This window comes from Cervus elaphus, chromosome 11 (genome assembly GCF_910594005.1).
Source record: "Cervus elaphus chromosome 11, mCerEla1.1, whole genome shotgun sequence".
Lineage (NCBI taxonomy): Eukaryota > Metazoa > Chordata > Mammalia > Artiodactyla > Cervidae > Cervus > Cervus elaphus.
The window spans coordinates 40,233,808-40,305,896 of record NC_057825.1 but is presented as its reverse complement, the minus strand read 5'-3'; positions in this window follow the sequence as shown (position 1 = coordinate 40,305,896).

Below are 72,089 nucleotides of genomic sequence, written 5' to 3'. Positions count from 1 at the left end.
TGCCCTCTGATGCCCTCTCTCAGTGCCTCCATCTTACTTGGGTTTCTCTTACCTTGGACCTGGAGTATCTCTTCACGGCTGCTCCAGCAAAGAGCAGCTGCTGCTCCTTACCTTGGACGTGGGGTAGCTCCTCTTGGCTGCTGCCCCCAACCTTGGACATGGGGTAGCTCCTCTTAGCTGTGCTTGTGCGCAGTCCCAACTGCCGCTATTCTAATATAGAATTTGATATATCATTAAGGGTGGCATCTTAAACCAGTGAGGAAAAAGTCTATACATACAATAATTGTTAGAGCAACGGAAAAGTCAAATGAGAGAGGTAACTTGGTGTCAGGAAGCATTTAACAGGAGGCTTCCTGTGTGCTGTTTTGGATCTGTCAGGAATCCTTTGGTACTTATTAATTCCTGAGTATTCAGGAATTAAGAGGAGAAGCACGCCTTTCCCGAGGCTAAGGAATCCAGGCATTTCCTTTGTTAGTTTCTCATTATGGTGATAAGTATCCTCTTCTCTCTTCAATAGGAATCACCTTGTGTTTTGTAAGTCTGGAATTTTAATCTTTATCTTTGCTGAGAATAACTACCCTGTAAAATAGTATATATGCCCACACCATGTTGATTAAAACACCTTTGCTCCATCAGAGCTTTGGTCCCCGTGTCTTTCTTTCTTTCTCTCTCTCTCTCTCTCTCTATTTCTGGCTGATTCCCTGGAGCACGGAAGCTGGCTGTGTAACCCAGGGAATATTAGCCTCTTTCCTTCTTTCACTCTCTCATCGTCGACTCCAGACCACCAGGTTCTGGTCCATTAAAGGACCAACAACTTGGGCCTAAACCTCACACTTTACATCAGAATGAATTCAACAAGGATTGAAGATTTAAATGATAATAATCAAGTCATGAAAGTGTTAATGGCTCCTGTCTGACTCTTTGAGACCCTGTGGACTGTAGCCCTCTAGGCTCCTCTGTCCATGGTATTCTCCTGGTAAGAATACTGGAGTGGGTAGCCATTTCCTTCTCCAGGGAATCTGCCTGACCCAAGTCTGAAACCCACACCACCTGCTTGACAGGTGGATTCTTCACCACTGAACCACCAGGGAAGCCCCTGAGGGGAAGAATACATGTGTGTGCGCTTAGTGGCTCAGCTGTGTCTGACTCTTTGAGACCCTAAGGACTGTAGCCCACCAAGCTCCTCTGTCCATGCAATTTTCCAAGCAAAGATACTGGAGTGTATCACCATTCCCTTCTCCAGGGGATCTTCCCAACCTGGGGATTGAACCTGGGTCTCCTGCATTGCAGGCAGATTCTTTACCATCTGAGTCACCAGGGAAACCATAAATGTTCTGTAAAGAAACATGGGGAAATTTCTTTATAATCTTAAAGTACAAAAGATATTTCCAATATTTCTAACTATAACTTAAAATATAAAACTTTAAAAGATATCGATAGTTTTGGTTATGTGACATAACAAAAAATGTATTTAGGGCGAAAAAAAAAAAGGTATAGAATACCTAGGAACAAATTTAACCAAGTAAGTGGAAAATTTGTATACTAAAAATCAGAAAATATTGATGTAAAAAGATAAAAGATGACCTAAATAAATGGGAAAACATATTGTATTTATGGATTGAAAAACTTAGTATTTTTGAGCCATCAATACTCCTCAAAGGAATCAAGAGTCAATAGAATCCCTACCAAAATTCCAATGGTCTTTTTGTAAAATGGAAAAGATTATCCTAAATTGATGGGGAATTACAAGGGGGCTTGAATAGTCAGAACAATATTGAAAAAGAAGATCTAAGTTGGAGGACTCATATTTCTGAATTTCAAAACTTATCACACAGCTACAGTAATCAAAACAGTCTGGTACTGACATAATAACAGTTATATAGACCAATGAAAGAGAATTGAGACTCCAGAAATAAATCCTAGCATCTGTGGCCAATTCTTATTTGACAAGAGCTGATCATTCAACAGGGGAGGAATAGTCTCTTCAATAAATGGTTCTGGTTCAACTGGGTATCTATATGCAAAAGAATAAAATTGGATCTAGTAGCTCAGACGGTAAAGCATCCGCCTGCAATGCAGGAGACACAGATTTGATCCCTGGGTCGGGAAGATCCTCTGGAGAAGGAAATGGCAACCCACTCCAGTATTCTTGCCTGGAGAATTTCGGGGACAGAAGAGCCTGGTGGGCTACAGGTCATGAGGTTGCAAACAGTCAGATGTGACTGTGCAACTAACACACACACACACACAACTCACTCACATCTCTATGAAATGGACACCAGTAGCCAAAATATAAAGACTGAAACTATAAAACTCCTCAAAGAAATTATAGGGGAAAATCTTTGATGTTTTGAGGTTTGGTATTCAAAGCATACCTAAAGCATTCTAAGCAAATGAAAAGACAACTTACAGAATGAGAGAAAATGTTTGCAAATTACAAATAGTAAGGGTTTAGTATCTGGAACATTTAAAAAAAAATCTCACAGCTCAACAACACAAATACACAAAGTCCAACTAAATAGTGGGCAAAGACTTGAGTATACATTTCTCCAATTAAAGAATACTAATAACAGAAAATCAATGAAAAAATCCTCCATTAATAAAATGTTAAATTTAAAAAGTCATTAGTAAAATGCAAAACAACATTGAAAGTGATATCATTCTATATGCACTAGAATGACTATAAAAATCAAAACAAAACCAAACAAATAAAAAACAAGTGCTGGTGAGGAAATAGAGAAATTGAATCTCTCATGCATTTCTGATAGAAATGTAAAGTGGGAAGTAGCTTAGCAGCCACAGAGGGAAGCAGTTTGGCAGTTCCTCAAAAATTTAAACATACTGTTACCATATGATCCAACCCAAATGTCTATCAGTGAATATTGGATACCAAATGTGGTTTATATATATGATAGAATATTAATCAGCTACTAAAAGAAATGAAGTACAGAGACATGCTACAACATGGATGTATTCCCAAAACATGATAACTGAAAGAATCCAGACACAGAACTTATATTTTGTAGGATTTCATTTATATGAAATGCCTAGAATAAGTAAATTTACAGAGACAGAAGGCCAGATGTTGGAAGGTGGCTCAGTGGTAAAGAACCTACCAGCAATGCAGGAGACATGAATTCAATCCTTGGGTTGGGAAGATACCCTGGAGAAGAAAATGGCAATCCACTCTAGTATTCTTGCCTGGGAAATCCCATAGAGAGAGAGGAGCCTGGAGGGTTGCAGAAGAGTCAGATAGGACATAAAGACAGAATGACAACAAGAGGTTGGAAAGTCAGGGAAATGGGCAATGACTGCATAATAGGAAATTTGGGGGGATGTTTGATAAAAATCTATTGAAACTAAATAGAGGTGCACAACACTGTGAATTATTAAATGACACTAAATTGTATACTTTGAATGTGAAAGTGATAGTCAATCAGTCATGTCCGACTCTGCGACCCCATGGACTGTAGCCTGCCAGGCTCCTCTGTCCATGGAATTCTCCTGGCAAAGATACTGAAGTGGGTTGCCATTTCCTTCTCCAAAATTGTACACTTTAAAATGATTAAATGATTAAATGTACACTTTAAAATGATTTTATGCTTATGTGAATTTCACATCAAAAAAAAAGCTTTGACAAATAAAGGAAATTAGCACAAATTATGAACTTCAGTTGACAATATTTTATCAATATCAGTTGATTAATTGTGACAAATGTGGCATACTAATAAAAAATGTTATTAACCAAGGAAACTGGTAATTCTATCTTTACAATTTTGTGTAAATCTAAAACTATTCTAAATTAAAGGATTAATTATTTAGATGAAAAGAGAAGAACAAAATTAAAAGACAAGTGAAGACACAAAGACAGAAATGTAGATCAATGGAACAAAATAGAAAGCCCAGAAATAAATGCATGCACCTATGGACACCTTATCTTTGAAAAAATATGCAATGGAAAAAAGACAATCTCTTTAGCAAGTGGTGCTGAGAAAAATGGTCAACCACCTGTAAAAGAATGAAACTATAACACTTTCTAACACCATACAAAAAATAAACTCAACATGGATTAATGATCTAAATGTAAGACCAGAAACTATAAAACTCCTAGAGGAAAACATAGGCAAAACACTATTTGACATAAATCACAGCAAGATCCTCTATGACCCACCTCCCAGAGTAATGGAAATAAAAGCAAAACTAAACAAATGGGACCTAATTAAACTTCAAAGCTTTTGCACAACGAAGGAAACTATAAGCAAGGGAAAAGACAGCCTTCACAATGGGAGAAAATAATACCAAATGAGGCAAATGACAAAGAATTAATCTAAAAAATATACAAGCAGCTCAATATCAGAAAAATAAATGATCAAATCAAAAAATGGGCCAAAGAATGGGCTTTTATTGGAAATAAAAGCAAAACTAAACAAATGGGACCTAATGAAACTTAAAAGCTTTTGCACTACAAAGGAAACTATAAGTAAGGTGAAAAGACAGCCCTCAGATTGGGAGAAAATAATAGCAAATGAAGAAACAGACAAAGGATTAATCTCAAAAATATACAAGCAACTCCTGCAGCTCAATTCCAGAAAAATAAATGACCCAATCAAAACATGGGCCAAAGAACTAAACAGACATTTCTCCAAAGAAGACATACAGATGGCTAACAAACACATGAAAGGATGCTCAACATCACTCATTGTTGGAGAAATGCAAATCAAAACCACAATGAGGTACCATTACACGCCAGTCAGGATGGCTGCTATCCAAAAGTCTACAAGCAATAAATGCTGGAGAGAGTGTGGAGAAAAGGGAACCCTCTTACACTGTTGGTGGGAATGCAAACTAGTACAGCCACTATGGAAAACAGTGTGGAGATTTCTTAAAAAACTGGAAATAGAACTGCCATATGACCCAGCAATCCCACTTCTGGGCATACACACCAAGGAAACCAGATATGAAAGAGACACGTGCACCCCAATGTTCATCGCAGCACTGTTTATAATAGCCAGGACATGGAAGCAACCTAGATGCCCATCAGCAGATGAATGGATAAGGAAGCTGTGGTACATATACACCATGGAATATTACTCAGCCGTTAAAAAGAATTCATTTGAATCAGTCCTAATGAGATGGATGAAACTGGAGCCCATTATACAGAGTGAAGTAAGCCAGAAAGATAAAGAACATTACAGCATACTAACACATATATATGGAATTTAGAAAGATGGTAACAATAACCCTATATGCAAAACAGAAAAAGAGACACAGAAGTACAGAACAGACTTTTGAACTCTGTGGGAGAAGGTGAGGGTGGGATGTTTCAAAAGAACAGCATGTATACTATCTATGGTGAAACAGATCACCAGCCCAGGTGGGATGCATGAGACAAGTGCTCAGGCCTGGTGCACTGGGAAGACCCAGAGGAATCAGGTGGAGAGGGAGGTGGGAGGGGGCATCGGGATGGGGAATAAGTGTAAATCTATGGCTGATTCATATCAATGTATGACAAAACCCACTGAAATGTTGTGAAGTAATTAGCCTCCAACTAATAAAAAAATAAAAAATAAAAAAATAAAAAAAAAAAGAACCCAGATATGCAGATGACACCACCCTTATGGCAGAAAGTGAAGAGGAACTAAAGAGCCTCTTAATGAAAGTGAAAGAGAAGAGTGAAAAAGTTGGCTTAAAGCTCAACATTCAGAAAACTAAGATCGTGGCATCTGGTGCCATCACTTCATGGGAAATAGATGGAGAAACAGTGGAAACAGTGGCTGACTTTATTTTTCTGGGCTCCAAAATCACTGCAGTTGGTGATTGCAGCCATGAAATTAAAAGACGCTTCCTCCTTGGAAGGAAAGTTATGACCAACCTAGATAGCATGTTAAAAAGCAGAGACATTACTTTGCCAACAAAGTCCGTCTGGTCAAGGCTATGGCTTTTCCAGTGGTCATGTATGGATGTGAGAGTTGGACTGTGAGGAAAGCTGAGTGCCGAAAAATTGATGCTTTTGAACTGTGGTGTTCGAGAAGTCTCTTGAGAGTCCCTTGGACTGCAAGGAGGTCCAACCAGTCCATCCTAAAGGAGATCAGTCCTGAGTGTTCATTGGAAGGACTGATGCTAAAACTGAAACTCCAATACTTTGGCCACCTCCTGTAAAGAGTTGACTCATTGGAAAAGACCCTGATGCTGGGAGGGATTGGGGGCAGGAGGAGAAGGAGGATGAGATGGCTGGATGGCATCACCAACTCGATGGGCATGAGTCTGAGTAAACTCCGGGAGTTTGTGATGGACAGGGAGGCCTGGCGTGCTGCGATTCATGGGGTCGCAAAGAGTCGGACATGACTGAGCAACTGAACTGAACTGAACTGAACTGAAAAATTAAGTGAATGTTCTCATATCCATTAGGAAGAGGGGGAAAGGAAAGTTGATCAAAAGTTAAATGCAAAATATCTCCTAAATATATAAAGAGATGTTAGCTTCTCTCATGAAAAGAGAGACGCACATTAAAAACATCCCTATTGTCACATTTTTAATCACCAGAATGAAAAAAGTCTAAAAGTTTGACAGTGAACTCTTTGGTAATGCTGTGTGGAGGCAGCCATTTTATGTATGCAAACTGGTATAACTCTGTAGTTTTCAGTTGCTCAGTCATGTCTGACTCTTGCAACCCCATGGACTACAACATGCCAGGCTTCTCTGTCCCTCACCATCTCCCAAAGTTTGCCCAAGTTCATGTCCGTTTCATCAGTGATGCCATAACTCTATAGAGGATAATTTATTAATATTAATCTGTCAGAATTACAAATGAATACCCTCACTGTCTCAGAAATTTCACTATGATAATCCATGTTACAAATATAGTTATATATGTAAGAAATGACATAAGCCAAATTTATCTATTTATCTCTGGTATTTTTAAATAGCAAATAGCTTTTAAAAACCCCAATGGTCCATCAATAGGTGCTGAGCAAATATTATTTATGGTACATTCATATAATGACATATTAAGCAGCTTTAAGAACAAAGCAATTCTTAGTTGCAGCATGTGGAATCTTTAGCTGTGGCATGCAAATTCTCAGTTGTGGCATGTGGGATCTATTTCCCCAACCAAGGAAAGAACCTGGGCCACCTGCTATGGAAGCAAAGAGTCTTAGCCATTGGACCATCAAGGAAGTCCCACTTGACAACAGTCTTTAACCTAAAAACAGACAGAAAATTTTTTTCATCCACCTAGAAATAAAATGTCACTCCTTGGGTTGGTTGTAGAAAATACTGTCTGACTATCCACAACCCACCAAAGTCCAAAATTCTACTCGTAGGACAGAAGGAACTACTGTTTTTTGTTTTTGTTTTTGTTTTTTTCTGGATTCCTTTAAATGTGCCTGTGTCCAGGGCAGGAAAAGTCTATGACTGGAGGAAGATAGTGACTGCATCTTGGGGGAGAAGCAGGGGATTCTATTGGGTATTTTTCCCCCTGTCTGGAGGTACTCTGCTTTTTAAAAAAATTAACATTTGAACAATTTTGCATATAATTTTCAAGCCCTTGAGAATTTAATCTGAGCATTTCGTAATATGAAATTAGAACTAAACCAGAGACAAAACAGTCTTATGGTTTCCAACATGAGAATAAAAATAATAGAAGGAAGAGAAATGCATTTGGACTTGGTCTACAATTCCATTTCTGATAAGTCTGTGACTGTAACTCATAAATCTCTCCCCCTATCAAACACCAAGGAAGTACCTTTGGATTTGACTTTTAAACTGAACTTACAATTTGCCACTGGGCCAAGAGATGACCATCAACAATTTTTTAAAAGAATTGGCTAAAGCAATTATCTTCTATAATTTCTTGATGTTTTGTGGCTAAAGGATTTTACAAAATATTCTACTTTGGAATGAAGAAATGTCTTATGCTGCAGAGGAATCAATGGAAACAGATGTCTCTTCCACTCACCATAGAATGCCTCGGTATGGTGAAGGAGCTTGAGTTGACTTATCTATAATACAGGTATCACCCATAACTGTGAGGCAAGAATGTAATGAATTTAATTCTCTAGGGAAATTCAGCTCATTTCATGACCACTAAACTCACTTGGGGAGTTGGGGAAGGGAGAAATGACTATTGAATATATCTATTTCTGGCATCCAGTTGCATAGAAAAGTATGTCAGTTAAAATATGTTAAACCAATTTTTTCAGGTAATGTTTAAAAAAACAGCAACACTGACAAGTGGATAGAAATCACTCATCTTGACAAGTGATTATGCAAATTAGGGACGATGCAGGAAGTGTGCTGTATCACTGAGGAATGGGGACTGGGAATAAATTCACTACTGATTCAAAGAATAACACGACAGGTGTGTTGTGTTCCAGGTTAACTCTCTCCAAGCTAGAGTTTAAGCCATGCCCTGGTCCTATGCAAAGACACAGGGGAAAAGTCATGAGAAATGCTCTGAGGTCCCAGGTATTTTGATCCTCAGGGAAATTTCAAAATATGTAAGATTTTAAGGCCTCTTGAAACCAATAGATTATGAACTTGCCTTTTTTCCCTTAGGTTTTTTGTAGCTCAGATCTCAGTAGGACCTTTATAATAATTTAATTTTTGCCCATATTCACTCTTATGTCTACATTGAAGCATACAAAGTACATTTATATTCCTACATTTGGGAATATAAGTAAGTCTTTGTCACCTTGACTCTGAAGTTGATCAACTGTTCCCACCTTCAACATGATTTTTCTCTGCATTCTCTGTAGCACTTAACCATCGTCAGCTTTAATCCTGCAGTGTGGTATTTTCCGGGCATCTCATTGTTCCTTTTCAAGGGTGTTGCTTCTGTCTAGCCCTTCCTGGGTCCACCAAAACTCTGACCCAGGACTGTGTAGACCATGAGCACTCTATGACACCCATTATTTTGGATGATGTCTTGCCACTAGACCATATTACTGTGTCTGCATTTAGGAGGGTGTGATGAACAATTTTTTAGTAAAAGGGCCAAATATCTCCTGTGAACCAGAAACTCCACATCTCACACTTGTCTTTTTAATAGGTCATCTATTTGTGTTTCAGGGAGTTCAGTCTGGCACTCTCTGATGACCTGGAGGGATGGGATGGAGCACGGTGGGGAGGCTAAGGAGGGAGAGAATGTATGTATAATTATGGCTGATTTGCATTGTTGTATGGTGGAAACCAACACAACTTTGCAACAATTAAAAATTTTTAAATTTAAAAATAGGAAAAAAAAATGCATGCTGTTTGTTGTCTCCTGACAAAAGAATAGAGTTTGTATAATTTCTCATGCTGAACAATTTAAAAAATCAATAAGCAAAATAAACTGTGACTTAAGTCATGATTTAACTTTCCACATACTTTGTCCTAATAGTGATAAAAGGAAAATCTAGGAAAGCCAACTACCATCAGTTTCTTCTGGACTGTGCCTAGCCCCAGATCCTGGTGACTGAGTATGGTTCACAAAATGATGCTCTTCTAGAGCCATTGTTCTTACCTTGAGTTTCATGAATGACCTTCAGGGAGTCCTTGAACTTCCTGGAAACATTTGCAAAACTTTGTGCACTTTATTGAGGAAGGGCACTTTTATATCATGTTCTCAAAAAGGTCAATGACCCTAAAACGGTAAGAACATCAGTTTAGAATCTCACCATCTACTTGCAAATAATTTTAGTTGAATCTCATCACTTAATTTTAGATGAATGAAAATAATATTACAAGTTATTTGCTTATCCATTTAGTATATATTCATGGAAAGAAGCAAAAGGGAAAGTCGCTCAGTTGTGTCCGACTCTTTATGACCCCATGGAATATAAAGTCCACGGAATTCTCCAGGCCAGAATACTGGAGTGGGTAGCCTTTCCCTTCTTCAGGAGATCTTCCCAACCCAGGGATCGATCCCAGGTCTCCTGCATTGCAGGCAGATTCTTTACCAGCTGAGCCACAAGGGAAGCCCAAGAATACTGGAGTGGGTAGCCTATCCCTTCTCCAGGGGATCTTCCCATCCCAGGAATCAAACTGGGGTCTCCTTCTTTGCAGGCAGATTCCTTACCATCTGAGCTATCAGGGAAGCCCTTCCATATATTCATGGAGTATTTTCCAATGCCAAGTACAGTCCAAGGTGTTAGGGAGATAAAGATGGTTAAGCTCAAAGAAGGAAATAGCGGAAGCATTTTCTGAACAAAGAAAACCAGACAGAATTAGGTTGAGGGTGACTCTCCTTTAAGTTTTCTGACACTAATTTGACACTCTGTTCTTTTGAAGGTTGGTTATCACTGCTAGTGTATACTTTTAATTGAGTTACCATAATAACTATAAATCACATCAATTAACATTAACTTCTATTGTGGCAGATATAATTAAGAATACATATGTGACTATTTCTGCCTTTTATAATGAGCTTTCATTGTAATCACTATTGGAGCTACAGTATTAAGCATAATTACTAAGTATTCTACTAGAACATAGAATTACTTTATAATTATATGATATTTTCCTAAGCATAAAGCATGTAGTTACTTTGGGAGTAAAGCACAAGAATGACATTCAGCAATCCATTACATAATTGATAATCCTTGCTAATAAATATGAGTTAACATCCATAAACCCTGGGCATCTTAAATTCCAAAACAAAGTCAGTCGTCAGCCTTTTTTTGAAAAGGAAACACCTTATTCAAAGACTCTAATTCCGGGGGGCGGGTGGTGGGGGGGCGGGGTGTGGGCAAGGAACATCTGAACACATGAATCATTTGGTTTTGGAGTCCCAAAACAAAGCAGATGGCATTAATTGTATCCGTCGAGAAGCAAGTATGTGTTTTTAATACACTAGAATGGGATTTTTGAAAATGGTTATATCTTGGTCCATAGCTAACAGTTTGGCAGATAGAAGCTTTCTAATAGGAGCTTTGGAATGTGTTTTCCAAAATATATTTTTAGCTATAAAAATTTATTTTCTAGCAAATGCAGAAGTTACATGAAAGAAAGAAAGAATTCCTGGGGGAAATAAGGTTTCCTCAAAGTCTGGGACTTATTAACAAATAATTCCAAAATATTATAGCAATCGATAAGCCAGGACAAAATAAAGCAGCAGATAGCAATGGTCCATGTTGAGTGGCATAAGGAATCAGAACACTGAAATTATTCAACAAGACGTATTAATTTCCTAGGACTGTCATAACGAATTCCAAAATTTTGGTAGCTTAAAACATCAGAAAGTTTTATAATTCTGGAGGCCAGCACCCAAAAACGAAGGTATTGGCAAGATAGATTACTTTTTGGAGGCTCTGCAAAAGAATCTGTTCCTTGCCTCTAGCTTCTGACGGCTATGGGAAATCCTTACCGTTGATTGGCTTAGTGAGGCATCCTCCAGTCTCTGCTTCTGTCTTCACATGACCTTCTTCCCTATGTCTGTCCCTTCTTTTTTTCTTCCTCTTATCCAGACACCATCCCTGGATTCTGAATCTGATCTGATTTAGAATGATCACTTATTGAGATGCTTCATTCCATTATATCTGTAAAGACTCCTATTCCAAATAAGAGCACATCTCCCACATATGTTCTGGGGGTACACATTCAACCAGTGACATATTAATGTGACTATAACATTTCAAAGGAGTCAGAGAGGTGAGATGTCAAGATAAGGCTAGAGCTTTTGCAATGAAGATCTTAGACCTGAAAATGATCTCTGGAGGCAAAGGAAGTATCCTCTAGCCACTCGACTTGTAGGAAATTATCAACACTTAACACAAAAAACAACTAATGTCAGGGAAGCAAACTAATTTGACAAGTATGATCACTCAGGAAGTGATAAAAGGATCAGAATGAAAGTGCTTTTTTCACATCACCTCATTCAATGAAGGAAGGGCAACTTAAAGGTGACCTTAGGGGTAGGTCAAAGAGGAAAGAGGGGAAGACACTGAGAATATGCTAGGAGAAGGAAAATGGTCTCGGTTTGATGGCATTACTAGCTCTGGTCACTTTAATATCTCCATGAAGCTTTAACCAGGACTTTATTTTACATCCCTCCCACTATTGCTTTTGTCCACACTCATGTTATCACTGCCCAGTTAACTCTAAGAATAGTGTTAAATAAATATTTTTGACTTGTCATGAACTAAATTGATTTAATTATACGTGGGTACCTTGGGACCCTGCTTAGGTTAGACTGATATATGCGTAATTCATATGTCATGGGATTTGTTTTGAAAGTGCATGTCTCAGTTTCAGAGCTCAACAACATTGATTCATTAATCAAACATTTAGAAACACAGTTATACACTTTGAAAAACAGTTCAAGGACACATACATGGGATCCAATATAGTATTTCTAACAGTTCTTTTGATTTAACCATGACTTTTGGGCAGGGATGGACTTCCCTGGTGGCTCAGACTGTAAAGCATCTGCCTACAATGTGGAAGACCCAGGTTTGATTCCTGAGTTGGGAAGATCCCCTGGAGAAGGAAATGGCAACCCACTCCAGCACTCTTGCCTGGAAAATCCCATGGACGGAGGATCCTGGTAGGCTACAGTCCATGGGGTCGCAAAGAGTTGGACACGACTGAGCAATTTCACTTTCACTTTTCACTTATGGGCAGGGATAATAGTGGAGAAGGGCATCACATGATCTCTATAGCAACTAGTGAACATTACTATTGTAACTGGAAAGAAGCCACAGATGATTTGCAAACCAATGGATGTGGCTGTGTTCTCACAAAACTTTATTTACAAATATAAGTGACGGGCCTTATCTGGTCAAGGATTGTAACTTAATGACTTTCGCATTTGAGCCAACATTTAAAAATTATACTTATACTGTGCATCCTTAAATGGTATCTTCTGGACAATTAAAAATTTTCACTTAATGGTACCTCCAGTCCTGTAGTCAGCTCAACCAGTGCTTAAACCATTGGCATGGTATTTCCCTCCTTTACTGTCCGTGGCCAGGCAATTTTTGTGTCAAGAGCACTATTTCCACTCCACTCACTCTTTCTCAGGGAAGTCCCTATTGGTATGCTATTTCTCCAGGCTCTTATTCAATGTTTCATTTTTAGTTCTTTGCTTCTTTGTTATCTCTTGCAAACCATGGATGGAGTCATCCTTCTACAGCATATCTGAGAAATATTCAAGAAGTGAGGCTTCTATGGAGTAATCTATGTTAAAGCTATGAAGTGCTAGATAAATATGAGTAGCAGGATTCAGAATAGTAGGGAAAAAACAGAGAGTAGCATTTAGACCATTTATCCTGTTATTCAAGAGTTTCTAAAGTCTGGCCATGGATGAATCCAAGTCAATTCAATTCAGCATTGGGCAGGATAGTAAAGCATTTAAGAGGCTGTGTTTTAAAGCAGACCATCTGCTTTCAAATCTAGGCTCCATAAATACTAGCTCTGTGACTTGTATGAGTTACTTAACTTCTGACAGTGGGGATAGTAACAGTTCTTACCTCATAGGATTGCTATGAAGATTAAATTAATTTTTTTTGATATGTTCTGGCACATCGTAAGTGCCATTATGTTTTCTCTATCATTATTATTATCAGCAGCAGCATCATACACCAGTTACAAGCCAGTCATATTGCTAGTTCTAAATATCTATTGAATTCCTTTTATAACTATGTGTTGTTGTAGGTGCTGGGGGTGCAACAGTGAAAAGGGAGATTAAGTGTTTGCCATTATGATGCCTTATTAGTCATTGGTTTATTCAACCAATATTCACCCAGCACCTTTGATGTGCCAGACATTTCTAGGCATTGTGACAGCTGTTTATTAAGACTGACAAATTCTCTGCTCTCATAAACTTATATTTAGTCATTTAAGTGTGGTCTTTTCATCTTAACTATGAGTCCCTTGGGGTCAGTAACTATATTTAATCAGCCCAATATCTTAGGAGCCTACAAAGAGATTACCTCATAGTGATTATTTCATAAATATGAAATTAGTGAATGGATAAATGAATGAGAGAATGAAACAAACACCTATATTTACTAGTCACAAATAGGTTAGCAGCAGATAAACTTGGGTGAATTTGAAATCAACCACTTTTGTTAGAAACACACCACATACTATCCTATGAGATTCTTACTGGGGACCCTAACATACACACTTTTTCCTAATCTGGAGGATCAGGCTTCATAGGCAGTGTTCATGGCAGAGAGAAAAGGTGGAGCTTCCCAAGAAATAAGATTCCAAAGGGAAATATTAAATACAATATGGAGACTCTGCAGGATTTGCAAAAATAGAGGTTCTGGCTAAATAACTTGAGTCAGTTTGCTTTCTATGTTGGTTAAGAAGGAACCATAAAAAGGACAAAAGATTTAGAATTCTAAACAACCTATAGAACATATCTAAAACAACTTTTAAAGTCTTGGGTCAATTAAATGTTTCTCATTCTAGAGTAAGAATGACATTGAAAGAAGCATTAAAAAAAAAAACTTGATTAAAAAAATGCAAATTGTATTTATACTTTGTGGTATATAAACAACAAAGAAGGACAAAAAATTTACAATAAATTTGTACAGTGTGAAATCTATAAAAAATATGGAATCATTATGTTGTACACCAGAAACTAATATAATATTGTAAGACAAGTGAAAGTGAAAGTCACTCAGTCATGTCTGACTCTTTGTGACCCCATGGACTGTACAGTCCACGGAATTCTCCAGACCAAAATACTGGAGTTGGTAGCTGTTCCCTTCTCCAGGGGATCTTTCCAACCCAGGGAATGAACTCAGGTCTCTTGCATTGCAGGTGGATTCTTTACCAAATGAGCCACTAGGGAAGCCCTAGAATACTGGACTTGGTAGCCTATCCCTTCTGCAGGGGATCTTCTGACCCAGAAATCGAACCAGGGTCTCCTGCATTGCAGGTGGCTTCTTTACCAACCGAGCTACCAGAGAAGACATTACTTCAATCAAAAAAAGAAAGAGAGAAACAAAGAAGGAAAATAAACATCTTTGGGAATGGTTCCCATTATAGTTACATGCAAGACCACAGAGTATGAACACAGCAAGATGAAGGCCGTATTCAAATGTTGGGAAGAATAAGAGAAAGGGGAGACATTTGGTGTTTTTCTTTTGTGTGGATTAAGTGAAATGAGTACTTTTGATGCTTTTTGAAAGCCTGGAGTGAGTGTATTGCTCAATCTGGAAGAGGTTTCCTGAAACAGTTTCAGAAATCCAGTCTGACCCATTTTCTTCAGCCATGCTTCTGGGAAGCCTTATCAGCAAGGAAATGGCTTTAGAGGGAAATGATTCTGAGACCTTTTGGCTGGCCCCATGTGCAAATTATCAGACAGTATGCAAATGGAGAACAGTAATACATGCAGCAACTGCAACATGAAACGTTCCATTCCTCCTCTTGAACAGAAAAGGAAGAGCTATAAGTGTCCCAAATCTTAGAAACCTTACCAGGAAAGGAAGAATTATGTAAAGTCTTTGCTAAGTCTCAGGGAAGCAGTTAACCACATTAGCCTCTATTGATAAAGTGCTTGGGGTAAAATTTGCATTCTGCAGTATTGGCCTAAATTTCTAAAGAGGAAAAAAAAAAAAGGTGGTTGTTATTTTTCCTTAGGTAACTGTTATGATCATAAAGGTAAGTGAAAATGGGAAGCTTTTGTGATAGGCTAATGATTACATCTTTTGTTTGTTGTTGGAAGATGTTTTAAGATTCAACTGTACTTAGTGATTTGTTATAATCTTTAAGAGAAAAGAACCTGAAAAGGAACATATATATGTGTATGTATATAGGTCTGTGTGTCTAACTGAATGGCTTTGCTGTACATCTGAAGCTAGCACAACATTGTCAATCAAATATATTTCAATAAAATTTAATCAATCAATCAATCAATTAATTTTCTAAAGGGAAAAAAATACTTGGATTATGTGTGCTCTAGGAAATTATTTACAGGGAGTCAGGATGGAAAGGTGAGAGACACTACTTTGCTCAGAAAATACAGCTGATATGTCTCCATAAGACAGCTCATAAGGAGCAAAGCTGTGAGTTTACTGGGCTCCAATTTAAACAGGGGACCACGTATGTACTGTGCCTGCTAGTCGGTCAGGAAAAAAATAAAAGAAATTGCCTAGAATGAAATCTACCTCTTTCAGAGATAAAATTTACATGAAATATGGTTATAACATTATTTACATTCTGTAGTCATTAGGGATAAAGAGAATTCTTGCAGATCTATCTTCCTAAACAACAAATTGAAAATCCTTTGTGATAAAATCTCTCCACACTGTGATTTTCAGTTCTGTCAGATACTATAGAAAAATGGTTCCAAGTTAGCATAGCTCTCCTCCACTCACTCAGTCATGCATACTCTCTGGAATTTAGATCCTGATGCTTTCTTTCAACTCCATGTAGCTGTTATATTTCCTACTCATTATATTATGTGAGCTTGTGTTTTGGAGAGATCAGAATAAAGTTCAGAAAACAAGCTAATTTGATGATATTATTTTAAAATTGATTTCTTTAAAAGGGTTATTGCTATCATGAAATCAATTTGGTATTTGATCTTGATATCTTCACAAACACACACAGAACAGGAAAAAAGATTGGTTGGATGATCACTGTTTACAATAATCCATGGATTTAATTGACTCCCAGTTTCCCAATTGTCTTTTCAAGCCACAGTGCCGCTGATGTTCATATATTTTAACTTTTTAAATGTGCAATATGGCTCATATAGAAAGATAAATGGAAGACAGTGGTCTAGGAAGATTAACATAATTAAGCTACGATGTTGTGTGTGAAAAAAGCATAATGGTCCAGTTTCTTCAGCAGGAAGGGAGGATGGTTCCTTTCCCTTTCTTTGCATAATAGGAAAGAAGACGTGATTATTGGTGGGTGATCATTGCAAACCCCGCTTGTGAGAGAGATTCATGCTATGTGGAAAAGATTCCAATTAGACCTTGCTTCTACTTAAAAAAAAAAAAAAACCCTCATAATTGATGTATGAAACTGAAATGGTTGTATTATTGAAAAATTATGGACTAGTCAGTCAGCAACTTTGGAAGAAAGCTCAGATTTAGAAAAGGATAAGTATTAGAGAAACTGCATGAACCTTCACAGTGCTTACCAGTCAGGGCAGGGCCACTGCTGCTGAGAGTGTGGAGGCTTCCCTGCAATGGTCTTTGGACAGAGTACAATGGTCAGAAAAAGATAATAAAGAGGCTAGAACATACACCATCTGGTCTAACAGAAGGGAAGATGGAAAACCTCAACGGGGAGTTGGAATTATTATGGAAAGCCAGACGGTGAAGCATTGATAAAGATGATTTTGTTGATTAGGTGATATCCTATGATTTATGCTATGGACAAGGAAAACCAAATACTTTTTTTGGAGTATGTGAAAACAGCGTGTGCTATAGAGCTATAACTGTTTCTGATTCTGGATTCAGAAACATCTCCTTGTCAAGCAGAAGGAGGCCAGACTAAGAACGAGGGCTTCCTGAGCACAGGAAAACTCTATGCATTCTGTAGAAGAAGAGGCCTCATGATGTGACTGGTTCTCACGTGTTGACAGAGGACCAGGTACTAGTGGGTATGAGATATCACAAATGCGCTTCTTAAAAACAACAACAACAACAAACAAACAAACCCTCAAAGTTGCTGACATGAGTGGTGCCCTGAAGGACATACAAAGTCAGGTCAATCAGGCTAAGAAGATAGATCTAATGGATCCCACATGACTACAGGACAGTTGGGGTATTGTTTATTCAAATTAGAAATCAGCCTCTGAGATGATAGATCTGAAATGGCCAAGGTTTCTTAGGACAAGTAGAGGCATATTTTCTAAAATTAGTTTTTCACATGCAATCTTCTTAGTGTTTTATCTCTTTTTATCCTCTCTCTCTCCCAATATGATTTTCAATCCTTCCTAACAGAAGTCATCTCTTCCCAGTGGATCAGGGTGGTAAAGATAACATCAATACCCAGAATGACACAAAACATCTCAGTGATTGGCAATTATCACAACCCCCCCGCCCCCGGTACGGTGTTTCCTTGTTTACTACTTCTCTCACAACAGAGTTGGCCTTTGTTATATGCTCACCATGTACCAGGGATTGGGCAAAGAACATTATACATATTAATCTTTAATTTTAACACACTAATCTCACATTCATCTCAAAACAGCTTTATGAAGCAGGAAATACTATTATGCCCATTTTAAAATATATTTAGGAAACCAAAGATTTCCCTAAAGCCACCAGCTAATCTTTGCTGGAATCCAAATTTAAGCTCAGTCAAATTCCCAAGTTCTCACTCTTACCCACTGCTTGATGCTATCTCAGTTATTTGCCTCCTTATCTCAATTTTAAAGATGAGGAAACAAGTTCTGAGGGTCTGGTGCTTTCTATTAAGCAATGGACTTGAACTTGATCTCAGAACTTTGGGCTCTGAATCCAGTTCCTTTTCCCTTATACCATCCCACTGCTCTGTATCTGCTTGATAAATAACCATATCCTCTGAGAGAGAATACCATGATGCACCTCATCTCTCTCTTTAATATTTCATTTTCATGAGAAGCAAATTTCATGAGCATCCAAACCTGTCACTTTTCTTTTTGCAAAACATTGTCACATGGAAATATTTATAAGGTGTTAACTGATCATTAGAAGGTGAACTTCCCCACTGGCTCAGTTGTAAAGAATTCACCGGCCAATGCAGGTGAATCTCTGCCAATGCAGGGATCACTTAGGCTTGATCCCCCAGGTAGAAAAGATCCCCTGGAGAAGGAAGAGAAGGAATGCCCTCTCCAATATTCTTGCTGGGAAATTCCACGGAGAGAGGAGCCTGGCGAGCTACAGTCCACGAGGTCACAAAAGAGTCGAACACAACTTAGCAACTAAACAGCAGCAGCAATCATTAGAAGGTGTTGGAAATATTCATTTTCCTTCTTGATGACAGCAAATGTCAGCTGATTCTCAGCCTATGTACTGAATACTGTATTGGTTGGTCAAAAAGTTTATTCAGGATTTTCCGTATGATGTTAAATTGTTTGAGTATGGGCTACCCTACCATTGCTTTGACTGGAGGTTCAACCTGAGCAAGAATGATAAAGGATTATTATCACAGGTGAAGCATCTGTTTCACCAGTGAGATAGTACGTGGAGGTACAGCTATTTGTTTCCCCATTCTACCCCAAACAGTTGCAAAGGAATCACATGGAGCATCAAAAGTGTTACCTCCTGCAATTCATAAAGTTGCACTGAATAGAATTATCACCTTGAAATTACAGGGTAAAACTCCCTATACAAAAACAGATTAAAGACAAATTAGACTGTGGGCCAGGTCACTCTGATTGTTAATTAGTGATAATGGAAATACAATTAGCATAATGAGTTCCAATTACTGTATATGGAGAAATATGAGCATACTGCTTTCATAAATCTTGGTTCCAGGAAAAAATAAAATGCATCTGGTTTAACAAAGCATGCCCTTCTCTTCTGCAGAAAGCTTCCTAGTATATATCTTTTTGTGAAGCTAAATCTTTCCTCTGATGGGTTTTGATTTGGAAAAAAAAAAAAAAGAGGGGTGACAGAATGGATTTGCCCCGTCTGATAGCTGAGCAGTTTTGTATTAGCTCAGCTTCTGTTTTAAGCTTCCTAGAAAATCTAACCATCTGTTTCTCCAATCATGGGTTAAAAACACTGGGGAGAATCATAGACCATTGCATCAAATGTGCTTATTGTCTTTGAAATGTTGGTGAGACCCCCTTTCTGCCTTTGATAAGCTGTGAAATTGGAAAGCCAATTATAGTCACATATTTACACAAATCTGAACAGCTTTTTGAAAACTCTGTGTAAGAATGAGTGAATGAGAAACAACAGCTTTACACAGAGTGAGAGGAGGATGCCTGTGGGTGTGTTAATGAACTCTATTTTTAAGAGTTGCACTAAGAGTCTGGATATTTACTTTCATCTTGGTCTTACACTAGCTCAACTTTTCATTACAGGCACTGATCTCTCAAGTTTCTCAGAAGGTCCATCAGCTGAAAGCACAGCATGGCAATTCTGCTGTCTTCTCTCTTAGAATCTTTCTTGCTACTCTCTTGCTATGAATGCTCAACTGTTGACGGATTACATTCCAAGGCTGGTTAAAACCCAGGCCATTTGGCCAATGAATGGTAATGAATGTGGACTGCTCAGCCCGCACAGGTGACATTACACCTTGCATCAGGGGAATGTGCCAACTTCCTTGTTGTACCCTGTAAATCTGAGAGATGCCATTAACCTTTTCACTGAATCCCCGTGGATGGCTGCAATGGTGAATCTCAGTAGTAATTGCAAAGACAAAAATGCCCCAGCATGCCTATATTCCCTGTAAGGATCTGTGAAGCAGGCAAGTGGGCTACTCCAGAGCCTTTTCTCAACCACTGTCTTAATTTATTTTCCACTGTCAGTCTGTACCCAGGCCATGGTGCTTCAGAATGTTCCAAACATGCACAAGTAGCAGATCTTGCAAAGCACTCAGAGCAATTCACCCCTCTCCTTTCTGCCCGAATGGGATTTTGCTATAAAAGAGAACAGTGATAAATCAAGACCAGAGGATCTACTAAAATAGCTGAGTTCATTGAGAAGAAACCTTCTCGTCCCTACCTTTATCATTTACAGCCGTCTTTCCATCAGGATTTTGATTGTGGTTGTCATATTTTTAACCTAGTCAAGTCCCCTCAGTCTGTCTGGAAGCATTGGTAAACTGGATTATTCAATAAAAGAAATGCTTGTCAGGCATCATTCTCCTTCAGCAGTGTGAGATGCTTTCTCTAAAAATGGTTTTCACACTATGACTATCTCTCCTTGGCACACACATGCACACACAGAAGCACGCAAACACACACACAAGTGGAATCCAAATGATCATTGACTCTTTGTCAGCCAGTATTTATGATGGAAGGTATGGTAGTGCTTAAAAAAGCAAGTTTCTCTCCCCAGTATTTTTGCTATTAAGTTATATTAAGATCTACACATCTTTATAGATTTACACGAGGAAAGGCAATGCATCGAGGGGCACGTAAGGGTCCTGGAAAGAAGACTGACTTCCTGGACACTGGAAAGTGTCTCATTGACAAACACAACAATGTGTACTTGATAAATGCTGATAATGATGGATACTTGGTAAATTACTCCTGGCAGGGTCTTGGGTAAACCACTGAAACTCGCTGGACCTTGTCTGACTTATGAGGGATTTTGTGTAGATGTTCTCAAAGATTTCTCGATTCTTAAGGGCCAAACTCTTACACCAGGAGTTCTGAAATAAATGTTAAAGACTTGTAAATCTACCTAAATAGATGTCTGTTTTCATCCATCTGTATCACTTAGAATTGCATTAAGCTGTACCTAACAGAAAAGCCTTGACAGAAGAGAGATCCGTACCTGCGTCCAGGACTGGTAACCTTCAGAGGGCTTCCAGCCTCAAAGGACATTGTTCCAGGTGGTAGCTGGCCCTTTAGCCATCACATCCATACTCTGCACAGAAAGAGAAATTCGGATTGGAAACAAAAGTATGAATGACCTACAAAGTTAGTGTTTTAAGGAGCTTTCCAAGAATCCCCACATGATGAACTCTGTTTCTATCTCACTGACATCAGCTTTTGTGAGAGAGACTGGGAAATAGAGAATTTTAGCTGAATGCATTGTGGCTGAGAATAGACCCAGGTTCTATTAGGAAGAAACAGAAGAATGGATTTTGAATAGACTATTGGTAGTATCTGCTATGTTATTTCTTTTTTATTTAAAATATTTTTATGCCATGCCTCCTGGTTCTAGGAAAGAGCCCATCCAACATACAGAAATAATTCATTTTCATTTTGTAATCATGGCAATGATGGCAGATGGCAGAGTCCTATCCAATTTGATACCTACCAATCCATCTCAAAGCAAATTTAAAAGTTTATTTAAATTCTTAAAAATAATTCTCACTTTTAGGTGATACTAAAAGTGAAAAGAAAAGCATTTTTGCTGTTTTTCTTTTAATACAAAGCTAATGAGACTATATTTAACAGAAAATCAGCCAAGTCAATGTATGGCAAAATCAATACAATATTGTAAAGTAAAATAAATAAATTAATTTAAAAAAAGAAGGAAAAAAATCTACCCATTCTTTTAAAATTATCTGTATTTTTGTAAAATCTGATCAGATTTTTCCTGTAATTAATTTCATTGAATTAAAATAACAAAGGAATCATTTTATTATGTGTTAATGTCATTTGGATGAAAAAATTTGTTAATGAGCTTTTATTTTTTACATGAAAACATTCCTATTGTCTGAGCATGCAATACAAGATGGAAAGGCATCTGAGGGCTTCTCTCACGCAATGATGAGTCTTCTGTTTTGCTCCCCCCAAATTTAGCTAATGTCAAATTATCCTCGGAAGTCTTAGTTTAAAATATGAGCAGCCCACTCAGAAAACAGCATGCCGGTCTATTGATTCCAAATTAATTTTAGTTTTTGGCAGTTTACTTTTTAAGAGTTCTTACTGATTTTCTCCATTCATCATTTTTGGGTGTAGAACAAAATGCAGAGAACTGTACATATGAATGGTCTTACCTGGTGGAATTATTCTATGGAGGGCAGACTTTTGGGAGCTCAGACTACTGAGGGTTATATTAATAAAATGAGATGACGTGGGAATGAAATTTCTATGTGATCTTTTGTATCAGCCTATGGTGGCCCATAAATCAATTTTCTCCAGGCTTTAGCGAAAAAAAGCACAAAAAGTTGTTTTTTCTTTTCTGTTTTCTTTTTACCACGCAATGAAAAACTATATTTAGATTCCTCAAGTATTTTGGATTCTTCAACACAAAACTTCATTTTAGGATTTCACAATAGAATCCAAACCTGGATAACATAACCCAAAGTGAACTTACTAGAAGAATATCAGATAGCTGATAGAACTCAAAGCAGGACTGGAGAACCAGGCCCCCAAACAGACAAATCTTAGGCAAGTGAAGAGATGATGACAACGGAAACCAGGCAACAGTTTCATCTGTCACCCTCATTAAAGGCATGAGCTTCAGTGGTTTTTTGATGTTTGCTTCTGTCCATTCAAGGACAGAGAATCTGATTAGCCTTGCTGAGGAAGGTGCCCACTTCTTGGCCTAAGGAGGGCTAGAGTGTGCAGTTTGATTGACAGCAGCCTCAGGACTACAATGGAAGGGAGGTGATTCCCCCAAAGTGTGCTGAGTTTGCCTTAAATAAGATGATTTGATATATTCTTCTTTAAAAAGCAGATAGACACTGTTACAGTGCTTCTCAGACCTTAATGTGTACATTATTTTTCTGGGTTTCCTACTAACTTGCCCATTCTGACCCAGTAGATCTGGACTGGGGCCTGACATTCTGCACTCCTGCATCGCCCAGTGATGCTGTGGCCCTGTGGACCAGCCTTTGATAGTAAGGCTTTCTAACAGTGACTACCAGGAAGATAATTAGCCTCAGAGTTCTTAATCCACATATACTTTCTTTTTGTTTTAACTGCAGTATAATTACTTATATTAAAATGAATAGAAAGTGAAAGTGAAGTCGCTCAGTTGGTCCAACTTTTTGCGACCCCATGGACTGTACCCCACCAGGCTCCTCCATCCATGGGATTCTCCAGGCAAGAACACTGGAGTGGGTTGCCATTTCCTCTTCCAGGAGATCTTCCTGACCCAGGGATCGAACCCAGGTCTCCTGCATTGCAGGCAGACGCTTTAACCTCTGAGCCACCAGGGAAGGTGGAATGAATAGAAATTAGTCTAAATTTTAGTTTGTGTTTACAAACCAGTGTAACTGACAGCCAACAACAAGCATCACTCTCTCCCTAGAGATTTCACCCATGTCTTTCTTTTGTCCCTTTCCAATGTGGAGCCATTATTATGATTTCTATTCTCATCAACTAGTCTTGCCTGTTCTTGAATGTCACATAAATGGGATCATGCAATACACATAATTTTGTGTCCAGTTTATTTTATTCAACATGATGTTTATAAGATTCATCTATGCATTTGTAAAAAACCTATGATTCATTCCATTGTATTGGTGAGTAGTATTGCATTCTATAAATTTGAGATAACATTTATCATTACTTCTTTTGATGGAAATTTGGGTTGTTTCCAAAATCTTGCTGTTATGAATAAAGCTGCCAAGAATATTCCTGTAAAAATCTTTTTATAAGCATATATTTTTAGTTTCTTCAAGGTAAACACCTAGAAATGAAATAGCTGGATCATAAGGTATGCTTGTGTTTAACTAAGAAACTGACAAATAGCTCCCCACAGCAGCTGTACCATTTTATACCCCTACTAGCAGAATATAAGAGAATTCCAGCAGACCTGCATTTGGTGTGACTTTGCAGTCTTTTGCATTTTAGCAATTCTAGTACAAAGATGAATCATTGTGGTTTTAAGTTGCAATTCTTTGATGATAATCCATGTTGAGCATCTTTGCACACAAACGTTTTCTTTCACCTTTCACCTAATCTCATATTCACCTTTAAAATATTGTCTCCCTTTAGATCTAGAAAACATTTTGTTTACAAATTGACCACATGATAGAATTTCAGACTGACTTGTATTTGCTCTTTTAGACTTTGCTTACCTTTTCACAGTCATTCCTAACAGAGAATTTTGGTTTTGAGTATCCTAGTATGAGCTGCTGGATATGGTAACAATATTTTATCATTAAAAATAATGCCCAGTTCTTTCTCTGATGGTATTTAAATTTGCCATCCCAGGCTCTTGTAGTCAAATATATTGATAATGTCCCATGTGTGTTCTCTGACACTTGGGTGTAATTGTGGTGAACTTTGAATTCCCATCTTAAGGTCAGTTATTAACTATTGATGGATTCTCCTTTTCTCCACTTAATGCTAAAGTATTCATACTAACCAAGACGAATGGGAGCGGCTAAGGAGTTTTTCAATGCCATTGCTGTGTAAGCTGTCTTTTCCTTCCCTCATGTGAGAAACTCAAAGCACTTTTGTAGAGAAGATCATTTATTCAAGGTAAAGGGAAAAAAAAAAAAAAAGAAAGTGCCTATATCCATTCTCTAAACCTTAGTTTTCTAAGCCCCCTACACTTTTTCCTGGAACAGAGTTTTCTTGTCATTATAGACAAGAATATGGCATCTTTGACAACAACCTTAGCTGACCCACTTTGGAGCAAAGTGGGATCTGGATGTAAGAAGGATGGCCAGGACCTCAATATCCTGGGCAAGTTGCCCTGACAAGCAACGGCACCGTGTTTTGGATTTCCCAGGAGGCAGAAGAGTGCCCTCTGAGATTTATAAACACATCTATAATAAATGGGAGGCGGAAGTTTAAACTGTTATGGAGCCTCCTCTGCTGTGCCGCCGAGGTCTCATGTGATTTAGAGAGGTGACATTTACTGTGTGCAGACCTATTATTCAGAGTGACTGTTTGTGTATAGACAATATTTTAAAATGGCTTGCTGTAGATGAAAAATTCTTATTAAGTCAGAAAAACAGTTTAAGCAGGTAACACTCTCTCAGTTTAGTCTGCTATAAGTCTTACTGTCTTGCCACATGGAAAGTGCTTGGGTTGGGAGGTACTGACACCTTGCAGGAGTTGGCTAAAATACTATCTTCAGAGCAAACAGGACCCTAGGCTTCAGCTGAAACCACAAGACTGACTGTACATCTGAGGTTAAACCGGTAGGAATTTCTACAGGTTTTATCCCTTCAATGAAGAGTTTTCTTTTAGGGCTGGTGCAATAGGATGGCCTGATCTATAGAGGAGGGTAGGAAATGCGCTGGTAATCCAGAAGCATGGCAAAGAGTTTCTTCACTAAATCGTCTTGTCATCTCATAATGTCCCTAAACCTCGCTGAGTCTGAGATTCCCTACTCTGTCAAATTTAGGAACTGGATGAGGTGACTTCTAAAACTCCTGTAAGGCATGTCTATTTTGTGTTGCCTACTGTTAGAGAAGGGAGTCTCTTAGCCCCTAGTGGTGTATAGCATTTTCTGGTCACCAAGGAAATTTTGTATCACCACTTTGTCACCTTTAAATACCATGATGGTCCTTGGTAGCAGGCAGAGCAATGGTTGCTGTGTCATTTCTTCAGGTGGCAAAACTGAAGCTCAGAGAGGTTGGGTGCCATGTCCAAGATCCCATGGCCAGAAGGAACCTACACCCCTCATTTTGCCCTTACTATAAGACTCTACTCATCACATTTCTTATATCTCTGCCTGCTCTAAAAGCTTTGGAAATGCTTACAGTTCACCAGGAAAGGAGAACTGCTGTAATATAGATATGAACAGAGGGCAGTAAGAAGACAGGCATAGTAGTCTCTGCCCTCGGGAGGCCTAGACCCTTCTAGAGGCGATAGAACACCTCTGCCTAACCAAACTTCACCTATTTTTAATGCCTCCTTCTCCTGGATGCCTGCCTTGCCTACCGTTAATTGAACTCCATTTCAAGATGGATACAATAGAAATGCTCTTTCCTCCTCCTTTTACTTTAGCATATGGGTATATTACTTTTTCCAATTTATTAGTAAGCTTGGTGTGAGCAAGACTTGTGAATTCTATTAGTAATTACATATACTCATTCACAGGGAGAAATCAACTAATAATCTGAGTTGTCATTCAACACCTATACCCCTTGGATAAGTACCAAGTACCAAGACAGACATAAGCATAGTACCAAGACAGACATGACACTGCTCTGCTTCTTGTACCTATAAATTAACTTGGAGCTGTGACATCAAGCCTTTTATTCACTGCCTTTTCACTTCCATTATTTTTCATCATAGTAGTACAATAGGAACTTGAATGTCCTACTTTATATAAAATAGATGACTAATAATAAACTACTGTATGGCACAAGGAACTCTACTCAATACTCCATAATGACACACACACACACACACACACATATATATATATATATATATATATATATCTCCACTCTTTTTTAGATATATCTACATATATATATGGAGAAGACAATGGCAACCCACTCCAGTACTCTTACCTGGAAAATCTCATGGGCGGAGGAGCCTGGTGGGCTGCAGTCCATGGGGTCGCACAGAGTCGGACACGACTGAGGTGACTTAGCAGCAGCAGCAGATGTATATGTATATATATGTGTATATATTGACTATTTTGCTATACAGCGGAAACTAACACAACACTGTAAATGAACTATGTTGTTGCTGTTTAGTCACAATATCATGTCCAATTCTTTTGTGACCCCATGGAACTGTAGCCTGCCAGGCTCTTCTGTCCATGGAATTCTCCAGGCAAGAATACTGGAGTGGGTGGTCATCCCCTTCTCCAGGGGATTTTCCAGACCCAGGGATTGAACTCAGGTCTCCTTCACTGCAGTCAGATTCTTTACCATCTGAGCCATATACTCCAATAAAATTAATTTTAAAAAGAACTCGAGTGCTTTCTTGTTTTTATGTCTCTCAATTAGAATGTAAACTCCATGAAGACAGAACTTACCTGACTTGTTCATTGCTCTATCTGCATATCAAGAACAATGCACATTGGAGGTGCTCAATGACTATCCTTAGAAGAATGACAAGCATGTGCATTTCAGGCCATGTGACCTCCAATTTGTGTCTGTCCTTATTCCCTGTATTTTTCATATCAATCGAGTACTTCATAGTCTGGAAATTTAAGCATCATTAAGTTATGGCACTTGCTTCTTAGAGTTGTTTTGTGTTAAATGGCAAAAAAGAGAGTAATCCTTAGGGTGCTTCTATGCATATCCATGATCATTATTTAGGTGAAAAATACAAATGATATATTTGATTTTAGACAAATCTTTTGTTTCTCTCTTCAAAACCCACTAATGAAGGATTTCCTGAAGAGTTATTTCCCTCAAAGGAATAGGATTTTCTCTGCTAGTTATAGAATTGAACTCTGTAACATCAAAATTAATATGTTAGCTGATTAATAATAAAAGCATAACATAGAACGTGGGTGATAAAGCCCATGAATCTTTTCCAGGCATGAATCTTTGCTTTTGCTGGGTAGTTTTGCAACCTGGGGCAAGAGATTTTCTCTCTTCAAGCCTCAGTTTCTTCATATGCAAAGTATTCTACTACAGTAACCGTATCTCTATCATAGGGTTATTGTGAAGATTAACTGAGATAGTCCTTTTATTTACTGACACAGACAGAACTCAGTAAGTGTTAGACTTTACTTTTACTACACAGTGTTAGAAAAGCATAGCACACAATTTAAATGCAAATAGTAATTATACTATAGTGCTCTGCATTTTTATTTTATTCTCTTAGAATGCCTGATTGCTCATGCTAATTTAGCAGTAACGATGTTCAAAACATATGTTTGTTTTTCTAAGAATTAACAATAGACAGACAAGATTATTTGTTGACTTTGGTCTGTTTGGATCATTGTAATAAGGTGCTCCATATGTAGAAAGTACTATGAATTTCTACAGCAGATTAAAAATATAATTTTCGCAAGAGTCATGGTAAATCTCTTTTCCACAGACACCTTTTAATAAAAAACATAAATTATAAACCTACTGTTATGCAAACAATATTGGCACAACAAGAAAATGATTAAGATGCAGACAGGGTAGGTCAAAAAGACTATAAAAGAAAGAAGGCACATTGTTTGATGTATATTAAAACAATTGGTCAAAGTTTAGGTAGCATTTTAATTTGTGGTGTCCACATACTTATGACCCACTCAAGCAGTACCAAAAGCAAGTAGAATTTTGCTTTTCTGAAAGTGAGAGTTCAATAGAAACCATCAGAGCATGTTAAATCACTCTACTGCTACTATTTTATAAGAAGTGGTTCAAAATAAAGAGAAGAGCAGCTCTGGTTTTAATTTATGGAATAAAGTGACAGCGTTTTCTTCCATTTTTAGCTTGATGTTTCTCAGATGCGGAACACCTTTTGTGATTCTTTGATTTCTCTCTCTGGCTACCCTATGCTACTTCTCATTTTTTGAGTCACTATGATCCTGTGAATAGCAATTTTCATTGCAAAGTTGAAAAATTATTAAAAGAGAATTCCATTAGTGCAAACTTCCCAAATGTCTGTTTGGGTGTTTGGAACTGGTTATAAACTCAAGTGGAACACCCCATTTGGCAGCAACATGATGAGGTCTTGTCTTCACTTAGTGGTGTGAAACAGCACCCATGTAACTTTTGCTTCCTGATGCCTCACTCGTTCCTGAGAACAAATGGAGTTATCTTGAATACAGTCATGTAAAACACGATGAACTGCATTTCATCCTTGGTCTTGCCACCATTTGTATAAAGGTGCATTTTCTGCAATGTTCTCTGTGTCATAATTTGGGGAAACCTTAGAGGGTGTCTCATAACTTCTCCAACACAAATACGATAAATTATTACTGGTCACTATTTGTCACCAGGCACAGCTTCCATCTTCTTCTTTCTCAGCAACCCAAACTTGAATCTGTAGGATTGAATGGTGAGCAAGTTTAAATGCCATACTGTTTAGATCTGATCCTTACCTCTGGGTGTCTGTGGTGGCTCAGATGGTAAAGAATCTGCCTGCAGTGCTGGAGACCCGGGTTTGATCCCTGGGTCAGGAAGACCCCCTGGAGGCAGGAATGGCAATCCATTCTAGTATTCTTGCCTGGAGAATCCCATGGACCGAGGAGCCTGGTGGGCTGCAGTACATAAGGTCACAAAGAGTAGGACATGACTGAAGTGACTTAGCATGCATGCACTCTGTCATATTAATATAGAAAACTTTATTTTACTAATCTACTGATAAATTTCACATTTTTGTTATTATAAACAAAGGTTTATTTTGTATAGGTCATACATCTCTGAACACTGGAGAGTCATTTCACTTGAATAATGCTGGAATTGAAATCACTTGGGCAGAGGGCCTGTGTGGTTGTCAGGTTCAATGCACATTGCCCACATGAAAGTTTGTGCAATACATATATACTTCCACCACATACAGGACTGCATATAGGACAGGACTGCATACATCTGTCTATTATCGTCCCCCTTATTCACCTGGGAAAGTCTTTATTTCTTAAAAATAGATAAACAAAATCTTCAACTAAGGGCTGGGTTAACTTGAGGGAATTTCCTGGATACCAAAAAGTAGAGAGAAAGAAAGAAAAAAAAAAAGACTACCAGCAGTGTTCTTTAAAGGGAAGCATTGATATTTCAAGACTGTAAAGCAAAAATTCAAGGGCTATAGTTAGGCTCCAAATTAGGAGAAATCGTCCAAAAAGGAGCAGAGATCAACTTATGTGCCAAACAAGGGGAAAAAAGGGACTTTCCAATTAAACATCCAAGACAAATCTTGAGAGGAGAGGAGAACGATGAGATCCCAAATTCCAAACATGACAAAAAATACATGAGCCAGGGAAAAAGATTCTCTATGATTGGTTAAGATATGTGAGGTGGGAAAACCTAGGAGGCCAACTGCACCAGATAGAATGGGCACAAAGAAACAGGAATGTACACCTAATCCTGCCTTCTGGCAGCTTTAACCAGAAGACCAACTTCAGATGTGGAAGGACATTTAACCATGAATTATGCAAAGGAGAGTGGGTTTACAAGTAAAAGGCAATTGGCAAGGCTTGTAAGGCAAATCTACAGATGTGTCACTGAGGCAATCGATTGATTCAATTAATAAGAAAACAAAGCCAAATCGGGTTATATCTACATTCTATAGCCTCACAACAAGTCCAAATTTGTAATCAGTTCCCAGTTTACCTGCACCAGCCTGTCTTTCTAAGATGATGAAAGGATTAAGTCTGTTTCATATCATAGTTTTAAGAGTCATGAGAGTGTGACTGTTTGTTACGCTGGTCCACCATGGGCTGGATAGGACTGGGAGAATATTCTAAAGCAAAAAATAAGTGGAATCTTCCCTTCCAGAAAATCCTCTGTCAAGAACACTATGATTTAAATGCTAGAATAACAGCTTTAGCATCTCAGGGAAGCGCCCCCAGTTTAAGGCCTTTTTCCAAATCAAGAATGTGCTAATTTGTATAGGATCGAAGATCAAGAAGCTCTTCCTTTTAATTTGACTTTAACAGCCCAGAACTTAAATTTGCAGGACTCCTGACTATCAAAAGATGCTAGTTTATTTAGTTCATTTTTTAGAGTGTTTGTGTTGATTTCTATACCCAGTGATATTGAGAAAACAGGTAGTAAACCATTCATTATGTTGGATCAGGCAATTGACCATAGACACTCTAGTGGTAAAGAGCCTGCCTACCAGTGGAGCAGATTTAAGAGAGGTGGGTTCAATCCCTGGGTCGGGAAGATCCCCTGGAGGAGGGCATGGCAACCCACTCCAGTTTTCTTGCCTGGAGAATCCCTTGGACTGATGAGCCTGGCGAGGTACAGTCCATAGGGTCACAAAGAGTCAGACATGACTGAAACAGCATAGCACGCACACATGCGGGGTGTAGTCAGGTCACTTAGTATACACAGGTGGTGACAAGCTAGAGTTGCCCTGTCCTGATCACTAGTGCAGGGCCTTTTTTCTCTATCCATAGATAAACAAACCTTAAATGTCCTGTTCAGAGAATATGACATTCTGGAAAATTCGAATTTTCACTTAAACTTCCAAGGCATATGCTTTTGATCCTTATGGTTGAGAATCTTTTCTAAAGTGTAGTTTCTAATGGGTCGATCAAAGTCTTTCTTCAGAAAGTCAAACTTCAGGTAAAATAAAGGAAAACAAGAAAGAGGGGAAGGAAAGAAAAGGGAAGAAGGAAGGAAGGAAAGAAATTAAAAAGAAATTCTTGGGTTTCAAGTGTCAGTTTGAGTTTAAAAAAGCTCTAATTTATTTAATCAATATTTGTATCCACTGAGACATATAAAATTGTATTAATCAACTTTCTTGTCCTTGTTTCTATCTCCATCTCCTTCTCCAAAAACATTATGAGAGTTTCCCATTTTATGCCTCCCGAGGCAGACACTCAGGCCTAGGTGGTGCACAAGTCATGTGACTCCCGAAGCCGCTAGAATCTTCTGGAAGGAGACTCACCAATCTCCCTGTAGGCTCCGCGGGAACCTGTGGGCTGTGGACAGGACTCCAGGGCGAGTTCTTTCTTTGTGCTTTCTTTCCTGCCCATCTAAGTGATTTCTGACTACTTTGGCACGTTGCTAGTTAAAATTCATTCTTTTAAAGCCGAGTATCCACTTAGCTCCTCTCCTCTGAACTTTCGTCATTCATTATTAACAATGAAAGCCAAAGTGCATGAAACAAGTTCAGCCCTATCTGTTTCTGGCATGAAAGTGATGTCTTGGCATATTAGTGGGACACGGCTCTATCTTACATTAAATGATGCCTGTGCCCACAACAAAGGCGCCGTCTCTCAGCGCCTAATAGGATCACCTACTTCAAATGTGAAACTTCCTTCTTTGAAATATTTGTTGAGATTTCATAAACCTGTGAAGATTCTCAAACTCAAACAAAACCTTCTAGGCTTCAGTGCAAGCCCCGACTCTAAAGAGCTTTCTGTTCTATAAACCGGTTATTGGATCTGGGTCTTGAGCCTGGGCAGATGGGGGAAAAGTGGGGGCTTCAGGGGGCGAAGAGCTGGCTTTCCACTTTCTCTTTTTGATACAAAAATAAAAGTCATCTGGCTTTGACTGCGGAAAATGAATCATATTAAACATTTTAAAAGCACTATTCTTTTTGCGAGACCTAATTTCAGACCGATTAACACTTTAATATGAAACAGAAGCACATCATTTCATTAGGAGACAAAATAAGGCCTCTTAACTACCATATGTTGTCTCCTCTTTTGAAAAAAAAAATCTTTTGAAACCTTTGATTGTAGATTGAGCTATAAGAGGGAAGGTAAATTTAGCACCAACACCCACCCTAAGTGAGCAGATTCTACACTGAAGAGCCACACAGTCATAGATTTCTTTTGGGGTGGTGCTCATTATTCATTCTATTCAGTGGTAGAGGACCTGGCCATTGCCCTAGAAAGCTGGCGGGGAAATATTCTTTTATGAATATAGAAATCAAAAGGATCTTTCCGTATGTTCTTCTTAAGAATGTCTATGCTGACACAAAGAGCAAAGAGACACTTTGTACCACTGATTTCACAGATTACTTATTTATTAAATAGATGAAACAAAATTATAGCTGTCCCTTTTCAATATTTAAATTTTTTTAATGATAATGCCTTTAAAATGCACAGAACATGAATGCAGGAGCTGGTGTGATAGGAGAGAGCCTTATTGCACATAATTAACAGACACATAATGTCTGGTAACTAGTAATTTCCTTCTAGCTGAGTAAGGAAATAATTTAATCATGTTGATCAAATGAATCCCAGGAGCCCAGTGTAACATTATGCCTTAAAAAAAAAATCTGCATTAACTGATAAAAGACTACTTGGTTTAAAAAAATAACATTGTTTCCAACCTTATTTAGGTACCCTTAATAGTATTTAAAATGCAAGCCTGATTTTAGTAATTGGCTCAATCTGACATCTCAGGAACAATATTTTCCAACTCTGGCAAAGGCTATAAGTACTAGTACAGTACACTTTTTTAGAACTGACTAAAATACGTAGATTTCCTTCACCAATGCAAATGGCTCCCCCATCTTTATTTAGAGAAGTGTGTAGGAGCTATAGGAGGGGGTGCTTTGCAGTGAAGTGGTGAGACCACACATTCTTTTTCTATCTTTTTTTTTAAAGAACCTCTTTCCTAGAATGCCATTCTATATTCAACAACTAAATATAAACACTCATTGCTCATGTGTAAATTTCATGCAATGTTGAAAACAGTCCAGGAAGAGGTTTTTTACTCCAAATCATTCTCCCAAGCATATTTCTCTTTAGTAGGGCATATCCTACTCTTCATAGACTGGTGTTGCCTTTTGAAATCTTTTGTGGTCTTCCCCATTGTCCTTCTGAACTACTTAGCAAAGGCAGCGAGCCACTTTCCTGCTATCTGAAGTCAGCTCTTGGTAATGAGGTGATATAATTTAACACTTACCATAATACATTTTATCCATCTATTGTTTGCTAAATAATTCCTGCAATAACACTTTTATTCTTTCCATAATTCTTCAGGGCAATGCTGCAAGAATAATATTTTTACTGCAGTGATTGATGACAGGTCCTAGTGCTATATAGCCCCCATGAACGGAGGTTATTGATAAGCATCAGGAAGATTGAAGGGAGTAGAGGGGGCAGGGAAGCGTCCTGAGGTCTGTGCTGCGTGGAAAGAACGTCAGGGATCAGAGGGTTAATACCATTTTATGAGGTTGTAAAAATCTACCCCAAGATTCTTGTGTTAGCAATATTCTTTGTGTAAGATGTATGTTATTAAAACAAGTAGCAGCATCTGAATTAAAGTGACAGTATGATGGATGACGACTGAAGGGGAATCGGAGCTGTTTGCAGCATTTGGGGCTAGATGTGGGAATTCTGCCTCAGAGGCAAGGAGCTTGGCAGACACATTGATTCCGGGCTGACGCATGTTCATAAATATGCCCCCAGAGAGGTGTGGCCTAGCAGAATTTACAAAATTATGTTCATGAATTATTTAACATTTATTTATGGATGCTATATTTAAACAGTATTTGCCAAGGCGAATGGACCATAGCTTACATAGTGATCTTTAGATAATGCAAATTCTGCACAAGGCCGAGGTAGTGGGTGGATGCCCAGTGATGCTCAGCCTACCAAAACTATATTAGAGGAGATGAGTCCACCAGTGATGGAGCTGCCCTCCTGAGACTCGAGGGGTTTCCTTGATGTAGCTGAGGTCCAGAAAGATCTTGAACAAGGGGAGGTCGAGGAGGATTTTTCCTCTTCAGGAATGCAATTACATCAAAGTACATGATTATGTTAGTGCTGATTCAAATTTTAACGCAATAATGAGTTTTTCTATTTATAGCAATGCTGTTAGGAATTGAGAATGCCACACTAGCTTTAGACTGGAAAGAATGGAAGGAATTAGAAATTACTGTAACCTATACACCTCTCTAATCCTATTTAGGGCCATGTTCAAATGTATGAAGAAGTGAAAGTTGTCACTGGTGAACTGATCATTCCAGCAGCATATAATTTGGGATGGAGGACATGGCGGAGATTCTATTGCTCACCAACAATTCTGTTTGTCCCCACCATTTCATTTTCCATCCTCTTTGCTCTCATGTAGGACCTTATAGTTCTTGGCAAGAAATGGAAGTGGCCTGTGTCACTTCTGTAGTCGAGACTGTACAGCTTTTCTGTTATCTCTCCTGTCATGGAAAATGAAGAGATCACATATTTCAGAAAGTTCAGATCCAATATAGCAGAGTCTCCAATAGCCTAGTCCCTACTTGTCTGCTTGGGGCTAAACCCATCAATCTGTTTGAGATGGTAGCACGGTTGAGAAATTATGGTTGGGTTAGGTTAAGCCTGGAGAAGGCAATGGCACCCCACTCCAGTACTCTTGCCTAGAAAATCCCATGGACGGAGGAGCCTGGTAGGCTGCAGTCCATGGGGTCGCGAAGAGTCAGAAATGACTGAGCAACTTCACTTTCACTTTTCACTTTCATGCATTGGAGAAGGAAATGGCAACCCACTCCAGTATTCTTGCCTGGAGAATCCCAGGGACGGGGGAGCCTGGTGGGCTGCCGTCTATGGGGTCACACAGAGTCAGACACGACTGAAGCGGCGCAGCAGCAGCAGCAGCTAGGTTAAGCCATTGAGATACAGAAATTGCTTGTTTCTGCAATGTAACAAAGACAGTCTTGACTAATGTGCTCAGCTGAGGCTACTTGGTAAGCCACCTTAACCTTTGAAAGAAGATGCTTGTGTCAAAATGTAAATCAGAACACTATTCACTTTCAAAAAGTCTTACCATGAGAAAAGGTCAACAAAACCAAACAGCATGCTTGCTGATGTAGTTGATTTGCTTTCTGACCCAAGTTCCTTAATTAACCACACCTGATAAGGAATAGTTAACAGGATGCTCTGAGCAGCACTGTGTGGACAATGGTACATACCTTCAAATAGTATTTTATTGTTTTCAGTGGACGAGTGACATGACTTAATGCTACTCTTGCCTCTCATTATGCCTAAACCTTTCCATGAAGGCTAAGGGATAGTCACAGAGAGAAAGAAAAGTGCAATCTTAAATGGACAAGATAATTTTTTCAGGAGACTGCCTTTATGGTTTTGCCTTCCTGCTGATTTGAAACCCACATCTTATCCAAAAAGAAACAGACCTAGTCTTTTTCATTTTCATTCCTCCTCTAGGATCAACAGTATTTTCCTCCTCTGGCAAAATCACTGTAAATATAATAATAACCTGATCAGTGGCAATATCAGGGTATCCTAGGCTACGCAAATCCAGGAAGCTAGCAATATGAACAAAAGATAAAGCAAAGATCTGATTTTATTAGTTCCAGAAAAGACTCAGTGACAATCAAGAGAGGCAAGGCAGGAGGATTGAGTTCTACTTTCCAAAGAGGGGAAGAGAAAAATACCATACACACACACACACACACACACACACACACACACACACATACACACTCTCATATACAAAAGACTGAACAAAATCAAACTCATCAGCCAATATAAAGGCTAGAAAATGAACACATATTTCTGTAAAAGTAGAACTACAACTGCAGTATCACTGGTATATTCTTTGTCGCATTTAAGCAAATATAAAAGCTGAGGTTGTGAACAAATTGATTTTACATGGTCTATATGTAGATTTTGAATTTGATATCTTATTATAATCTGTCTTTGTCTGATTTAAATTGCCTAGGGTAGGTGGCGCTAGTGGTAAAGAACCCACCCGCCAGTGCAGGAGAAGTACAAGATGTAGGCTGGATGATCCCTAAGTTGGGAAGGTCCCTTGGAGTAGGTAATGACTATCTGCCCAGTAGATCAGATTTAAGCTAGCTCTGCAGTCAACTAGACAAAACTAGAATTAATCACTATACGAGTTTGCACAAAGTTTGCACAAAATAAGGAGAAAAATATTAACATTCATTTGACACTATTTTTATTACTGCACCATACTGTTGTTCACATTCATATACTGCAGAATATAAAGATTTTTGTTTTCATATTTTTTGGATGTTTCACAAATCCTACCAGAGTTGGATATGTGTATGTATGTGTGTGTACACACATTGGGTGGTGGAGATAAAATTAAATTTCCTAGTCCATTAAAAAAATAGCCATGAAAATAATAAAAATAAAAGGACATTTTCACAATAAAGTGTAATGCTAGTCTTCCAAATGAATTGAGATTGGGACCAGTCTTAGGCCCCTGTGATTTCATAAAATGCCAAAGAATGTTTATGGCAAATAGATGGGGAAACAATGGAAACAGTGACAGGATTTATCTCTTTGGGCTCCAAAATCACTGCAGATGGTGACTGCAACCATGAAATTAAAAGATGCTAGCTCCTTGGAAGAAAAGCTATGACCAACCTAGACAGCATATTAAAAAGCAGAGACATTACTCTGCCAACAAAGGTCCGTCTAGTCAAAGATGTGGTTTTTCCAGTAGTCTTATATGGATGTGAGAGTTGGACTATAAAGAAAGCTGATCACCAAAGAATTGATGCTTTTAAACTGTGGTGTTGGAGAAGACTCTTGAGAGGCCCTTGGACTACAAGGGGATACAATCAGTCCATCCTAAAGGAAATCAGTACTGAATGTTCATTGGAAGGACTGATGCTGATGCTGAAGCTGAAACTCCAAAACTTTGGCCACCTGATGTGAAGAACCAATTCATTGGAAAAGACCCTGATACTGAGAAAGATTGAAGGTGGGAGGAGAAGAGAATGACAAAGGATGAGATGGTTGGATGGCATCACCAATGCAATGGACATGAGTTTGAGTAGGCTCTGGAAGTTGGTGATGGACAGGGAAGCCTGGTGTGCTGCAGTCCATGGGGTCACAAAGAGTCGGACATGACTGAGAGATTGAAGTGAACTGAATTGTTCATCCAGTGTTGAGCACACTCCAATATCCAGAGGGCAAAAGTAAGTACATATTAAAAATATTACAAAAAGCACATATTAAAAATCTAAAGAATTGAATTTTTAGTTAAGGCCTCAATGGAATCAGATAAACTTCCCATGTCAAGTTTATCTTTCTTTCTTCCCCTCAAGCAGGAGTGTGAGACCCTAACATAAACCTAAACTTTTCATCATCTTAAAGGATATGCTGTTCCTCTTAGACCATATTTTATACACTTTTTTAGCTGTGAGCAAAGATGGTTCACATTCCAGAGAAATGTCGTTTTGGCCTTATCAGTGTCCATCACATAAGTTGTTTAACTAGGTAGGATCAGGAGAATTAGGAGAGCCCTTTCTTAACACTACTCCTTTTGGGTTAAGGCAGATATTAATCATGTCTGACTTCTTACAAATGAAAAGGAAATAATCCCCTATGACATGTTATGCATTTTTTTTCTACCCTAAGGTGTTTCCCCTTAATTTTGGTGTTTATGTATTTGAAAGAGATGCTAGCATGGTTGATATTAGTTTGAAGAGGTCACATTTCTTCCCTAAACCAAATTCTAGTGAAAAAAAAAAAAAAAAACACAGCTGTCTGATAAGAATCCTGCCTTTCATCCCCTCTCACCGAAGTCTAATTATCCTTGAATGACAAGCTTCAGGTACATGCCCATGTGATGAACTCATTCTTTTTCATCTTTTTTTTTTCCCACTGTGGGTTCCAATCGTTTTCCTCTGGTAAGTTGTGCCTTTGGCAAAACTGTGAGGCAGATAGGAAACAGTCAGACCCAACTTTCTCAGACTTTGCCTTCAGAAAGTGAAACAAAAAGCTCATTCTGCAATTGAAGTGCTTCTGGTCAGCTCTTGAACTGCTCTGGTTTCCAGCCATCACTCACCTGAGACTTCTCTTCCCATCATTGTGCTGATAAAAATCTCATTACCTTCCTGAGATTAACATAGATTGACCTCTCGTGTACACATCCCTTCCAAAGGTTTGTCCTCAGAGTCATTCCACTGAAACAAGCTCAAGTCTTTCCTTCTATTGGACTCAATATTAACCCATCTTGCAGATTACACCAATCCCGTTAAAATCTAGCAATGCAATGATCTATTGGCATTGTTAAAACCACTCCAGAACTTAAAATAGCAATGTATTCCTTTCTTTTATGGTTCTGGGGGTTGATGAGGCCCATGAGCAATTCCAGCTTGGTGTCTTTCATGTGGTTGCCCCCAAATGATGACAAAGCTGTTATCACAGAGGGCTCAGCTGGGCTGAGCTATTTGTCCAAGACGATTCACCCCACAGCTGGCAACTGATACTGGCTGTCAGCTGGGAGTTCAGCTGGGGCTTGCAACCAGACCGCCAACATGTGGCTTCTCCGTGTGGTTTGGGCTCCACATAGCGTGGGGGCTTTGTTCTAAGACAGTATTCCAAGAGGCAGGAGACCAACTAGTGAAACAGCTGCAGGCCAGTTAAGGTCTCTTGTGTGGAAATGGTATGGTGTTACTTCCACCAGATTCAGTAGTTAAAGCAATCACATTGCAGAAGAGCATGAGTGACATGACCAAGTTTGGAAAATAGTTTTTCCAAAATGATATTAGACCTTAAAAACAATAAATAGCCTGTTAACTTTCCCTTGAGACAAAATCCTAGATAACCAGATTCAAATTCTGGCTTAACGTTTTCATAAGTTAGGGGGAAAAGAGCTCAACTCCTTCCACAAGAAATCTATAGTCTAGAAAAGAAGTTTCAGATATCTTCTCAAAGGACTTAATCTTTCTGATGTTAGTATTGTGCCATGCCTACACATTGCAGTGGTTAATACAGTAATCTTAGGAGATAGAATTCTAAATAATCAGGCCCAGCAGATGGAACATTAGTGGATTAATAGTTCAGTTGGCTGTGTGCATGCAGAGTGGCAGCAGAAAGGAAGAAGGCTGGATGGGGGCTTCAGCTGTGAAGAAACTAGCAAGAGGTCCATGTTTGAAATCTACAGGGCCTGGTGAAAAAAGATTTATTTCTTTTAAACTTCTCCAACCTTGACTATGCTCATTTATAACATAGAGACTATGCTCATTTATAACAAATATTTATAACATATTTCTAACAAAATAGAAAAATGTAAAGCTAAAGTTTTTATATCATTGAAAGTTGTCAAATATGAATGACAATTATATTCAATTATTATTTCATGTCTGGCTCTTTTACTGATGTGACAGTGATGTTGGAAGAGTAATGATGCTAAGACACAAATGATTCATTGATTATTATATATCTTTCATTAAATAAATTTCTTTCCTTCATCTCAGCAAAATCACCAACTATGTTACTGTGCTCAAGAATTTTACATAATTTATGAACTAATGCTAAATTTTACAACCTTTTGTGACTTGCAGCTTTACCTCAGTCTATTAATTTCAGTGTTGTATTCATTTCAGTTTTAGAAATGTTGCTCTGCTGTGGCAATAGCATCTTAAATTGCCAACGAAATTCTTACATTAACACTTAGATTTATAAATAAGGTCAGAATTTTGTATATCATGCTGGAATATTTAGCTGGATTTCTTATCATAAATTATTATAAATTATTTTAGCTTCTTCACACAGATTATTAATACATATTGTAATTTTCCTCACCTTTAAAAAAAGTACCTAGATTTACACACTAATAGAAGGAATTGGCATTATATTTTATGCATGGCACGTGTAGGAACATAAACATGCATACACATATTTAAGAAAATTGTGACTTATTTAATGCTGAAAAACATGCCTTCAACCATTATGCACAAAGTTTCCAAACGCTGCACTCTTTTTCCAAAACTATTAAGTTGAAGGAATTGGAAATTGGGAAATGAGGAAAAGTAAGAAAATGGACACTTGGAAATGATACACTGTTAGGTAAGAATCTACGGCATTCGTCCTGACTTAGAGGAAGGATTTGATATGTTCATTTGCTTCTCTTCACTAGATGCTTTAGTTGCTCAAATAGTTCTGTACTTGAAGCAGTGTCTCCTCTGAGGTCAGCATCAGTATTATTCACAAACCTTCCTGGCTTTTCAGATGCAAACTGCGTTTTGTTTTAAAGCCGCGAGGAACAGACATGGAGAAGTATTTTCCCTCTTGGGGTTTCAGTGGTGTTTGCAACAGTGGATTTGTAGCCTCAGCCTGGGCCAGTACTGGACATCAGATCCTGAGCAAAAGAATGCCCATGAGTTCCTCACCATATTTGTTACGGTGTGTATTCGTGATATGCTAGTCCTTCCTAAGTGTGGAGCTCAGAGTAGGTGATCTTTCCAGGGTCCAAGCATATTAGCTAGGAAGGTTTTGCTGTCCTGACATCTCATCACTCAGCTGCCTCATTGTTCATTCTCCAGATATTTCTCATGTCCTCCTCTCTGCAGTACACTGATTCCTTCTTCCCAGCCATTTCTTTTAAAAACTCTTTTTCTTCCTTATTTCTCCCACTCCCTTCCCTTTTCTTTCACTGCAACTTCTTTTTTTAAAATAAAGTTTTCTCAAGAAGTACATAGCACACTTTCTTTTTTTTTTGTCGTCCTCTTCTCCTTTATTTATTTTTTCAGTGGGTTTTCTCATACATTGATATGAATCAGCCATAGATTTACACGTATTCCCCATCCCGATCCCCCCTCCCACCTCCCTCTCCACCCGATTCCTCTGGGTCTTCCCAGTGCACCAGGCCCGAGCACTTGTCTCATGCATCCCACCTGGGCTGGTGATCTGTTTCACCATAGATAGTATACATGCTGTTCTTTCGAAACATCCCACCCTCACCTTCTCCCACAGAGTTCAAAAGTCTGTTCTGTACTTCTGTGTCTCTTTTTCTGTTTTGCATATAGGGTTGTCGTTACCATCTTTCTAAATTCCATATATATGTGTTAGTATGCTGTAAAGTTCTTTATCTTTCTGGCTTACTTCACTCTGTATAATGGGCTCCAGTTTCATCCATCTCATTAGGACTGATTCAAATGAATTCTTTTTAACGGCTGAGTAATATTCCATGGTGTATATGTACCAAAGCTTCCTTATCCATTCATCTGCTGATGGGCATCTAGGTTGCTTCCACGTCCTGGCTATTATAAACAGTGCTGGGATGAACATTGGGGTCATAGCACACTTTCTTAAAATGTTTGTGTTTTGAGGAGTGGGAGTGGGGAATGTATAAAAATCCAAAACAAAATATAGAAAAGTGAAATGATTCTGTCTTAACAGTCCTCCAGTACACATCCTTCTCAGAGGAAACCACTGCTAAGACCTTAGTTTTTGTATTTCTGGGTCATTTTCTGCACATTTAAAAAGTATTTTTTTAAACAAATGTAAACAATCAGGCACACACAGTTTTATAATTTATTCCTTTTCCATTCAGCAATAAATAATGAATCTCTTTCCAGGTCCAAACTTTTAATTTGTATATAGTATTTCATATTAAGGATGCAACATTTATTTATTTAACCCTTTCTGATAGTTGCAAATGTCAGTTTTCTCCAATTTGGGGTATTATTAAATATGCTGCAATAAATAAACTTGCACATTCATCTGTATGCACTTGCATATTACAGATGTATGTGTAGACTTGGAACTTGTGATTAAAAGAATATTTTAAAATTTAATAGGTTAGCAAACTATCTTTTCAGAATTCTTTTGTACTCCTACACCAATGTATGAAAAATGTTTTTCTCTTCAATTTTCCTAACACAAATTGTAGTCAAATCTCTTTTGAATTTTATTTTCCTTATTTTTACAGACTAAAAAAAATAAAAGAGAGACTCTTTTGTCCCAATGTATATTTTCCTGATTCTCTAATGAGATTTAGAATCTATTCTTGTTGTTGTTTAGTGGCTAAGTCTGTCTGTCTCTTTGATATCCCATGGACTGCAGCCTGCCAAGCTCCTCTGTCCGTGGGATTTCCCAGGCAAGAATATTGAAGTGGGATGTCATTTTCTTCTCTAGGGGATCTTCCAGATCCAGGGATCGAACCCATGTCTCCTGTACTGAGAGGCAGATTCTTTACCTCTTTAGCCAGCAGGGAAGATGGAGATAAGACTTGTCTACATATGCAATTTATTGTTGTTGTTTTTCAGTTTCTAAGTTCTGTCCAACTCTTTGTGATCCCATGGACTGCAGCACACCAGGCTTCCCTGTCCTTCACTATCTCTTGGAGTTTGCTCAAATTTGTGTCCATTGAGTCAGTGATGCTATCTAACCATCTCATCCTCTGCCACCCCTTTCTCCTTTTGCCTTCAATCTTTTCCAGTATCAGGGTCTTTTCCAGTGAGAAGGCTCTTCAACATTAGGTGGCCAAAGTATTGGAGCTTCAGCTTCGGCATCAGTCTTTCCAATGAGTATTCAGGGTTGATTTCCTTTAGGATTGACTAAGTTTGATTTTCTTGCAGAACCAAGGGACTCTTAAGAGTCTTCTCCAACACCACAATTTGAAAGCATCAATTCTTAGGTGCTAAACCTTCTTTATGGGCCAGCTCACATCAATACATATGCAATAAATAGCTCTATTCCTATGATTCATTTATTTATACTCTAAAAGGTCAGACAGTAAATAATCTGCCTGCAGTGTAAGAGACCCACGCTTGATCCCTAGGTTGAGAAGAGCTCCTGGAGAAGGAAATGTTTAACCCACTCCACTATTCTTGCCTGGAGAATTCCATGGACAGAGGAGCCTGGCAGGCTATAGTCTATGGGGTTGCAAAGAATCAGACAAGACTGCAGTGACTAACACTTTCACTTTCTTTCATTTTATGTTACTATCTATGCACAGATACATTTCTCACTCTATATGTTGCTTTTTCTTTATTTATAATGTGTATTTTTTATAGAAATTTTTACTTTGTACACAAACTTGTCAACTTTATTTTTTATGGCTTATAATCATTATTTTTTCTTAAAAAAGATATAATCTACCACAATAATAGAAAAAAATTCTCCTTTGTTTCTAGCAATTTTATTATTTTGTATCATGTTTACTAGAAATTTAATCCATCAAGAGTGTATTTTATATAATTATTAAACATTATAGTATTCCATATATTACAACTTAATTGTGTCAACGCTTTTCATTAAATCCTATGTCTCTTGATTTACAATGGCATTTTTAGAACATTAAATTGCCATGTTTATAAGTCTGAGATGCCTATTTAGTCCCACTGGTCTACTTGATTAATAAATATTGTTTTAATTAGTGCAATGTTATAAGTTATGCTAACATCCGAAAGTGTTCTCCCTTCCATTTTAATTTTTATTCCAAATTTTGATTATTCCTCCCCATTTGCTTTTCCAAATATCTTTTGGAATTGAGCTTTCACATTAACAAGTGTTTCCACTGGATTTTTTCATTGAAATTTCATTGAATTTATAGTAGTCTCTGTAACATTCTATGTTTATGGTATCACTCATTTTACAATGAAATGTGAGATATCAGGTCGGCTTTTGTGAGTTTAGTGAGATATAATTTTCTTTGTATTGTTATCAGACATTGTCAAATGTATTCTTATGTATATTACAGCTTTTGTTACTATTTTGAATTGAGTCTTAATTTTCCATGACATATTCTATTTAATTTTTATAAAAGAAAGTTTTGTTTGCTTATTTATATTTTATCCAGCCACATTTTGAACTATCTTATCAGATCCAATCATTTTTAGTTGACTTATCTTTAAATTTTTTCAAAAAATAATTTTCCAAGTTTTTAATGTAACATTTTCAAGCACGTGGCAGAGGTGAATTTTAGTCAACATCTATATACTCACCACATAGATTCTACCATTAACACTGTACTATATTTGCTTTTTCACATACTTTTAATCTATACATTTTTCCTACTTACGAATATAACTTGAATTTTGAAATATTTCTAAGTTCAGACATCAGTACATTTTCTCCTATAGGCTTCATCATTCATGGCTTTAACTAGAGTTCTATATTTATTGACATTTGTTGAAATTAAATTTGTATACAATGAAATATACAAATCTTCAGTGATTTGTGTATTTTGAGTTTGACAAATGCACAAACATGTTGACAGAAGCTTGTTACCTCCAAAGTTCTCTCATTCACCTTCCTAGGCACTCTCTGTTCTCATCTTCCCAGAGGTAACCACTATTTCGATAGTGACAGGGAAAGTGGAATGAGGTTGATTACTTTAGAAAGTAATGTTCATTATGAGATTTAAAGGAACGAGACATAGCCATTCAAAGATGCTAAGGAAAGGTGTAAGTGCAGAGGTCCTGAGATGAGACAGGAATAAGTTTGCTGTGTTGAAGGAAATGCTCAGTGTAATGGAATAGGTGGTATAGGACATAGCATGAGTTAGGGAGAAGAGTTAGACACCAGCTAGATCATGCAAAGCTTGATAGGCCACAATGAACTTTGGATTTTACTCTAAGAGTGATAAAAGGAATAGTAGGGGGAAAAAAAAAAAAGAATAGTAAGATTTTAAACAGAATGGTAAAATTGAGTTATATTAAAATAGATGATTTGGGATGCTATGTGCAGAGTAAGATTAACAACAAAGAGACTATTGAATAAGCCATTACAGGATTAGAAAAGACATGATAGTGGATTGCATTAGGGTTCAGTTCAGTTCAGTTCTGTCACTCAGTCGTGTCCGACTCTTTGCGAACCCATGAATCACAGTATGCCAGGTCTCCTTGTCCATCACCAACTCCCGGAGTTTACTCAAACTCATGTCCATCGAGTCGGTGATGCCATCCACCCATCTCATCCTCTGTCATCCCCTTCTCCTCCTGCCCCCAATCCCTCCCAGCATCAGGGTCTTTTCCAATGAGTCAACTCTTTGCATGAGGTGGCCAAAGTACTGGAGCTTCAGCTTCAGCATCAGTCCTTCCAATGAACACCCAGGACTGATCTCCTTTAGGAGGGACTGGTTGGATCTCCTTGCAGTCCAAGGGACTCTCAAGAGTCTTCTCCAACACCACAGTTCAAAAGCATCCATTTTTCGGCTCTCAGCTTTCCTCACAGTCCAACTCTCACATCCATACATGACCATGGGAAAAACCATAGCCTTGACTAGATGTACCTTTGTTGGCAAAGTGATGTCTCTGCTTTTTAATATGCTATCTAGGTTGGTCATAACTTTCCTTCCAAGGAGTAAGCGTATTTTAGTTTCATGGCCAAGTCTTTGAGGACAACTATAAGGCTCAAACATGACTCCTAAGACTTTGGCTTGAACAACTGAATCGATGCTACACTTGTGACTGAGATAGAGAAAGACTGAGGACAGAAGCACATTTGAAGAAGTAGGATGTGAGTATGTATGTTAAAAGATGAGTAGGAGGGAAAGAATAGACATATGTTTGGAAAGAGTCAAAGATGAGATCCCTACTAACATACAGCTGGAGGTGTCAAAGAGGCAGTTGGAAATATGAACCTGGAACTCAAGGAAGTGATCAAAGCTAAAGTTGAATGAATAGCTTAAAGATTAAGTCATAGAGTGAGATCAATTTGCACAGGGACTTAGTATAGATTAAGAGCTGGGGCCAAGACTGATCCTGGGGCAATGAACATACAGAAGAGGGCAGAGGAAAAGGAGCTTGAATTGGAAAGACCTGATAAAGGGAAATTAGGAGAAAGTAGAGTCAGATAAGACAAAAGGATACATGTCTCCAGAAGAAAGAAATGATCATATGTACTGACTACTTCTGAGATGTAGACTAGGATGAGAATTGGAAAGCTATCATTGTCTTTGGCCAATGGATGGAGCTGATAATCTTGACAGGGAGAAATTTAATCTGTGTTGGTGATTGAAAATAAACTCAAAGGATTTGTCCAGTGAATGGAAAATGAAGAAGCAAAAATAGCAAGTGGTTTTAGTTTATTTCAATGAAATACTCAGGGAAAAACCCATGAAGTTAGAAAATTTTTCACGATTCATACTTAAGTAACAGAAGATTGAGGTAACACAATCCATTATGTTTAATTAAGTGCTCAGACTCTGTACACTTTCCTCCCTTGGATTTTTCCAGGTTGATGGAGTAGATTAAGGATTTAAAGCAATCAAACAAATACAAATTTTGATCGCTTTGAGTTGGTGTGAAGGATATTCCTACGTCTCTCTGGGTCTACCAAAAGTACATTGTTTCTATTGTGAAATATTGCGCTGCTCATTAATTGTCTTATTTGGGAAGTCATTCATCACTGTTGAAACTTTCCCACCAGAAGTCTTGGACGTGATACAGGTCTTCACTTTGGTTCCATTAAGATTTTATTTTAATACATCTAACCTTCTGTCTGACAAAGGTGATTTCCCCCACCCTTGTTCTACTTTCAACTTTAGTGTAGTGCCAAAAATGAGGTTTTTCATGCACAGTCTTATTACTGGTAGCAATTGTGTCCTATCAAGTGACTTTTCTGGCAGTCAGCAGCAAGATTTAAAAAATAAATAAATAAATAAATTTTCTTTCCACTTAGAACACCCTGAGAGGCTTGACCTAATGTTTTCTGTCCTTTTTTTTTTTTTAACCAAAGATTTCAGTAAAATGGAATAGAAATACATGAACACTTTACAGTGCTCTCCTTTCTTTACAAAATAAAGACATGCTGAAAATAGTGTCTCCTACCTACTATCTCAATGATCTTAGTGTGTGACTGATACTCATGGAGTGAATCTTGTACTAATCTTCTTAGATATATTAATTTGTGTTTCCATCCAAACTCTTAATTCTGTTGAATAGAATTAAAATGGTAGAGGGAGCATAGCATTCATGTTTTCAAAGGCTAGAGGATCTTTGAAAGTCTTTTTTAGGAAAAAGACCCATTGTAAACTCTGAAAAATGAACAAAACCACACTTTTAAAGGAAGTTTTGATAAACTTTGTGAAAAAAGGACACAAAATAGACATTTTACAACCTCATAATTTTGTGAAGAGCAATTACCACTGAGGCCTTTCTTGGATTATCTGTAAAACTGTGTTTGCCCAAGAGAAACATGGAGACATGGCTTTTCAGAGAGGTCTTTAAAGGCACTTAATTGTAGAGAACAGCAGTTGTAGTGAGAAAATATTCTTAGAAGCTAGATAGAAAATTCTATTTGTCAAAAACTACCAATGTTATAACATTGTCATACCATAAATTTAAAAAAGCATGAATTCCTCTCAGATTTCAGTAGCTGTTACTTCTACAAAAGAATTTATGCTTTGAAGAGTAACTGGCATTTTGGGTCATTGGGCAAATTTTCAAGAATTCTAAGTCTAAAACTGACTTGAACCCTGAAATTCTTTTAAAAACCAGAATTCTGCCAGTACCACATTGAGAAAAAACTTGCCAGACTGAAGATCAGTATAAATAAATCAAGATTTGTATGTCAACAAGTTTAGTTGTGTTTAACTGAGTTAGCAGTCACCTCAGATGAATCAAAAGAACACATTCCAAAAATGTAATTCTGGGGAACTTGACAAATCTTTGTGCCATGTCCCAGACATGTCTGTTGGATACTTGGTAAAGTGAACCAGAAGGAATCATGTCTGAAATCTTCCTGACATGAATATAGTGGTAAGAAATGTAACTATGTGAAAACGTTTCCTTCTAATTCTGGGTCAACCTTAATACGTTACAAGGGTTGATGTCACCCTTTATCTAGGAAATAATAAAGTGGTTGTATCCACATCCCAGAGGAAGTCCAAAGGGAACTTTGAATTGCTTATAATGATTGTTTTCCATTGGCCTGAATGAATTAGCAGCCTCCTCGGGGAATGGTGTTCAGTCTGGGCCAAAAAGATAGAGAATTTTAAGCTTGTAGATGGAGACTGCGGCGTGAATTAAAGAAAGGATGTCAGCAGATACCAAGATCTGCTGGAGGAGAAAGTCTTAGTCTAAGATATTTAGGGGCTGATTATCCAAGCTCTTTATCTTCTAGTTTTTTTTTTTTTTCTTTCATGTAATAGGATATTTTATTAAGTTTCCACCATATGCCAGACTCTGTGTTGGTGCTAAATATGGATTTAACTCACTGGAATAGGTACAATAGATATTCTATGTTACAAATGAAAAAATTGAGACTAACAGATATTGAGAATCCTGTCCAGATAGCAAGTTGCAGAGCTTGGGATTTAGAACATAGGCATTGTAACTCTAACTCATGGATTAAAACAAAAACTAAAAATTATTTTCCTGTTTATTTGTATTTATTGACTTACTTTTATTGCAATATAGTGCGTGTACAAAATTATATAGGTTATAGGTGTATAATATAGTAATTCACAAGTCTTAGAGTTATATTCAATTTTTATTTATTGTAAAATATTGGCTATATTTCTGTGTTGTACAATATATCCTTGTAGCTTATTCATTTTATACACAACTGTTTGTACCTCTTAATCTTCTACTCCTATACTTCCCCTCTCCCTCCACACTCCTCACTGGTAACCACTATTTTGTTCTCTGTACCTATAATCTGTTTTTTTTTCTTTTTTTTTGCTATATTCACTCTTAACCATTAAGCTATGCCATCCCCTCTAACCTTAGGATTGGCCTGTGACTCAAAAAAAAAAAAAAAAAGAGACAAAGCTTAAATCAATGAAGAGGATGAAGAAATTGTCTCCATTGAACACTGGCTTTGCATTTCCAATGACACATTTTTTTTTCCTGCCTTCCATTATCAAAATGAATCAATTAGATATGCTCAGATTTTTAAAATTTGGAAAGCACCTGATTATTAGGGCAGTCTAGTGCAAACTATGTCATGATTGCTCTAGAAATTGCCATAGCATTTATGAAAAGTTGGATCACTAGATACTCACTAGCTATAATCTTTTTACTGCAAATTTGACAATTAGAAAAAAGTGTTAGAGATGAAGGCTTCTCACATAATCTTTATGCATGAGTGATTCCTGGAATAGACTCCAAGAAAGATAAAGGAAGATAATAGGATACAAGGGTATGAGAAATTTGAAAACCGTAATATGTGGAAATTGATGAGAGAGTGAAATGCCAGAATGTTCTATTCACACTTTAAGCCTCTGGGGAAAAATAATCAGTGGGGATCAACTTGTCCAAAGTTATCCAATTGTTGTTCTTACTGAGCAATCTGGTATTTGAGATTTTATTGTGTTTATCAAAACTCTAACACTGTACTTAGAATATTCTCAATCAGCTTTACTTCATTCTTTGGAATTGGGGAGCAATTCTACATTGTAGGATAAGTTACTCACAGACAATTCTTTCCTTTTATCAAATAGTCATTTATGAGGAATTTAGTTTTGATTAACTCAAGGGTATTAAACATTTTTCCACTAAGAACTGTTATGGCTGACACTAAAACTTTGCTGAATGACACACAAATCCTCCCTCCATTTACTTTTTCACTCTAGTGTTTGAAAAGCTGATAATACCCTGCTCGGTCTTTGGTTTGCTGTCAAAAATATTCTTCTGGCCAAAGATAGTAATAACTGTCATTTTACCAAAAGGCCATGATGCATTCTCATTCCCTTTTTTCCTCTGAGAATAAAAACTTAGACATTAAGGTAGAGCCACTTACCTGACAGAGTAAGGATCAGGGAAAGCATAATAATATAAAAAGAATTTTGCAAGCAGTTATGCTTACCACGATGCCACCAGCACTGTACAAGAAGAGTTTTGTATTATCTTCAAAATCTATGAGGAGTGACCACCATCACTTAGAAACTTTGTTGCTGTTATCCAGTCGCTAAGTCATGTCTGACTATTTGTACATCCCACCAGGCTCCTCTGTCAATATGATTTCCCAGGCAAGAATACTGGAGTGGGCTGCTGTTTGCTTCTCCAGGGGATCTTCCTGGGCCAGGGACTGAGCTCACGACTCCTGTATTGGCAAGATTCTTTACCACTGAGCCACCAGGAAAGCCCACTTAATATCTCAAATTCCAAGTCACCTAGAAACTTTTTAAAAGTTGTCCTATATTGTTTCTTGATGTTTGAAATAATAATAGACACGATTTCCTTTATCATACTGCCCTAGGAGTATGAAGATTTTTAATTTATCTTCTAAACCAGGACAGTAGTTTGAGTAAAATGTGCACTATGAATGATTACACAGGTTCAGATAAATGCTGTCACCTAATATTGGAGCATTTGCCCTCACCAGGCTGAGGTCCTACTGTGGTTTCGTGAAGAAGCGGACGTGACATAGAGGACTCCACGGGAGATGTGGAGAGTTCAGAGGATAAGCCCTCTATGTGGCAATTTTGCTGGGTGCCGCCCTGTGCGTCAACCCAGGAAATTTGCTTCATTTGCACATGAAGCAATTAAAGAAGATAGGAACTGAGAAGTTTTAAATATCAAAATATTTTGAAAAGCAATATTTCTTCCTTTTCCGGAGAACTTTAGGAGTATATTAAATAGCCATGATATTTTATTTCAGGTGTCTTCCTCGAGATGTCCAGATTTCAAATTCTAAGCTTTAGTTCAGTTTATCCAAACATGTTGGTTCTAAAAGTCCCACTGTTTCTTTTTCATGTACTCCCCCTCCTCAGTTGAGGACTCTATTACTTCTTTCCTGGGATTTTTGCCTCTCTAATATAGGAATGGAGAAGTCTACAATACAACAATTATCCATAAGCAAGATTACTAGTTGGCATATTCCCAAGCCATCCTCTCCCTCTTCTGTAGAATAAATGCTCTCTGCCCACAACAATGGGGACTTAGGTCACACTCATAGCTGACGCAACTTAGATCTGCTCAAGGATGATTTTCATCAAGAGGAATACTGACCCAAGCTGAACCAATCAGATTCTACTTTTTAGGAGCAGGGAGCCAGGGAGGATAGTTGGTCCTTGTTGATTGCTTGTACTGAATCAATGTGAAAAGAGATATAGTCTTTTTTGTTTTTGTCATATGGATAGGGAAATCAATATGGTGTGAGAACAAGAAGAATAAAACAGATCTTCCAAGAAAAACAGAAGTGAGGGGCCTCATGGAGAAAGATGCAGAAAATAACGGAAACTCCTGCTCTTTTGGCCAAAGGGTCTTCCCGATGACTCTCTTCTGTATGCCCCAATTTTATCATTTCCATAGTACTTATCAGCATTTGAAATGATCTTTTTAACTTACTTGGTGATGTGTGTATTTTTTATCTCCCCCTTTTAGAAGGCAAGGACTTTAGTGTGCTCTTTGCTGTCTCTCAAACAGCTGAAATAATGCGTGTATTGTAGCTGAAGCCACACTTAATATTTGCTGACCGAATGAATCCATTAATAAATACTTAAATTGATTTCTGTTTCTTGGCAGTTCAAGAAGTGAAGCCCATAGAATGTGTGATACAGTCAGAAGGGAAATCAGAGCATGGGGCATGGTTGAAACAACAGAGACATTGTAAGGAGTTCTTCACCAGGCTGAGGTCCTACTGTGGTTTCCTAAAGAAGAAGGGGAAGTGACAGAGAAGAAGATGCTCCACAGGAGATAATTGGAGAGTTCGGAGGATAAGCCCTCCATGTGGCAGTTTCGCTGGATGTCGCCCTGTGTGTCAACCCAATCAGCTGCCAGGGGAGCCTGAGAAAACAGAAGCTGGAGATAACAGAAGACTCGGTGCCTTTTCTAGCAAGTGCAAACTTTCACACCTGTCAGCAATCAATCAAGAGGTTTATGGGCCTGCACTATTGACACTCTAATTAAAAAATCATAAAGCAAGCACCCTTTCAGGCTGCAGAAAACCAAACTCCAGAACTTCGACAGCCACAGCTGTTAATCAGTTACTTCTACTGATCCACCAGCCAACACTGAGATGGGGCACTTCCTGAGTCCCAAACAGCCAACAAAGCAGTGGGAGAAAAGTGGGACTGGCACCAGAGAACTGCCTCCGCAGGTGGCCAGAAGCTTTCCAGTTAGGGCAGCGTCTCCATCTGGTGCTTGGGAAAATATTTTTGACACACCTAGTCGGCAGCTGTGTTTTTCCCCTGTTCCCATGTGGAACTGAAGGTCATTTACCATTGTTAAAGCAAATTTGTGTGCCCGATGCACAGTGAGGCCAAACAAACTGAAATATTAGAGTCTGGAGCAGAGAAAGGTTTATTGCAGGGTCATGCAAGAAGACGGGTGGCTCCTGCTTTAAAAAGCCCAGAGCTTCCCAAAGGGTTTCAGCAAAGCACTTTTCAAACTCAGGTGAAAGAGGGGGCTCACAGGATCTGTGATCAGCTTGTGCACAACTCTGACTGGCTAAGGGTGAGGTAGCAGAGTGGTGTCACAGGGGTTAACACTGTCAGTTTCTTAGGCTCCAGGAGACCTGGAGCTAGGTGCTGAAGGCCAAGTAGTTAACATCTTCCATTTGCTGGAGAGGGGGAGACTTTTTTACATCTGCAAAACAAAAACTCAGGAAATGTTCATCAAGTACTATTATAATGTAGATATGGAGGTGGGATTAGGCACCTTGAGTAGTTCAGTCACTCAATCTTGTCCGGCTTCTGCAACCTCATGAACTGCAGCACACCAGGCTTCCCAGTCTGTCACCAACTCCCGGAGCCTACTCAAATTCATGTCTGTTGAGTCAGTGATGCCATCCAACCATCTCATCCTCTGTCGTCCCCTTCTCCTCCTGCCTTCCATCTTTCCCAGCATCAGGGTCTTTTCCAATGAGTCAATTCTTTGCATCAGGTGGCCAAAGGATTGGAGTTTCAGCTTCAGCAGGATTAGTGATAGAGTATTCAAAGTTGGGGGAATAAATTACCAGTGGAGTTGTCTGGTCCACTGTAAGCACACAGCAACTGAGCAAAGTTGAAGTTTACCTCCATCCTGCCCTTCTGGTGATTCCCTTCTCCACTGTTGGCCGCAAGTAGCCCAGGCTGGTTCTCGGTGCTCCTCCTCCTCTGCAGCCCCACCATCCTCTCTCTCACTGTCCCCTCACTTCTTTCTAACTCCAAGGATCTTGGTCCAGCTGCTGGAAAGGACAGACCTCTCTCCCCTCCAGGCTCCACTCAAGTTTTTCTCCTCACTCTTCATGTAAGAGGGACCTTTCTCATTCATCAGGTCACCTACCACCTTGGGAGGCCTACTAAGACTGTGCTAGCCACCTCTGTATTTTGTTTGTAAAACACCCTCACAGCACTTTTGTCCCTTTATCCCTTGCAGCACTTTTCACAGTGACTAATGAGATGCTTAGACCTTTGTTTCCTTCTTTAATGTCTGTCCCTTTTGTCATGTTCTTAGCCCCACAAGAGCAAGTGCCATCTCTTATTCACCACTGAGCACACAGTAGCTAGAACAGGTTCTGGCCTACAGAAACTTAATTAATTAATTAATTACTAATGAATGATCATATAAACAAATGAATGAATGCCAATAAATCACATTTTCCATGATGGAACTGTGGCCTCCCAAGATGACATCAAGGATGAAAGATCCAAAAAGAACTGGTCCCTATTTTCTTTCCCTGGCACAACCTAACCCAGGTTATACAAGATAGAGTATGTTTCCTCTCTATCCCCTAAGGGGACTCTAACAGTGGGAATTTCAACAACTGTAGATAAGAGGACGAAGGTCATGTTTTGGCAGGCATTAATTTACACCACTTGGAAAGTACTGCTGAGTCCTGGTCCTGTTCAATAGCCCTGATTTTGAATACTGCCTCTCATATGCATTAGAGGAAGCTATTTTACCTTTATGAGCTTTGGTTTTCTCACCAATCCAGTAAGGATGAACTGAGCTACTGTATGCAAAAGTCCTTTGTGAATGACCAGGAAGGAATGATTATTTCATGATTTTCATGACAGTCACGGTAAGGCTGCCTGCAATAGAAGGTGACATGCGATGCCCTGTCTCCAAGCTGGGTCATTAGGTTCAAACAGTCTCCCATCTGCTTTCACCACCTGGCCAGAGTCGTCTCTACTTGTTCCCTCTCTGGGGGTCTCCCCTGTTTTTGTACTCCGAATCCATGCTTGCTTTGGATTATGGGCATTTGATCACTTGTAGGAGGATGCTTCAGAGGCTTCTGAGAGTATCACTTAAAGGATTAACCCCGCCACCCTCCACTGTTCTTATTTCTTGGGCGGTTTTTGGTTTTATTAGCAAATTAACAAAGACCCAATGAAATGTAATGGACTTCTACCTCCAAAGATATAGAGAGCCCTATTCATTGCCAATTCAATACAAATACGACCACAGAAAGAAACCAGCTTTTATGGGCACACAGTCCCAGCCTGGATCCCACTGGAGCTGGCACTTGTGAAAAAATAAATTTTGGGGAGTCACTGGGTTGCAATAGGCTTCCTGTTAAACACAGCAAAGAAACAGCTGATGTCTGAATTTACTAATTTCCTCTGGGGCAGTGAGAGGGTGATGTGTGCAGTTAACGAGGGAAACACTCAGGTGTGTGAATTAAGGTTTAGAAGCAAAGTATGGCTTGCAATAAGTGCATCCTATATTCGGTTGGAAACATTATTTAACCAGTGCTTCCCAAAGATGCTAGAAAGAAATCCCAGGCTTACCCGGGGCACTCTGATTTTTTCCTTCTCATTGGCATAATGTAACAAAAATACCTGTACCTTGCCTCTTTTTCAATTCTGGAATTTATAAGTAATGCCCAAGTGACCTTGTTCTCGTGTGTGGTGGAAATAAAACTGACGTTGTTATCTACATTAATATGAAACCCTGTATAATAGAGAGATTGTGTGATTTATCAAGCCACTGCTGTGATCACAGTGCAAATGCTCACATTCTCATCTCCCTAGCAGCAGATGTTTTGTTCGCTACACTGGACTATCTCTTCAAATTCTCATCATATGCCTTCCTCTGCTGGTCTAATTCTGAGGAATGCACACAGATTCACACAACACTCACATCCACTTTCCCATATACACAGAGGCACATACCCCTTGACCACTGAAAATTATCCCAAAGGTTCTATCTCCATCACCTATCCCATCTCATCCACTCATCTGTCCACCTATCCCCTAGCCACAGTCCATCCATCTAAGATTGCCAGATTTAACAAATAAAACTATAGGACATCCAGGGAAATTCAAATTTCAGATAAACAACAATTTTTTAATATGAGGAAGTCCCATGCAACATTTAGGGCATACTTATACTGAAATTCAAATTTCACTAGGTGTCCCATATCTAATACTTGGTATCATTCTATAAATAAGAATACAAGGCCCAGAGAGTTGAAGTAAATTGCTTGTATTTACTCAGTGACTGTACTGAAAATTTTAAAGAGAGAGTTTCCATGACTCTGCTTCAAGTTTCAATCACCCCTCTCAAGAATTTCAGTTTCTTTGATGGATACCCTAAGACTGCCATCTTCTATGGCATTCTCTTTGGTTACTTTGATAAATGATTCTGGACTTTATGAGTTTTGGGCAGGTTTTACTGATGACCTTCTCTTTGAAATAAGAAACCTCAGAAATGGATCTTTGCCAGGCAGAAATGACAAGTTCTAGGTTTGGAAGCAAGACGCTCTTGGGATACTCATTAAAAGAGATCTTTAGAGTTTTGGTGGCTTAGATGGTAAAGAATCTGCCTACAATGCAGGAGATGCAGGTTTGATCCCTGGGTTGAGAAGACCCCCTGGATAAGGGAATGGCTACCCACTCCAGTATTTTTGCCTAGAGAATTCCATGGGCAGAGGGGCCTCATAAGCAAGGCTCATGCTGCAATTCACGGGGTTGAAAAGAGTCAGACACTACTGAGTGACTAACACTTTCACTCAGAGTCTTAGCTTTGGCTGGGTTTCTTGGCTTTGTCAAGAGAATCTGGGTCTCTTGATGGGGACCAGCTCCCAGGGTTACTTTCAAACATTCTTCTCTCAGCAATACCACTCATGGAAGCTGAGGAGATCTATTGCTGACCTTGAGGTTTCTAGAAGCCTGGAGAGGGTCTTTGGGTGGCAGCTGTTCTTCAGAAGTCTTCTACTTTTCAGGAGAGATCTCTGACCTTGAAATGTCTTGATGGTATTCAGGCCTCCTCAAGGCCTGGGAAAGATGTCTGAGAGGCAGCTATGCCTTAGAACAGATCCCTTCCTCAGGAGTGCTCTCTGAATCTGAGGAACCTTCTTGCTTGTCTTTAGGACTTCCAAAGACTGGAAGGGCATCTTTTACATAAACAGTTTCTGAGTAAAGTCCTCTTTAATACTGGAATTCTCTGAGCCTGTGAAGATCTGGTGCTTGACTTTAGGTCTTGACAAAATTTGGAAGAGTGATTTGAAGGCAGAACCCACATAAGTGTAGCCCTCAAGGTCAGAGCTTTCTGGACTTGAGGCTTGCTGTACTATAAACCTCATGATAGACTAGAGGGGCCCATGGAAGGCAGTGTCTCCATAGAAATGCACCCATGACAGTGATGCTCTCTGGACCAGAGAAGGTGACTGGACTTCATTTCTCACTAAGGATGAAGCAGGACATCTAGTAGGTAGTGGCCCCACAGAAACACACCCCCCAATTATAACAAGTTTCTTCAGATACCTTTGGTCTTTAGACCTTTAGTCATCAGAGATATTTCAGCCTCACATGTGGCTGGGAAGAGTGTCTGGGAGATGACAGACAAGCATCTTCTCGATCGGTTGTTGTTCAGTCCCTAAATTGTGTTTGACTCTTTGCGACTCCATGGACTACAGCATGCCAGACTGCCCTGTCCTACACCACCTCCCAGAATTTGCTTAAATTCATGTCCATTGAGTCCGTGATGCCATCTGACCATCTCATCCTCTGCTGTCCCCTTCTTCTTTTGCCTTCAATCTTTCCCATCATCAGGGTCTTTTCCAATGAGTTGGCTCTTCTCATCAGGTGACCAAGATATTGGAGTTTCGGCTTCATCTGTGAGGCTGTCATGGCTAATGCCATGACAGGCAGCTTAGATTAGGAGTAGGCCTGGTTTCCCGGGGTAACATAATTATCAGGCCTCCTGGAGCCAGCCAATCAACATATGCCTAGCAAGAAAAAGGGAACCTATCAGGGGAAAGCTGAAAGCCCCACGTTGGGCCAACAAAAATTACCTTGCAACTGTGTAACCAATCTGCTTGTGCCAACTACCTACTGTGTAACCAATCCGCTTGCGCCAACTACCTGCTGCTTTTTTTGACCTAATAAATACCCGAGAGAACTAGGGCTTGGGGCCTTTTCGTCCTCACACCCTTGGTGAGGGCGGGAGGCCCTGGCTCGAGTCAGTAATAAATTCCCCTATTGCAAGTTGCATTGTTTCGAGGAGTCTTCTTTCCCGACCGGGAACTCGGACTACAGGCAGAACACATCATCACTCCTTCTAGTGAATGTTCAGAATTGATTTCCTTTAGGATTGTCCGATTTGATCTTGTTGGAGTCCATGGGACTCTCCAGAGTCTTCCCTAGCATTCTCTGAACCTGAGGAGATTTGTAGGACTTTAGGCTTTGGAAAAGATATTGGAAGAGCATCAGCACCACAGAAAGGCCTCTCTCAGTAGCAAGACCCACTGCTTGACATTAGGTCCCAAAAGGGGCTGGAATGAAGTCTGAGAGGCAACAGATCCACAGAACCGCCCCACCAACTTCAGGACCCCCTGGGTCTCAGGAAACCTGCTGCTCCACCATCGGCCTTATCAGGGGCCTCAGCCTGGCCCTGCTGTCTGGGAGGCCTTCCTCTTTTTACACACTGCCCTTGAAGCATAACATTCCGGCTTTGCTTTATGTCACACCGTTGGACACTTACAGCTCAGTCAAGGATATAAAAGTAGCTGAGGAGCCTATGTTTGTCGAGCCATGAAATAGGCCAGTTAAGCTGAGGCCCAGAGAGAGAGGCACTCTCTCTTCCCCGTCAAGTACCCAGAGGACAGAATGGATGGGTTATAGCCCTGCTGTGGCAGCTGCTGCTTCCTTCAGCACTGGATTCTCAAATCAGTTCTAGTCTGGATGGAGCCTTGACATTTTGCTCGGGATCCCGAGCTCTGCCCACATCAGGCCTATCACAGATGGAGCAGCCTTGTTCTCCTAGAGCAGAGCCCTGACATTAGTGTGTGTGTGACAAGTAATGCCCATAGGGTGCAAGTTATTTATGTTTGTTAACAAATTGCGTATGTATCTATTACAGTTAATTGACTCATCTAGAAGTTGACAGTGTAATGTCTTATGAAAGGAAATCCACGATAATAACAGAAGACTTACTTTGGTACTATGATATCCATCCTCTTTTAAGAGCTTCTACATGGAGTATGGTATTTTTTTTTTAATTTGTTTTATTCAAGTATAGTCGATTTATAATGTATTAATGACTGCTATACAACAAAGTGATTCAGTTACACACACACACACACACACACACACACATATATATATATATACTTTCTTTTTCATATTCTTTTCCAGTATGGCTTATCACTGGATATTGAATATAGTTCTCCTGTTCACAGTTCAATTGCTAAGTCATGTCTGATTCTTTGCCACCTCATGAACTGCAGCACATTAGGCTTCTCTATCCTCCACTATCTCCACTGTCCTCCACTAAGTTCATTTGTGTCGTATTTTAGAGTCCACATGTAAATACCACACGGTATTTCTAGTTCTCTTTCTGACTTACTTCACTTAGTATGATAATCTCTATGTCCATCCATGTGCTGTGTAAATGGCAATATTTCACATTTTTTATGACTAACACTCCATTGTATATATGAACTACATCTTCTTTATCCATTCACCGGTCAATGGACATTTAGCTTGTTCCCCTGACTTAGCTATTGTGAATAATGCTGCTATGAACATAGGGGTACATGTGTTTTTGAGTTTTGTCTGGATATATGCCCAGGAGTGGGATCCAGCAATCCCACTCCTGGGCATATATCCACTCCTGTCCAGTAGATTTCTGGACAATTCTACTTTTAGTTTTTAGTGCTTTCCATAGTGGCTGCATCAATTTACATTTCCACCATCAGCGTAGATGATTTCCTTTTTCTCCACACCCTCTACACGGAGCATTGCACTGAATTCTCAAAACAACCCGAGGGCAGATGTTTCCAGCCTTGGCACTGTTGACTGTTTTGTCCTAATAGTCTTTGGTTGTGAGGAGTTTTATACACTGCAGGATGTTTAGCAGCATTGCCAGTCTCTACCTCCAAGATCCCAATAATATCTCCCAGCCCCTACCCCAGCTTTGACAACTGAAACTGTCTCCAGACATTGCCAAATGTCCCTTCCAATACAAATGGCCTCACCTAAGAACCAGTGTTCTAGGAGGAAGGTACACTTGCTAGTCTCTTTTTATAAATAAGGAAACTTAGGCTTAAAGGATAAAGAATTTGCCCAGATTCAGGCAGATTTCACGGATAAAATGAGTCATTTATAAAGTCTGAGCTCTCGACCACCACTCTATATGTTAGAGAGTGATCACCTCTTTTAACATCTGTAGTCCTGCCAAGTTGCCCAAGATACCTCTGGCAGTTTCACAGTCTTTGGCTCCTCATGGATGAATACAAGATTTTGTGTTTCTGAAGCCCAGATCACTGGGAGACAATGTCAGTTCACACACCATCTATGTCTCCTTCAGAGAGGATGGGGACTCTGAAAACATCCTTACTGTTGTTTCTACCTGGGATCTGGGGGAAGCCTAACTTCCTCACACCCAGAGAACATTTTGTACAACCTGTTGGTAGGCCTGTTTAATGCTTGTTGACTCACTTCCTAAGGCCTCAAGTACTTTTCATGCTTTAAGTGCTGTGGGGATCACGGAGCTGGCATTTGCCAAGCTCCTGGAGATACTGAACACTCAATTCTTCCACAGGACTTATCTTTCATTTGCCGACCAAAGAAAAAACATAAAACTAGTAGCTGGAACTCATTAATCATAACCAGTAAAAAAAGCATTGAGTTCTGGCTTTAGAACATGTATAAAGTCCCACCCTGATCTCTCAACTGTGTGGTGCTCTAGGTAAAGGCGAAAAGGTCCACTGAGGTTCTGAGTCCATAACGATGGCAGTCACCTACCTGTTCTTTGCTCAGGACTTGGTGAATCTGATTGGATGGATTTCTGGTTCTTCAGTATTCTGTGCCTCTCAAAATAGACTTTTGTTTAGCTTCATTTTTCTGGGTAATCGCAGCAGTGGTATTGCATTTATGCTCTAAAAACAAACTCTATTTCTCATAATCCCAGCTCAGGGAGTGGTTTGTACTTGTTATTTCAAACTCATTTTCCTGCCAGCCTAATGCTGCCAATGTTTTTTTCATTATAGGTTCATTCATTAAATGTGTGCATTACCTCATGAAGTTTGCCTTTATCATAAACTGGTGAGATATGTCATTATCATTGATAATCTGGCAAGTGGAGGCTTACTGAAACCCTCCAGATCCCATATCCATGCCCGACATTTGTTTTAAAAATTTTTATCCTCGGTATAAAGAGATAACCTCAATAGAATAGAAAGGCTAGACAGCTTTGTTAAAATCCCCCCTGACCACTGACTTTTGTTTGAAACATATTTATGCTTATTTAATACATGTTATGGGTTAACTCTTTAGGGTTAAGAGTTTAGTTTAAATTTTCTGGAGGTATTTTAAACCATTTTGATGAATGTCTGGTGATTAGTGGAGAAGGGATGTGGGGAAAGAAGAAGGAAAACAGAGACCATGATTGTTTTGGACTTGACAATCTTATTCCTCAACTGTCCGGACATTCATCTCTGGATTCCAGGATGGTGTTTGGGGCCTCTTGCAATCTACCCTGGGTCCCCATGTGTCTGTATTTCTCAAGCACCACCAAACAGCATGTGGTAGGCTCAGGAGATGCAGAACTGTACTCTGATGACCAGTGTCCTGGTGACACACGGCAGAGTCCACCCTCCCACTGTTGGAGCTAGATCTCCGCTCTCATCTGGCTTCGCCAGGACTGTTCCTCCTGATAGAGTGACGGACCAATCATGGAAGAACTCCTGTGTTGTCACTTCTATGGATTGCTTCAAGTATACATCTCTGACCGAGGAGAAATCTATATTGCCTTTTATAAATAAACAAACATAAGGGACCAGTCTCAGGTCCTACAAGATGTCAGCAAGGCCCTTGGTGAGAAAGATTTATAATAACCTGGCAGGAAAATGCATGGGGCTATTTGTCAAAGTCCTGGCTGGATATTCTTCTCAACTCCTATTCCAAGCAGGTGGCCAGGGCTTTCTGCTCCACAGATAGGGTAGGGAGTGGGGAAGGGTAGGATTTGTTTTGATGGCAGAGAGTAGAAGTTGCTTTAAAAAAATTCCCCTTCCATCTTTGTTTTTCTACTGAACATGAACTGCTTGTAGCTATAATGCAGGGGAAGGGGAAGCCAAGGATCAGGAGCATAAGGTGGAGGAGATCCTGTCCCCTTCTTGGCGTAGGTTGAGAAGCAGATGCTATCTGTGCCAAGTGTGACCTTTACCTTATCTTCCAGTAGCGCTGCCCTCAGGCAGGGTTGGCCTCTATTATTTTTTTTATTAATTTATTTTTTAAAATTTCCTATTTTATTTTGGAGTATAGTTGATTAATAATGTTGTGATGTTTTCAGATGTACACGTACACATATATCTATTCTTTTTCAAATTCTTTTCCCATTTAGGTTGTCACACAATATTGAGCAGAGTTCCCTGTACTATATACCATAGAATCTTGTTGATTATTCATTTCAAATGTAGCAGTGTGTACATGTCAGTCTTACACTCCTAAACTAGCCTTCTCCCCACCCTTCCCCCCTGTAACCATAAGCTTGTGCTCAAAGTCAGTATATCTGTTTCTCTTTTATACATAAATTCATTTGTATAATGTCTTTTTAGGTTCTCAATATAAGTGATATCATACAATATTTCTCTTTCTCTGATTTACTTCACCAGTATGACAATCTCTAGATCCATCTGTGTTGCTGCAAATGCCGTTATTTCATTTTTTTAATGACTGAGTACTATTCCACTGTGTATATGTACCACATCTTTTTTATCCATTCCTCTATCTATGGACATTTAGGTTGCTTCCATGTCTTGACTATTGTAAGCAGTACTGCGATGAACACTGGGGTACATGCATTCTTCTGAACCATTTTTTTTCTGGATATATTCCCAGGAGTAGGATTGCAGGATCACACAGTAACTCTATTTTTCTCCATCGTGGCTGTACCAATTTACATTCCCACCAACAGAGTAGGAGAGTGTCTTTCTCTTCACATCCTCTCCAGCATTTGCTGTTTGTGGATTTTCTTGATGATTGCCATTTTGACTGGTATAAAGTGATATCTCATTATAGTTTTGATTGCATTTCTCTAATAATTAGCAATACTGAACATCTTTTCACAGTGCTTCTTAACCATCTGTGTGTCTTCTTTGGAGAAATGTCTATTTAGGTCTTTGGCCCATTTTTTGATTTTTTTTTTTTTTAATGTTATTAAGCCACATGAACTGTTTGTCAATTTTGGAGACTAATCCCTTGTCAGCCACATAATTTGCAAACATTTTCTCCCATTCTGAGGGCTGTGTTTTTTCTTATGTTTATGGTTTCCTTTGCTGTGCAAAAGCTTTTGAGTTTAATTTTGTCCCATTTTAAAATTGTTTTACTTTCCATTACTCTGAGAGACAGATCAAAAAGATATTGTCACTATTTATGCTATAGAGTGTTTCTGCCTATATTCTCTTCTAAGAGTTGTGGTGTCCAATCTCACATTTAATCTCTTTAATCCATTTTGAGATTATTTTTGTGTATGGTACTAAAGAATATTCTAATTCCATTGTTTTTACATGCAGCTGTTCGGTTTTTCTAGCGCCATTTATTGAAGAGACTGTCTTTCCTCCATTGTGTAGTCTTGCTTCCTTTGGCATAGATTAATTGACCATAGGTGTGTAGGTTTACTTCTGGGCTTTCTATCCTAGTATATTAATCTATATTTCTATTTCTGTGCCAGAATCATACTGTTTTGATGACAATACCTTCGTAGTATGGTCTGAAGTCAGGGAGCCTGTTTCCTCCTACTCTGTTCTTCTTTCTCAAGATTGCTTTGGCTATTCAGGATCTTTTGTATCTCCATACAAATTTTAGGATTTGGTAAAAATCTTTAAAATGCCATTGGTAGTTTGATAGGGATTGCATTGAATCTGTAGACTGCTTTGGGTAATATAGTCATTTTGACAATATTTTTCCAATCCAAGAATATGGTATATCTCCATTTGTGTCATCTTTGATTTCTTTCATCAGCATCTTATAGTTTTCAGAATACAAGAATTTGTCTCCTTAGGTAGGTTTTCTCCTAGGTAATTTATTCTTCTAGATGCAATGGTAAATGTGATTGCTTCTTAAATTACTCTTTCTGATCTTATATTGCTTCATATAGAAATTCTTATTTTGTTCCTGAACTTAGAGGAAATGCTTTTAGCTTTTCAATATTCAGTATGATATAAGCTGTAGGTTTGTTATATATGTCCCTTATTATGTTGAGGTATGTTCCCTCTATGCCTACTTTCTGGAGAGTTTTTATCATAAATTGATGTTGAATTTTGTCAAAAGCTTTTTCAGCATCTGTTGAGATGATCATATGGTTTTATTCTTTAATTTGTTGATGTGGTGTAATACACTAATTGATTTGTGGATAATGAAAAATGCTTGCATCCCTGGGATAAATCCCTCTTGACCATGGTGTTTGATTCTTTTAATGTATTGCTGGATTCTGCTTGCTAGCATTTTATTGAGGAATTTTGTGTCTATGTTCAGCAGTGATCGGTTCAGTTCAGTTGAGTTCAGTCACTCAGTCGTGTCAGACTCTTTGTGACCCCATGAATCGCAGCACACCAGTTGTCCATTACCAACTTCCGGAATTTACTCAAACTCATGTCCATAGAGTTGGTGATGCCATCCAGCCATCTCATCCTCTGTCATCCCCTTCTCCTCCTGCCCCCAATCCCTCCCAGCATCAGGGTCAGCTCTTCCCATCAGGTGGCCAAAGTATTTGAGCTTCAGCTTCAGCATAAGTCCCTCCAATGAACACCCAGGACTGATCTCCTTTAGGATGGACAGGTTGGATCTCCTTGCAGTCCAAGGGACTCTCAAGAGTCTTCTCCAACACCACAGTTCAAAAGCATCAATTCTTTGGTGCTCAGCTTTCTTCACAGTCCAACTCTCACATCCATACATGACCACTGGAAAAACCATAGCCTTGACAAGACAGACCTTTGTTGGCAAAGTAATGTCTCTGCTTTTTAATATGCCATCTAGCTTGGTCATAACTTTCCTTCCAAGGAGTAAGCGTCTTTTAATTTCATGGCTGCAGTCACCATCTGCAATGATTTTGGAGCCCAAATAAATAAAGTCTGATACTGTTTCCACTGTCTCCCCATCTATTTCCCATGAAGTGATGGAACCAGATACTGGCCTATAATTTTCTTTTTTGTGGTATATTTGTCTGGTTTTGGTATTAGGGTAATGGTGGCCTCATAGCATTAGTTTGGTAGTGTTTCTTCCTCTACAACTTTTTGGAACAGTTTCAGAAGGATAGGTGTTGACTCTTCTCTAAATGTTTGATACACTGTGGCTATGAAGCCAGCAGGCCCTGGACTTTGGTTTGTTGGGAGTTTTTCAATCACAGTTTCAATTTCAATGCTTATGACTGATCTGTTCAAATTTTCTGTTTCTTCCTGGTTCAGTCTTGGGAGATTGTACATTTTTAAGAATTTGTCTATTTCTTCCAGGTTGTCTATTTTCTTGGGGTACAATTGTTGTAGTTGTCTCTTACGATCCTTTATATGTCTGTGGTAACGTCTCCCTTTTCATATCTAATTTTATTGACTTGAGTCTGCTTCCTCTTTTTCTTGATGAAAGTTTATCAATTTTGTTTATTTTTTCAAAGAATCAGCTTCTAGTTTCATTGATCTTTGCTATTGCTTTGTCTCAATTTTGTTTATTTCTACGGTCATCTTTATGATTTCTTTCCTCTACAAATTTTAGGTTTTGTTTGTTCTTCTGTATCTAGTTGCTTTAGGTATAAAGTTAGATTTTTTATTTGAGATTTTTTTATTTCCTGAGATAAGATTGTGTTGCTATAATCTTCCCTCTTAGAACTGCTTTTGCTGAATTCAGTAGATTTTGAGTCACTGTGCTTTCATTTTAACTTGTCTCTAGGCATTTTTTTGATTTCCTCTTTAATTTCTTCAGTGATCCATTGGTTATTTGGTAGCATATTGTTTAGCCTCAATGTGCCTGTGTTTTTTTACTGTGTTTTCTTTTTATACTTTATTTCTAATCTTGTAGCATTATGATTAGAAAAAATGCCTGATATGATTTCAATTTCTTAAATTTACTGAGGCTTGCTTAGGGTCTCAACATATGGTTAGTCCTGGAGAATGTTCCCTGTATACTTGAGAAGAATGTATTTTCTGCTACTTTTCCAGTTCTTTCTGTAAGAAAATGAAGTGTTATAATGAAGGAAGGGAAGTATTGGGATGAACTGCCCAGACTCTGAAGCCAATTATGTCTTGGTTAATATCATAGCTCCTCATTGTGGAGTCACTGGGCCTTGTTCTACCCAATTTTCTATACCTCAGTTTACTGATTATTATAAAATAGCAATAATAATGAAATAATCTCCCGAAGTGTACGTGAGGATTAAATGATTAAATGCATTTATGTAAGATACTTAGATACACATGGACATCACCAGATGGTCAACACTGAAATCACGGTGATTATATTCTTTGCAGCCAAAGATGGAGAAGATCTATACAGTCAGCAAAAACAAGACTGGGAGCTGACTGTGGCTCAGATCATGAACTCTTTATTGCCAAATTCAGACTTAAATTGGAGAAAGTAGGGAAAACCACTAGACCATTCAGGTATGACCTAAATCAAATCCCTTACGATTATACAGTGCAAGTGAGAAATAGATTTAAGGGATTAGATCTCATAGAGTGCCTGATGAACTATGGATGGAGGTTAATGACATTGTACAGGAGACAGGGATCAAGACCATCCCCAAGAAAAAGAAATGTGGAAAAGCAAAATGGCTGTCTGGGGAGGCCTTACAAATAGCTGTAAATAGAAGAGAAGCCAAAAGCAAAGGAGAAAAGGAAAGATATACTCATCTGAATGTAGAGTTCCAAAGAATAGCAAGGAGAGATAAGAAAGCCTTCTTCAGTGATCAGTACAAAGAAATAGAATGGGAAAGACTAGATTCTCTTCAAAGAAAATTAAAGATACCAAGGGAACATTTCATGAAAAGGTGGGCAAAATTAAGGACAGAAATGTATGGACCTAACAGAAGCAGAAGATATTAAGAAAATGTGGCAAGAATACACAGAAGAACTGTACAAAAAAGATCTTCATGACCCAATGGTGTGATCACTCACCTAGAGCCAGACATCCTGGAATGTGAAGTCAAATGGTCTTTAGGAAGTATCACTATGAACAAAGCTAGTGGAGGTGATGGAATTCCAGCTGAGCTATTTCAAATCCTAAAAGATGATGCTGTGGAAGTGCTGCACTCAATATGCCAGCAAATTTGGAAAACTCAGCAGTGGTCACAGGACTAGAAAAGGTCAGTTTTCATTCCAATCCCAAAGAAAGGCAATGCCAAAGAATGCTCAAACTATCACACAATTGCACTCACCTCACACGCTAGTAATGCTCAAAATTCTCCAAGCTAGTCTTCAACAGTATATGAACCGTGAAATTCTAGATGTTCAAGCTGGTTTTAGAAAAGGCAGAGGGATCAAAGATCAGATTGACAACATCCGTTGAATCATTGAAAAAGCAAGAGAGTTCCAGAAAAACATCTATTTCTGGTTTATGAACTATGCCAAAGCCTTTGACTGTGTGGATCACAATAAACTGTGGAAAATTCTGGAAGAGATGGGAATACCAGACCACCTGACCTGCCTCTTGAGAAATCAGTATGCTGGTGAAGAAGCAAGTTAGAACTGGACATGGAACAACAGACTGGTTCCAAATAGGAAAAGGAGTACGTCAAGGCTGTATCTTGTCACCTTGCTTATTTAACTTCTTTGCAGAGTACATCATGAGAAACACTGAGCTAGATGAAGCACAAGCTGGAATCAAGATTGCCAGGAGAAATATCAGTAACCTCAGCTATGCAGAAGATAGCACCCTTATGGCAGAAAGTGAAGAAGAACTAAAGAGCCTCTTGATGAAAGTGAAAGAGGAGAGTGAAAAAGTTGGCTTAAAGCTCAACATTCAGAAAACTAAGATCATGGCATCCGGTCCCATCACTTCATGGCAAATAGATGGGGAAACAGTGGGAACAGTGTCAGACTTTATTATTTGGGGCTCCAAAATCACTGCAGCCATGAAATTAAAAGACGCTTGCTCCTTGGAAGAAAAGCTATGACCTAGACAGCATATTAAAAAGCAGAGACAATACTTTGCCAACAAATACCCATCTAGTCAAGGCTATGGTTTTTCCAGTAGTCATGTATGGATGTGAGAGTTGGATATAAAGAAAGCTGAAGACTGAAAAATTGATGCTTTTGAACTGTGGTGTTGGAGAAGACTCTTGAGAGTCCCTTGGACTGCAAAGAGATCCAACCAGTCCATCCTAAAGGAGATCAGTCCTGGGTATTCACTGGAAGGACTGATGTTGAAGCTGAAACTCTAATACTTTGGCCACCTGATGGGAAGAGCTGACTCATTTGAAAAGACCCTGATGCTGGGAAAGTTTGAAGGTGGGAGGAAAGGGGACGACAGAGGATGAGATGGTTGGATTGCATCACCGACTCGATGGAGATGTATTTGGGTAGACTCCAGGGGTTGGTGATGGACAGGGAAGCCTGGCATGCTGCAGTTCATGGGGTTGCAAAGAATCGGACATGACTGAGTGACTAAACTGAACTGAAGATACTTAGAACAATTCCTGATGCATAGTGAGTTTTCCATAAATATCAATTACTACATATTATTCATGTTGAACATCAATCGATAGTCCATGGGCAATTTATCATAAGATTAGCAGAAGCTTTTGGCTTCAGAGCCCTTATGTCTTTGGACAGAGAGGATACTCTGGCTGAAAAAAAAAGCAGGCCTTCACTAATTTTCTGGGCTCTATATGGGCTTCCAGAATTCTAGAGAAGCAGTCTGCCCACTCCACATAACTCTGAGTTAGAATTTTACAACATTTTGGAAAACAGAACAGTAATTTAAATCTTCAGTTTTTAAAGGACTTCCCTGGTGGCTCAGACAGTAAAGCGTCTGCTTACAATGTGGGAGACCCGGGTTCAATCCCTGGGTTGGGACGATCCCCTGGAGAAGGAAATGGCAACCCACTCCAGTACTGTTGCTTGGAAAATCTCATGGATGGAGGATCCTGGTAGGCTACACTCCATGGGGTCATGAAGAGCCAGACATGACTTCACTTTCACTTTTAAAGGAAAGAAAAAGAAATGTGACATGTCTTGCACATTTCAGTTTTATTGCAGATTTCTCATCAATCCACTAACAATGGGTCACCTGCCTATTCTCTTTTCATATAAATCAAATTCAAGATATCACTGAAGAAATTTACTTAATTGCAGAGGAGCCTTATAATCCAAACAGATGCAATCTAGGAGACAGGCTACAGTGGAAGAGAGAAAAAAAAATTTTTCCAAGGAGGCAAGGAATGAGTAATATGAGGTAAGGAATAAGGGTAATTCACAGTCACGGTTATGTAAAAGAACAATCTCTTCAACAAATGGTGTTAGGCAAACTAGATATTCACATTAAAAAGAATAAAGTTGAACTCTTACCTACCTTACACCATATACAAAATATTAACTCAGAATGGAATAAGGAACTAAATGTAAAATCCAGAACTAATAACAAAACATAAGAGAAAGGCTTTGTGGCATTGGATGTGACAATAACTTCAAAACCACAAGCAACAAAGGCAAAAATAGACAAATTTACTAAATCAAACAAAGAAACTGAATATCAATGAATACCATCAGCAAAGTGAAAATAAAACCTATGGAGTGGAAGAAAATAATAGTAGATCATATGTCTGATAACAGTTAACATCTAGAACACATAAAGAATTTCTACTGTTAATCACTCAACCGTGTCTGCTCTTTGCATCCCCATGGACTATAGCTTGCCAGGCTCCTCTGCCCCTGGGGATTCCCAGGCAAGACTACTAGAATGGGTTGCCATTCCTACTACTACTCAACAAAAAGATAATCTGATTAAATCTGAGTAAAAGATTAGAATAGACATTTTTCCACAGAAAATATGGCCAACGAGCACATGAAAAAATGCTCAGCATACAGAAATGTAAATAAAAACCTACAATAAAATACCACCCTACACTTATTAGGATGGCTACTAATATAAAAAAACCAGAAAATAAGAAATGTTGATGAGGATGTGGGGAAATTGGAACCCTTGTGCAATATTGATGGAATTGTACAACAGTGTAGCTGCTTTGGTAAACAGTGTGGTTATTCCTTGAAGAACTAGAAATAGAACAACCATGTGATCAAGCAATCCCACATCTGGTTATATAGGCAGTAGAATTGGAAGAGAGGCTTGGAAGAGATATTTTCATAGCCATATTCAGCTCAGCATTATTTGCAATAGGCAAGAAGTCAAAATTGCCCAAGTTTTCACTGATGGTGAAATGGATTTTTTTTAAACAAAGGTGGTATATACACAAAATAGAATACTATTCAGCCTTAAAAAGGAATGAAACATTGTCTCATGCTGCAATATAATGCACTTTGAGGACATTTGTTGTTGTTGTTTAGTCTCTAAGTCACGTCTGACTCTTTTGCGACCCCATGGACAATAGCCTGCCAGGGTCCTCTACCCATAGGATTCCCCAGGCAAGAATACTAGAGTGGGTTGCTATTTCTTTATGCTAAATGAAATTAGCCAGCCACATAAGTATGCATACTATATGATTCCACTTAAATGGGGTATTTCAGTACAGTTCAGTTCAGTCGCTCAGTCATGTCCGACCCTTTGTGACCCAATGAATTGCAGCATGCCAGGCCTCCCTGTCCATCATCAACTCCTGGAGTTTACTCAAACTTATGTCCATCGAGTCGGTGATGCCATCCAGCCATCTCATCCTCTGTTGTCCCCTTCTCCTCCTGCCCCCAGTCCCTCCCAGCATCAGGGTCTTTTCCAATGAATCAGCTCTTCTCATGAGGTGGCCAAAGTATTGGAGCTTCAGCTTCAGCATCAGTCCTTCCAATGAACACCCAGGACTGATCTCCTTTAGGATGGACTGGTTGGATCTCCTTGCAGTCCAAGGGACTCTCAAGAGTCTTCTCCAAACACAGTTCAAAAGCATCAATTTTTCGGCACCCGGCTTTCTTCACAGTCCAACTCTCACATCCATACGTGACCACTGGAAAAACCATGGCCTTGACTAGATGGACCTTTGTTGGCAAAGTAATGTCTCTGCTTTTTAATATGCTGTCTAGGTCGGTCATAACTTTCCTTCCAAGGAGTAAGCGTCTTTTAATTTCATGGCTGCAATCACCAACTGCAGTGATTTTGGAGGCCAAAAAAATTAAGTCTGACACTGCTTCCACTTAGCTTAGTCCAATTCACAGAGACAGAAGGTAGAACAGTGGTTGCCAGGGGCTGGGGGAAGGAAGGAATGTGCAGTCATTCCTTGTATGTGTACTCTGTGATAATGAAGACAGTACAGGATGTTTAGTGCAGGTCAGAAATAACTTGGGATCTGGAGGCTGCTTTTTATTGCACTGCCAACCTCACCTGTCCACAGTCACTGAATGAGGGTTCCTCTGGGAGGGGATGTGCCTCCACTTGCTGGCTCCCATCTTCAACAGAAGCTGTGTTGGAAGAGAGTGACTAGTGGACAGCAGTCAGAGGGAAGGTCAGTGGGTGACCTTCCCAACAGCTGGGGAAATAACTCTTTCAATGATGTACCACCTAGAGATCATTGTGGGAACAATAGCCACACCAAGTGCTTGGTGATTGTAGCTGAGGCCATGCAGAGGAGTTATAGGTATAAATAGTGCTCTCGCAACAGCAAAGGAAGAGACTCACAGGACTGATCTAAAGGCAAGCTGCAAGTGCCACACGACTGCATCACTCTTCCTTCCTCTCCTTCTCCCTCCCTCTTTCCTTCCCTCTGTACTGTCCTTCCTTTTTTTTATTTTTTTCTTCTTTACTTCTTTCCTGCCCTTTCTTCCTCCTTTGCTCTTCCCTTTCTTCTACAATCTTTCTCTAGAAATTAAATGACATGCATCTCCTAACTGGTCTTCCTACCTGTAGAC